The following is a 69,114-nucleotide window of genomic DNA, read 5'->3' as shown; positions in this document are numbered from 1 at the left end:
CTGCACTGCATCCCCAGTGGTGCCAGTGCACTCTCTGGACTCACCGGGGTGCATAACCAGTGGTGCCAGTGCACTCTTTGGAGTCACTGCATTGCATCCCCAGTGGCGCCAGTGCACTCTCTGGACTCACTGCACTGCACCCCCAGTGGTGCCAGTGCACTCTCTGGACTCACTGCACTGCATCCCCAGTGGTGCCAGTGCACTCTCTGGACTTACTGCACTGGATCCCCAGTGGGGCCAGTGCACTCTCTGGAGTCACTGCACTGCATCCCCAGTGGTGCCAGTGCACTCTCTGGACTCACTGCACTGCATCCCCAGTGGTGCCAGTGCTCTCTCTGGAGTCACTACAGTACATCCTTAGTGGTGCCAGTGCATCTCTGGACTCACTGCACTGCATCCCCAGTGGTGCCAGTGCACTCTCTGGAATCACCGGGGTGCATCCCCAGTGGTTCCAGTGCACTATCTGGACTCACTGCACTGCATCCCCAGTGGTGCCAGTGCACTCTCTGGACTCACTGCACGGCATCCCCAGTGGTGCCAGTGCATCTCTGGACTCACTGCACTGCATCCCCAGTGGTGCCAGTGCACTCTCTGGAATCACCGGGGTGCATCCCCAGTGTTTCCAGTGCACTCTCTGGACTCACTGCACTGCATCCCCAGTGGTGCCAGTGCACTCTCTGGACTCACTGCACTGCATACCCAGTGGTGCCAGTGCACTCTCTGAAATTACTGCATTGTATCCCCACTGGTGCCAGTGAACTCTCTGGACTCACCGCACTGCATCCCCAGGGGTGCCAGTGCACTCTCTGGACTCACCGCACTGCATCCCCAGTGGTGCCAGTGCACTCTCTGGACTCACTGCACTGCATCCCCAGTGGTGCCAATTCACTCTTTGGAGTCACTGCATTGCATCCCCAGTGGCGCCAGTGCACTCTCTGGACTCACTGCACTGCATCCCCAGTGGTGCCAGTTCACTCTTTGGAGTCACTGCATTGCATCCCCAGTGGCGCCAGTGCACTCTCTGGACTCACTGCACTGCACCCCCAGTGGTGCCAGTGCACTCTCTGGACTCACTGCACTGCATCCCTAGTGGTGCCAGTGCACCCTCTGGACTCACTGCACTGCATCCCCAGTGGTGCCAGTGCACTCTCTGGACTCACTGCACTGCATCCCCAGTGGTGCCAGTGCACTCTTTGGAGTCACTGCACTGCATCCCCAGTAGTGCCAGTGCACTCTCTGGAGTCACTGCACTTCATCCCCAGTGGTGCCAGTGCACTCTCTGGACTCAATGCACTGCATCCCCAGTGGTGCCAGTGCACTCTCTGGACTCACTGCACTGCATCCCCAGTGGTGCCAGGGCACTCTCTGGACTCACTGCACTGCATCACCAGTGGTGCCAGTGCACTCTCTGGACTCACTGCACTGCATTACCAGTGGTGCCAGTGCACTCTCTGGACTCACTGCACTGCATCCCCAGTGGTGCCGGTGCACTCTCTGGACTTACTGCACTGGATCCCCAGTGGTGCCAGTTCACTCTCTGGAGTCACTGCACTGCATCCCCAGTGGTGCCAGTGCACTCTCTGGACTCACTGCACTGCATCCCCAGTGGTGCCAGTGCACTCTCTGGAGTCACTACAGTACATCCTTAGTGGTGCCAGTGCACTCTCTGGACTCACTGCACTGCATCCCCAGTGGTGCCAGTGCACTCTCTGGAATCACCGGGGTGCATCCCCAGTGGTTCCAGTGCACTCTCTGGACTCACTGCACTGCATCCCCAGTGGTGCCAGTGCACTCTCTGGACTCACTGCACTGCATCCCCAGTGGTGCCAGTGCACTCTCTGAAATTACTGCATTGTATCCCCAGTGCTGCCAGTGCACTCTCTGGACTCACCGCACTGCATCCCCAGGGGTGCCAGTGCACTCTCTGGACTCACCGCACTGCATCCCCAGTGGTGCCAGTGCACTCTCTGGACTCACTGCACTGCATCCCCAGTGGTGCCAGTTCACTCTTTGGAGTCACTGCATTGCATCCCCAGTGGCGCCAGTGCACTCTCTGGACTCACTGCACTGCACCCCCAGTGGTGCCAGTGCACTCTCTGGACTCACTGCATTGCATCCCCAGTGGTGCCAGTGCACTCTCTGGACTCACCGCACTGCATTCCCAGTGGTGCCAGTGCACTCTCTGGACTCACTGCAGTGCATCCCCAGTGGTACCAGTGCACTCTCTGGACTCACAGCACTGCATCCCCAGTGGTGCCAGTTCACTCTTTGGAGTCACTGCAGGGCATCCCTAGTGGTGCCAGTGAAATCTCTGGACTCACCGCACTGCATCCCCAGTGGCGCCAGTGCACTCTCTGGACTCACTGCAGTGCATCCCCACTGGTGCCAGTGCACTCTCTGGACTCACTGCACTGCATCCCCAGTGGTGCCAGTGCACTCTCTGGACTCACCGCACTGCATCCCCAGGGGTGCCAGTGCACTCTCTGGACTCACCGCACTGCATCCCCAGTGGTGCCAGTGCACTCTCTGGACTCACTGCTCTGCATCCCCACTGGTGCCAGTTCACTCTTTGGAGTCACTGCATTGCATCCCCAGTGGCGCCAGTGCACTCTCTGGACTCACTGCACTGCATCCCCAGTGGTGCCAGTTCACTCTTTGGAGTCACTGCATTGCATGCCCAGTGGCGCCAGTGCACTCTCTGGACTCACTGCACTGCACCCCCAGTGGTGCCAGTGCACTCTCTGGACTCACTGCACTGCATCCCTAGTGGTGCCAGTGCACCCTCTGGACTCACTGCACTGCATCCCCAGTGGTGCCAGTGCACTCTCTGGACTCACTGCACTGCATCCCCAGTGGTGCCAGTGCACTCTCTGGACTTACTGCACTGGATCCCCAGTGGTGCCAGTGCACTCTCTGGACTCACGGCACTGCATCCCCAGTGGTGCCAGTGCACTCTCTGGACTCACTGCACTGCATCCCCAGTGGTGCCAGTGCACTCTCTGGAGTCACTACAGTACATCCTTAGTGGTGCCAGTGCACTCTCTGGACTCACTGCACTGCATCCCCAGTGGTGCCAGTGCACTCTCTGGAATCACCGGGGTGCATCCCCAGTGGTTCCAGTGCACTCTCTGGACTCACTGCACTGCATCCCCAGTGGTGCCAGTGCACTCTCTGGACTCACTGCACTGCATCCCCAGTGGTGCCAGTGCACTCTCTGAAATTACTGCATTGTATCCCCAGTGCTGCCAGTGCACTCTCTGGACTCACTGCACTGCATCCCCAGGGGTGCCAGTGCACTCTCTGGACTCACCGCACTGCATCCCCAGTGGTGCCAGTGCACTCTCTGGACTCACTGCACTGCATCCCCAGTGGTGCCAGTTCACTCTTTGGAGTCACTGCATTGCATCCCCAGTGGCGCCAGTGCACTCTCTGGACTCACTGCACTGCACCCCCAGTGGTGCCAGTGCACTCTCTGGACTCACTGCATTGCATCCCCAGTGGTGCCAGTGCACTCTCTGGACTCACCGCACTGCATTCCCAGTGGTGCCAGTGCACTCTCTGGACTCACTGCACTGCATCCCCAGTGGTACCAGTGCACTCTCTGGACTCACAGCAGTGCATCCCCAGTGGTGCCAGTTCACTCTTTGGAGTCACTGCAGGGCATCCCTAGTGGTGCCAGTGAAATCTCTGGACTCACCGCACTGCATCCCCAGTGGCGCCAGTGCACTCTCTGGACTCACTGCAGTGCATCCCCACTGGTGCCAGTGCACTCTCTGGACTCACTGCAGTGCATCCCCAGTGGTGCCAGTGCACTCTCTGGACTCACTGCACTGCATCCCCAGTGGTGCCAGTTCACTCTCTGGAGTCACTGCACTGCATCCCCACTGGTGCCAGTGCACTCTCTGGACTCACTGCACTGCATTCCCAGTGGTGCCAGTGCACTCTCTGTACTCACTGCACTGCATCCCCAGTGGTGCCAGTGCACTCTCTGGACTCACTGCACTGCATCCCCAGTGGTGCCAGTGCACTCTCTGGACTCATTGCACTGCATGCCCAGTGGTGCCAGTGTACTCTCTGGAGTCACTGCACTGAATCCCCAGTGGTGCCAGTGCACTCTCTGGACTCACCGGGGTGCATCCCCAGTGGTGCCAGTGCACTCTCGGGACTCACTGCACTGCATTCCCAGTGGCGCCAGTGCACTCTCTGGACTCACTGCACTGCACCCCCAGTGGTGCCAGTGCACTCTCTGGACTGACTGCACTGCATCCCCAGTGGTGCCAGTGCACTCTCTGGACTTACTGCACTGGATCCCCAGTGGTGCCAGTGCACTCTCTGGAGTCACTGCACTGCATCCCCAGTGGTGCCAGTGCACTCTCTGGACTCACTGCACTGCATCCTTAGTGGCGCCAGTGCACTCTCTGGAGTCACTGCACTGCATCCCCAGTGGCGCCAGAGCACTCTCTGGACTCACTGCAGTGCATCCCCAGTGGTGCCAGTGCACTCTCTGGATTCACTGCACTGCATCCCCAGTGGTGCCAGTGCACTCTCTGGAGTCACTGCACTGCATCCCCAGTGGTGCCAGTGCACTCTCTGGAGTCACTGCAGTGCATCCTTAGTGGTGCCAGTGCACTCTCTGGAGTCACTGCACTCCATCCCCAGTGGCGCCAGTGCACTCTCTGGACTCACTGCACTGCATCCCCAGTGGCGCCAGTGCACTCTCTGGACTCACAGCACTGCATCCCCAGTGGTGCCAGTGCACTCTCTGGACTCACTGCAGTGCATCCTTAGTGGTGCCAGTGCACTCTCTGGAGTCACTGCACTGCATCCCCAGTGGTGCCAGTGCACTCTCTGGACTCACTGCAGTGCATCCCCAGTGGCGCCAGTGCACTCTCTGGAGTCACTGCACTGCATCCCCAGTAGTGCCAGTGCACTCTCTGGACTCACTGCACTTCATACCCAGTGGTGCCAGTGCACTCTCTGGACTCACTGCACTGCATCCCCAGTGGTGCCAGTGCACTCTCTGGACTCACCGGGGTGCATCCCCAGTGGTGCCAGTGCACTCTCTGGACTCACCGGGGTGCATCCCCAGTGGTGCCAGTGCACTCGCTGGACTCACTGCACTGCATCCCCAGTGGTGCCAGTGCACTCTCTGGAGTCACTGCACTGCATCCCCAGTGGTGCCAGGGCACTCTCTGGAGTCACTGCACTGCATCCCCAGTGGTGCCAGTGCACTCTCTGGAGTCACTGCACTGCATCCCCAGTGGTGCCAGGGCACTCTCTGGAGTCACTGCACTGCATCCCCAGTGGTGCCAGTGCACTCCCTGGACTCACTGCACTGCATCCCTAGTGGTGCCCTATGGGGAACAGCTCTAATTTAATAGATGCTTCACCAGAAAATCATGAGTCATCTGCAGTTTTGAAGTTTTCTGGGATCAAGTCCCTTCAGACAGTTGAGGAATTTGCTCTATCACCTATGAAAACTGGTGCTCTAATAAGCTAGTGAGTGAACAAGAGAGAAATCCTCTGCTAGATGACTTGACAAATTTGGTCTGAAAACAGTGTTTTGCATTTTTCCTACTTGACATGTTGTTCTGCGTGCCAATGCTGTTAACAGGCTAGGTAGATATCAGCTTTTCATTTTTCACTTGAATCACTATAGATTTTTATTTCACCCCAGATGATGTTGCGCCTAGTGCCCTACCCTCCTTTTCAATGGGAGTCCTGTCACTGCCCTTAAGATCACATTGTTGTTGCTGTTAGATGCAGGAAATCAGATTTGCAGCATTTGAGACATCAGTAACTTTTGACCTATTTTTGCCTCAAGTGTGCAACTGTCCTAATTTGTTCTCTTTCTTCCCTCTGGTTTCTGTGGCTTAAGTACCACTTACTATTATTGTTTAATTTCCTATGTGAAGGAGGTTTTTGGTCATTCTTACTTTATTTCTGCAGTTTTTAACCTCTGAAACATACCTTTTCTCATCGCTTTTTTCCTCTTTGAATTTTGAATTTTAACTATGCCTTCTCTGCACTCAAGTCCCAGAGCTGCTTAGTCAGACTCAATTATTCATTTCCTTAGATTTCAAGGTTTGCATTTCTAAGCCTCAGAACCTTCATTCTAAACCTGGTTTTGTCTGTCTTGAAATGTAAAATGAGAAAAGTCAGCTCACGATCACACTTTATTCAAATTTTACTACATTTAAACCCATACAGGAGCCAAGTCTAAAACGGTCTTGTATTTTTTCACTTTTGTGAAGAAAGCCATCACATAGTATACCTGTATGAACATAAGTGGTAATTATCTTTCAATCTTTTGCTGGGAAGTTAAAGTCTCCCATAATTCCCATTATTGTTTACGTGTCTGATAACTGTACAGAGATAATTCACTATTAGACTGGAGCTAAGAGCAAAGAGCGGGCTAGCAAGGCTGTCTATCTTTAGCAGTGATTTGCACAAAACCACTCTTTTGCTGACCCATAACATTTAATTTCTCTATCCTCTGCTTCTTGCTAACACAAAGCACCATCTTATTCCATCCATTTGCCTTGGTTTCCAGCCTTCCTGAGATTTATCGGTCCTTGTATGACATTCATGCCTTTGTTTCACCCTTCCTGTGTTGACACTTGTCATAACAGTTTTAGATCCTGAACATGATCATCTCAAAGTTTGCCTGACAGTTAGGTCTTCCTCACATTGTCATAGAGTATCAGGTCTCCACCACTTGAAATAGATCGTATTGGATTAGATTATTGGCACCGTCTCTCGTGCTGGTAGTCCATTATCTTCACAGTCCATACAACTGGCCATCAGTGAACATGAAGCGGCCTTATCCTGCCCATTTACCTTTCTGGAAATCAGCCACTCTCTCTGCCTAGAGCAGGGAATGGATTTTCCTCACCTTTCTTCAAAAGCTCTGAAGTTTTCTGTGATCTTTCCAATTTTATGGTATGATAAGCTTTTGCTTCCACCGAAGGGTAGAAGTCATTATGAATGGTGCCAACAAAACAGAAACATAACAATGAAAACGATATTTTAATTCAGAATAGGTATTTGAAAAGTTCACCTTTTCTAGCACAAATGGGGAAAAGAAAAAAAGGAAAAAAAAAAAAAAAAAAAAAAAAGCAGTCCTAAAACATCAAACCTGTGGCCAAAGAATTAGAAGAAACACTATTTTTCCAAAGCTGCAATGTTTTCCATTCATCTGGCTGGGCCAGCAGAGCACTGGAGACCTGGATGCACTGCACTCATGGCTGGCTACCCTAAATGACCTGCAGGGAGATCTTCTTATCTCTATCCCTCTGTTTCTCCTTTCAATCTCTGTTTTGTCTGTTTGTATCACTAGCTCTCAAATCGCCACTGATATATGCACGTGCAGCACCCAGCACAACCTTGTTTCAGGCTCCAGCGGGACCTTTAGGCATTACCATCCTGTAAACAAATAACAATGATAGTGAGTGTAATTACAATCGTCAAACTATTCCAGCTCCACATCATTAGCCATGCCCTGAGCTAAATAACATTTCAATCAGTTCGATATGTCATCTGTGGCTTTCTTCACTGTCACTTGCAATCCAGCAAACTCCTTCCTTCACGTTTCTAGATTAGACAGAGGGTTCTCAACTGCAGACATCCAATGCCCTGTTCAGGAAGCAGTGAGACCTTTCCTCTTCTCACAGATTTAAGATGATATCCAAGCATCATGAGACACAGTGCGTATGTCTCCTAGGCCCATCCCATGAGAGCAGGACATTTACCACACATGAGAAGAAGACTTAATGCAGTGGCAAAGAAAAATACTCAGTGTCAAAGCCATGTCGAGATGATCATTAAAGACAGATCAAAATTACCCAATGCAGGAGGAAAATCTATCGTTTGTAGAAGATTATGTTCTCTGATTATTAGTTTCAAAATTAGTTTTTCCTTTGGATTTCCTCTGAACTTAAACTTAGTTTGGAATGCCTTTGGTTTTGAATATTTCTAAAATTGTATTACTTCTCCTAAGTAAGTTGCTAGTCTGTTCTATTTACGTGAAATTCAAATAATATTGTGAAGTATCTGCCATCAGTTTTACTGTGTGCCAGGCTGAGTTCCCTGATGAATTTCAAATTTCAGATATGAAACGGTAAAGGTTAAAAAAAAAAATGTTACAAAGGGTACTTCATGCAGTAGCATAAACTTCTGTTTTCTCAAAACTTGTATCAGTTCATCTCACCAGGACCAGCAGGGGAAGCACACTCTGCCTAGGCACTGGCAAAGGCACACAGTGAGACTGTAGGGTCTCTTGCTGGGGCCATTCAAAATTTGACTGTACAAGCCCCTGAGCAATATGACAGGGCTTTAAAAATGGCCCTGCTTGAAGTACGGGGGTGATCTGGAGACCTCTAAGGTGCTTTCCAACAAAAGCTTTTCTATAATTGTATGAAATCACCTGCAGTAGATTAACCCTTGTCGTTATTCCCATCACAGGAAATAACTGTGACCCCTGGGTAACAGGTGAGCTTACTGCGACACCAGGGAGAGCCTTCCTGTACTGAAAGGCAACCTGTAGGAAAGCTGGGGAGGGAGTCTTTATCAGGGCCTGGAGCGACAGGACAAGGAGTAACCGCTTTAAACTGAAAAGTTAGATTTAGAATATATATTAGGAACAAATTCTCTACTGAGAGTACCTCACATCCTGTGCATCTGCCAACTTCTGCATTTTATGGTTGCCTCCCCTACTTAAGAGAGGATATTGGAGTGCTGTGTGAAACACTCAGATCTTACAGGAACAAAACAATACCTTACCTTTAGCGTTCAAATATGTGCCCAGTACGTTCAGCTAAAACAACTTCTAACCTACAGCGTTTGGTCGAAAGTTCCAATTTCTGTCTCAGTTTCATGTACAGCAAATTTTCAAGCAGGATTTCTGGGCCAGTGTCGTCTGTCTGTGATAGACTGCTTTGCTAGATCATCATTCACTGCTCCCTCTGCCAGGCACAGGCCTTTCTCTCTTAATCCCTTGTAAGAAAACTTGCAGAGGTATATGGGGTAGCAGTCAGCAGTGTAAAAGAATAAGAGACATACTGCCTTCGCACATATATATACAACACAATATCAAAGATCTCATCAAGGTCCACCAAGGAAAGGAAGCAATGCAGGAGAAAGAAGACAGGACAACAGGGGGAATGGAGAGCATAAGGGAGGAGGCAGCCAGTGGCCTTAAAAACAAAGCATAAAAATAACTTCCAGTAGTGGGACATAGTGAATTGGAGCTCTAAGGTCTGCATCTAGAGATGTCTTTTATCTTTATCATGCAGTTGTGGAGATGGGTCCTCTGGTTTTGGTCATGTTTTTTCACATTCTGCAATTATCTCCCAAGAACCACCCCCTGTTGGGCAGAAAGGTAGAGGTGTGCTCCAGAAACACAGCGATGGCAAGGAGTCCTCCACTTCATTCTTCCATTTTTTTCCAGCTGGAAGCATCCATAGTTGTCAACTGAATTGGTTTTGAGGAGTAGGAAAGACAGCATTGCTGGATTTCTGCTCTATCCTAGATCCTATCATACCACATCATGACAGTTGTCTTTGTTTTATGTCCTTTTATGCCTGGATGTTTCTCATTTTTATGAGTGTGGGGTTTTCTATTTTTCTTTCTTTCTCTTCTTTCTTTCTTTCTTTCTTTCTTTCTTTCTTTCTTTCTTTCTTTCTTTCTTTCTTTCTTTCTTTCTTTCTTTCTTTCTTTCTTTCTCTTTCTTTCTTCCTGTCTGTCTGTCTGTCTGTCTGTCTTGTCTCTTTCTGTCCAGCACTGATTTTATTGCTACTTGTGCATATCCAGACTGTACAGTTTTCTCCATTCCCTCTGTTTCTTCCCTGTGTCTTGCCCCTCTTCCCTGCAACTGAACAGCATTGCCTTGATCAATGAAGTGGCAACATGCGGCTTACACAGTAAACTGCTGAAATTACAGCTATAGCCATGGAGCACAGCTGCAGATCAACAGAAGACCACCAATAACTCACATTTCTAAACTGCTTGTCACAATTCTTCAGTATGCAGGCTGTGATGCTGCCAAGAGCGATCTCACCTCTTAAGCACCCATCCATTTCTTCTCTTCCCAGACTCTCAAGGTATCCTGGTCAAACCACCCCCCTTGCCCCATCTCTCTGTCCCACATTCCTTTTCCCTCATCTTTTTTTTTTTTTTTTTTCAGCATAGTATCTCCATAGAAGCTGCTGCTCCCCAACTCCGAGTTGACTAGGGCTGAACTATTGAAAAAGAAAAGAAAAGCTATAAATTATAGTGAGAGATGGTGAATACCTAACGATCTCTTAAAAGCAGGAATTTAAGGGAATAAGTAATTGATAAATGGAGTTAAGATCACTAGGAAAAAATCCACTGTTGCAATCAGTAGAGTTAAGAAGTTTTTCAAGTACATTAGAAACAAAACTTAGAGTAATGACACAGATCCAACACGGGATGGGTATTGCTTCAGTGAGAAATGATGAAAAAAAAAAAACCAACATCACGTACATGTGTATGTGTTGTTGTGTATTTGGAAAAAAAACAGGTTAATGAAAACTGCATGTTCAATTAGATGATTTTTTGTTGTCATTGGTAGGGAATTGTGTGCTTTATAACACAATATGTGTTATATGTTTTTTATATATGTTTTAATAAATAGACTTTATTAGATAACTCATTTTGAATGTATAGCCTAGATGTTAGAAGAATTAACAACATGCAATATTACTTGTAAAAATTAACAACATGTAGTATCTAAATAATATTTAGAGATGTAAAGATGTTTGGCATTTCAAAGTCTACTTCTCCAATGAAAAATGTGTTAGAGCTTCTGTTGGATGTAACGTAGCCTGCTCACTTCCTGCCCACCTCAGCAGGACAGGGGATAAAATCGGGGAAAAAAAAAGGAACGAGAAAGCTCATGGGCTTTGATAAAGGCAGGGATATTGCTTACCAATGATTGTTGTGGAAAAATCTCTCTTAATTGAGGAATTTAATGGATTAATGTATTAATGGAAATCCATTTTGGATTAATGGATTAACCCAAATTAATCCATTTGGATTAATGGAAATCTATGGATTGCTATATCTAACAGGGGACGCTGTGCTACCAACCCTTTCGCTTGTTATTCCCTCCGTCTATTCATAAGCTGTATTAAATAAGGTGTTAATCGAATGTCCTGTATCTGGGTGTGATCAGATGGCATCTCTAGATCATAAGGCATACCGTATAACATTTCAAAAGGTGAGATTCTGACATCGGCTCGAGGCTGTGTTCGAATATTCAATAGTGCAAGCAGTAAACATTTCACCCAGGAGGTTTTTGTCTCCATCATAAGCTTTGTTAGTTGCTTTTTAATTTCCCAATTAATTCGTTCTACCTTTCCAGAGCTTTGAGGGTGCCACGGAGTATGATATTCCCAACTTGTCCCCAAGGCTTTCATAGTTTCTTGGGACACTTTCGATACAAAGTGCGGGCCTCGGTTAGAATCAATTGTTTCTACAATCCTGTACCTCAGGATAATGTTTTCTAATAGTATTTTTACCACAGCTTGGGCCGTTGTTCTCGTTGTTGGGAAAGCTTCGACAAAGTCCGTGAGATGGTCTACAATTACTAATAAATATTTGTACCTTCCTACTTTTGGAAGTTCTGTGAAATCCAATTGAATTCTGGCAAAATTCGGTGCGCTACTTCCCAACCTCCTAACACTCTTTTCCTCATTTGTCGGGCATTCACTCTCTTACAAACAAGACAATCATGCACAACTCGTTTTGCTACATTGTATATTCCAATACACATATATTTTGTGGCGAATTGGTCCACTAGTGCTTGAGCTCCCCAGTGGGTGTTCTCATGAAACCTCCGTAGCACTCGCAGAGCTGCAGACTTAGGAAGCATTTCCCGTCCATCAGGCAATACCCATTTACCCCCATCTATTTCTTTTATCCCCATTTGAGCCATTTTATCCTTTTCTGGCTGCGTAAAACAAGGTAATGTATATATGGGTCCGTGTAAATAACAATAGCAATGCGACTTTTTCCCCTCCTCCTTTTCCCAGGACGAGCAACTACATTGTATAGCATCAAAGCCAAAATCCTTCCAACAGGCATAACATGGAAATTCCTTTAAGTTTTTGCCACAGTCTGGGCAATTTTCCCTCGCTTTTATAGTTCTTATACTCATTAATGCTGCTCTTTTTGCCTCCTGATCCGCCAGGTTATTACCCCTAACCTGAGGGGTGAGGCCCCTTTGATGTCCTTTTATATGTACTACAGCAATTTCTTTAGGTTCCCTAATAGCTTGTAGAACCTGGACAATTAATTCCTGATGTATTAAACCCTTTCCTTGTGAATTGATGAGCCCTCTTTCTTCCCATATTTTACCAAATGTATGCATTACCCCATAAGCATATTTTGAATCTGTATATATTGTGCCACTTTTATTCTTTAACAATTTTAGGGCCCGCAAGATGGCATATAGCTCACAAGCTTGGGCCGACCAGCTAGGGCTCAGGGGTCCAGATTCTACTATCTCAAATGTTTTCCCATTTACCAGCGCATATCCTGATTTTCGTTTCCCTTCAACTATTCTTGAGGAACCATCTACGTATATTTGTTCACCAACAGGTAATTCCACTTCTTCTAAATCAGGTCTCAATTCTGTTTGCTCTATATTATATATTTGTTCTATATTTCGGAAGCAATTATGTCCTAAGGGCCCATCTGGTTCCCCATAAAGAAATTGAGCAGGGTTCTGTAGTGAGGTTGTTTCTAGTGTTAATTTCGGAGGCGAAATTAAAATTCCTTCATATTTCAATAATCTGGCATCAGTGATCCATTTTTCTGCCTTTTGTTGCAGTACTCCACATATATTGTGTGGAGATATTACTTTGATTTCCCCTCCTAAAGTGATTTTTTGTGCTTCCTCTACTAATAAGACGGCAGCCACCACTACTTGCAAACAATTTGGCCACCCCCGGCTAACTGGGTCTAATAATTTAGACAAATAGGCCACAGGTTTTTTACTACCTGCCCATTCTTGGGCCAGCACTCCATATGCCGTGCCTTCCGTGCTGTTCACAAACAGAAAAAACGGCCTCCTTAAATCCGGCAAGCTTAACACTGGAGGGCGTGCCAGTTCTTCCTTTAGCTTATTCAGCCGCTCCTCATCTTCCCTAGTCCATTTCAGCAACCCGTCCCTAGTGAGTTTTTCATAGAGAAATTTTACTTTTCCACTATAATCCTCTACCCATTTTCTACAATAGCCTATTAATCCCAACAGTTGCCGCACCTGCCTTTTAGTTCGCGGGGGCGTTAAAGCTAATATTCCACTGATTCTGTCAGGGTCTAACTTCTTAGTTCCCTTACTTAACTGGTGCCCCAGGTACTTTACCTCTTGCTCCACAAACTGTAGTTTTGATTTTGTAACTTTTAATCCCTGTAGACAAAGAAAATTTAACAGCCGTATATTCGCTTGTCTAACAGCAGTTTCATCCTTTCCTGCTAGTAATAAATCATCTACGTATTGCACTAAGGTTACTCCCGGTATTCTGTCATAACCCTGCAGAATTCGTTCTAATGCTTGTCCAAACAAATTGGGGGATTCGGTAAACCCCTGGGGGAGTACTGTCCACCATAATTGTTGTTTCCGGTGGGTATCCGGATCCTCCCATTCGAAAGCGAAATAATCCCTGCTCTTTTCTTCCAGGGGACATGCCCAGAATGCATCCTTTAAATCTATCACGCTATACCATCGATCTTCCGGGTGCAAATGGCTTAGCAGGGTATGAGGGTTAGCTACCACTGGAAATCTAGTTACTGTTCTTTTATTAATTTCCCTTAAATCGTGAACCAACTGATATTTACCATCCTGTTTCTTTACTGGCAAAATTGGGGTATTAAAGGGGGACATACAGGGTTCTAATAACCCTTGTTGTAGCAATCGTTCGATCTCAGGCTTTAACCCTCATCTGCCTTCCTCAGACAGGGGGTATTGTTTAATCCGTATTGGCGTGCTTGGGTTGGTTATAGTCACTTTAAAAGGTGCAATATCCAATTTTCCCACACTGTCAGGAGTATACCAAACTTCTGGATTTATATCTTGCTCATCCTCTACTCTCAGAGGACACAATTTGACTTTCAATTCCTTATCTACTACTTCCAAACTTATACCTGATTCTACTATTAAATCCCTACCTAATAAATTATAATCTGCCTCAGGTACCAAAAGCAAAGACCCTATTCCCATTTTCGAATTAGATTCAATCAGCACTTCTTTTATAACGGGGACCCCAAACGGTTCCCCTTTGGCCCCAATCACCTGTACCTTCTCCGTCGATATTTTGCACCCCGGAGGCAGAACTTGGACCATAGATCTTTCAGCCCCTGTATCTATGAGAAACTCCACCTCCTTTCGCTGGGGACCTACTTTTAATTTTATCAAGGGCTCAGTGTTATTCCGGATCCCCAGCAAATAGAGCCCCTGACACCCCTAATCTTCCTTAAACATTCTCTCATCCTCCATCCTCTGTTGACATTCCCTTTTCATGTGACCCTTTTTATTACAGTAAAAGCAAATCACATCCCTCGGTCTGCGATCGATTGGCCTGTCGTCCCCCCCCACCTGCCTCCGATAACCCACTCCAGACTCCTGTTTATACTCAATCCTCCTCTGTCCTTCCCTGACCACTGCCACCATCATTCGCACCTGCTTTTTCTCCTTCTCATTCTCTCTCCTGACAAACACTTTCTGCGCTTCCCTTAGCAACTCGTCCAAACCCCGAGCCTGCCAATCTTCTATCTTCTCTAATTTCTTCCTGATATCCAGCCAAGATTTTGCCACGAATTGAGTTTTCAGCAGGGCCTCCCCCACAGGAATCCCCGGATCCACCCCTGAATATAGCTGCAGGCTTTTACGCAGCCTCTCTAGCCATTCTGTTGGGGTTTCATCTTTTTTTTGTTGCTCGCTAAAGGCCTTATTAATGCTGTGACCTCTCAGGACTGATTCCCTAATCCCTTGTATAATAATGGTTCTTAGATCCTGCATATGACCACGGTGTACGGGGTCCTGATTATTCCAATTAGGTCTCTGCAGTGGCCATTTAATATCTGCAGCTGGACCTTGCAGATGCTGCTGATCCCAGATTCGCATCCCCGCTCTCCTAATCATTCCTCTCTCTTCCGAGGTAAATAAAATCCCCAATATAGATTGTATCTCCTCCCACGTGTACACATTGGGTCCCAGAAACTGATCCACTCGCTCTGCTGCTCCGAGGGGGTCTTCCAATAAACTTCCCATCTCTTTCTTAAAATCGCAGACATCCCCAGAATTAATGGCGACCACTACATACCCCATTTCGGGTTGCGGGCCTCCCATAGATATTTCTCTCAACAGATACAGCCCCCCCACGCTCTCAGGTTTCTGAGATTTCTGTCTCCGTTTTCTAATTCGGCTCCTAGTTACCGGCCCCTGATCAACGTCACTGTCCGACTCCCCTGAAGACTGTGGGTTAGAAGGCCCTGGGGGGGCCGTGGGCAGGATATAGGGAGGTGGTGATACCGGGACCTCCAATTCCTGATTCTTTTTCTTACGTTTCTCCTCCCCTTTCTCCTCGCCTCCTTTTCCTCTTAACGAATACAAATTAACTCGATCCCCCGAGCCCAGCCAGAAACTTGCATATTCGCTCTCTTCTAAACAAAAAGGTTCTTTGGCATTCACATAAACATTTAAGGCTTGACACACCCCGTCGTCAGACGACCCAAACACGGGCCAATAGAGACAGTCGCCTTGAATTTGCTGACCTCCCCAAACTTCAGTACAATAATGAATCATTTTTACTTTGTCCTTTCCCCGCCTAGAAGGGGAATCACTCCAATTCGTAACCATTAACCCCAGTGGACTATCTGGGGGTATAGGGAGCAACCTTACCCCACCCACGGGACCAGAAGGCTTACTCTTCTTCTGTCCCATCTTCTGGAGCGCCTTCACACACACCCACAGCCGCTTCCCCCTGGTCGTGGCCCAGTCCCTCGCGGGATGTGGGAACCGCACTACTGAGGGGTCCGCACTCACTTCGTCCACAATTGGACGTCTCACACAGACGCGCTCCGGGAACACCAACCACAACCGAACGGAACACCGGCCTATACTTACCCACCCCGTGGGTCTTCGTTCGGCCTTCGTGCACAAAGATTACCTAGGGGTTTGCCGGCTTTATTTGCTTGCTGCCCGAAATTTAGGGTTCGTCGGTAGAGGGCCCGAACGGGAATAGTCCCGGCGAAGGCCGCCGAAATCAGCGGGGCGCCCCCCTCGATAGGCTTCCCGATCGACGTACCTCTATCCGAGTCACGGCACCAAATTTGTTATAAATTACTCCTTTAGCCAGAAAGAATTAGTTTATTGAGTAAGCAATCAACAAGCAAAACAGCACTGGGTGGCTGGGGAGCCCATGCTCCTCTAAACGGCGCCCCCCCCCCCCCCCCTTTTCACAGTCCCTTATATCACCGAGTTCTTCCGGGGTTACGTAGCCCCCCTTCCTGCACCTGCGGCTGCGTCGACTGTTGCTAGGGGGTCGTCTCCGGTCCCTCTGGTGGTCGCACGGATGAAGGCCGTAGTCTTCCTCCGCTTGGTATGTGGTGTTTTTCCCTCCTTAACCGGTCATGCTGTTTTGTCTTCAGATAGGACAGTGGGTTATCAATTTTGCAGTTACAGTATTTACACAAAGTTCTCTCAACTCTCCGTCCGAGACAGCAACAGGCAGGGAGCCTCAAGGTCCTTACAGCCACCTGGCGACTCCCTTTGTTCCTTCTTAATATAGCCATGGGAAATAATGAACAAACATGCTTCATACACCACACGGAGCACCCACCCCGGTGACTCCCAGCGGGTCCACGGGCACCTGGGGATGCACCCAGTTGACTTCCGACGGGACACAGGGCACCCCCGAGGACCCACACTGGTGACTCCCAGCGGGACCCCGGACACCCCCGAGGACCTGTCCCCATGACTCCCAGTGGGTCCACGGCCACCCCGGAGGACCCATGCCGGTGACTCCCGGCGGGACCCCGGGCACCCCCGAGGACCCACCCCACTGACTCCCGGCAGGACCACGGGCACCCCGGAGGACCCACGCCGGTGACTGCCAGCGGGTCCACGGACACCACAGAAGACCCACCACGGTGACTCCCAGTGGGCCCCCGGGTGCCCCAGTGGACCCGCCCCGGTGACCCCCTGCAGGCCACCAATAACAGGACCTGTGGGAACAGTGATAAGCTGAGACAGGGGAAGTTTAGCCTGGACATCAGGAAGAGGTTCTTCACCAAGAGTGTGGTTGCACACTGGAACAGGCTTCCCAGGGACGTAGTCACTGCACCAAGCCCATCTGAATTTAAGAAGCGATTGGACTGTGCACTTAGTCACATGGTCTAAACTTTTGGACAGACCTGTGTGGTGCCAGGATTTTGACTTGATGATCCTTATGGGTCCCTTCCAACTTGGGATATTCTATGATCCTATTATTCTATGAGATGAGGTGAGGTTAGGTGAGGAGAAGTGAGGTAAGGAAGGTGATGTGAAATGAGATTAGAAGAGGGAGGTGACATGAGTTTACTTAAGGTGAAGGGCGTTGAGGTGAGGTGAGTTGGGTTAAACTGCAGTTAGGTTAGGTTGAGATGAGATGAGGTGATGTTAGGTAAGGTGAGGTGAGTTGAGCTGAGGTGAGGTTATGTGAGGTGAGGTGATTAGAGGTGAGGTCATATTAGGTAAGGTGAGATGAGTAGAAGTTAGGTAAGGTGGGGTGAGTTAGAGTGAGGTGAGTTGAGATGAGCTAAACTTACATGAGGTGACGTGATTACAGGTGAGGTGATGTTAGGTAAGGTGAGATGAGTTGAGGTAACCTGAGGCGAGCTAAGGTGATATGAGGTGAGATGAAAAGAGATGAGATGACATGAGCCGAGAGGAGGTGAAGTAAGATAAGATGATGTGAAATTAGATGAGGTGAATGGAGGTGAGAAGAGAGAAAATGAAATGAGATAGGTTGTGGTGAGGTGAGGAGAAGTGAGATGAGGTGAGGTTAGGTGTATTGAGATGAGATGAGGAGATGTGAGTTGAGGTCAGATGAGATGAGATAATTTGTGGTGAGCTGATGTGAAGTGAGGTGTGGTGTGATGTGGTGAGCTGAGCCGAGGTGAGGTGAGTAAAGATGGTGAGGTGAGAATTCTGGTGAGGTGAGGACAGATGAGCTAAGGTGCTCACCTCACCACATATCGTCTCATCTCACCTCAGCGCACCTCATCTTACATAGCCTGGAATCACCTCAACTCTCTTCACCTCACCTTACCTTATTTTACCTCACCTCATGTCACCTCAAATTACCTCACCTTACCTCACCTAACCTCATCTCAAGTCACCTAACATCACCTCATCTCACCTTAACATCACCTCACCTTACCTTAACAAACATCACCTCACCTTATCTCACCTAAGCTGAACACACTTCAACTCACCTCACTTCACCTCAGCTCGCCTCACCTCACCTCACCTCACCTCACCTCACCTCACCTCACCTCACCTCACCTCACCTCACCTCACCTCACCTCACCTCAATCTCATCTCATCTCATCTCATCTCATCTCCCCTCCCCTCCAGCAATCACCAAATCTGACTTTTACATAGGGTCTCAGAATTAGGTTTCTTCCCTGTTTCGAAGGACCCTCCATACCACTTTGGGGGAACTAGTGCTAGAATTAATTAATTATGGAAGTCACATGGGATTCACTGGTTTGGGGAAACAAAATCCAAGTTGGATATTAGAAGGATCGAGAGAAATGGGAAGCTAATACACTATGACTCTGCTCCCTGTGGAGGATGACATGACCTCCCAGTAGTAAAAGATATATACTATGAGCCAAAAGCATCGCCCTGAGAAGTCATGGATGGGTTACCCACTTCCAACCTGGAAAGTTTGGTGAAAGGCTTTTCTTTGTTGCATGGATTATTGTTTGCATTGTTACCTGTTCTTGATCTTTACATGGGAAAAAATGGTGCAAGAGATGTTTATATTCACAGACTGTGGATGTAAAATCCTGTCTCGTTTAATTGAGTTTGGCTAACATAAGTTGGTAAACCTGCTTTGTTCTTACCTTGTGTATCTTGTAGGCAGTTGCAGAAGCCTTTATGATTATATTATATGTATAATTTTGTATACTGTAACAGTGAAGGATGTTTTCGGAGGCCTGTCTCCTTGCCCTCCTTGGCAGGGGAAAAGGAAATAAATCTCCAAACCTTGCATGGGACTTAATACAAGGACTTAAGTGAGTATGGAACTATTGCAACCAAGGGGCATGCACAGCTCTTCCCACATCAGCTGGTGAGGGAATTAAGATGGTCTTAATACCAGTCCCCAAATTATGGAATCTGACCTGAAATGCAACAGTTCTGAATGAATATGGAATATATAATGGCAGCATTGTAACTGTGAAAAGCGGAGTTGAGGCACACATCTGTTTGGAGTATCCTTGGAGTTTAAATGGTGACTTTACTGAAGACTCGAGACCCCTTTCAATATGAGTATAGTTATAAATGGGATATCAAGTGGTGTATTCAAATTCCTGATGCACATGCTGGCCACAAAGTCTGAAGGGGAAACAGGTCTCATGAATGGGCTTGGTCACTTAAACAGCTCTGGATAAAATAGAAAATATATCCGTTAAAGTATACATGACTGACTTCACCAGATAGTCCCCTATTCAATTGCACCAAAATTATTATTAGTTGTACCCATGGCCCTGGGGACCCCATGGAGACATGGCTTTTTTTGGAACTCAGAACCCTAATCCAAGAGCTGTGTACATGTGGGTGGTACCCCTCCAAGAGATTCAAAACTCAGGACTGTCAGTGTACAGAACCCACAGATGACTTCACCAATGTGAGTGTATGCAGAATACTTATCACTCATGCTCTGGAAAAGAGGTTTCCTTTAGGAAGTAATTTAAAGGTCCTGTCATTCTGTTGTCCAATAAAAAGTTCGTATTCATTACCCTGTGTTCAATGAGCCAATATGCTCAGTAGGACGAGATATTTATTTTAGAATGGCGCAAGTCTGAGTACCAGGTCTTTTCCCAGAGCTGATACAACAAAGGATTTTTCCATTCCACTCTGTATGCAAACCCTTATCAATATATTTACATGCTTGTACAATCCCCTAGCCAATTGCTTAAATAATTAATTCCCCGTGCCCCACCCCCAAGCCCCCAGGAATCTCAACATAATGGTCTTCCAGATTAGCATTTCCTCAGTTAATAATCCTTTAGACGTCTCCAAAACCTGGGTCATCCTGCTCATTCCTCAAAGTCCATATTTTATCTCTTAGGTGCCAATATATTTGCCAACTGAGCATGCCAGGTGCTCATCCACCAATGCCTGGGCTTCCTCCAGCACTGACAGAAGGCAGAGCCTACACAAGAGGACAGTCCTAGGGAGACTCAGAGGACCCTGGTACAGGCCGTCAGTTCACTGCATTCAATGTTCATGTTGCTCCAAGCAGATATTGGATTTCCTAGATGTTACATGAAGTTACTTCTTTTTTCAGTTAACCTAACTAGTGGCAAACAGGTTGGCACCTTCCAGCAGAGCACAGAGGCACTCTGCCATGGGTCAGTGATGCCCATGGAGTGCTGGGATGTGAGTAACCCAGTAGCTGTGGCTGTGCAGCAGCTTTTTGCCAGCTGTACCAGACACGCGCACGGTACACAGAGCGAATCAGCCAGAGAAGACAACTAGGAAGAAAACCTTGGTGGTGGCTGTAACCCTGCAAGCTGTGGGGAAGGGAGCATTGAGAGGGCTGTGCCCTGGGCGGGAAATTCTTTGGGAGCAGCAGCCTTTGCCCTCTCACCTGCTGGGACACCGTGGCCTAGCTGTCAGGGGGAGAAGAGGTGAGTGGGATTGGAGCAGGAAATCTGGCGTGCCTCAGTGGTCACTTTTCAAGATGAACTAGAGGGAGAAGAGATCATTGTCCTGAACTGAAAATGGTCCTAGATTTCCTAAGCCTACAAGGGTGCTCTCAGTTTCCTTCTCATCTCCTTCTATTAGGGGATGTGGACAGCAGCTCTCCCCAAACCCAGGTTGCCACAGGCTGTGTGGAAGACTGCGGAGTTTTGCCCTGGCTTGTTGCCCTAAAGAGACTGTCTGGATTGTTGCAGTTAAAAATCAGCACTACCAATGTTTGAAAAACACATTGAAAGGTTCTAATGCTGTGTAGGTAGATTCTTTTTGTGGGAAGATTGCAATACATGCAAATAGACTTGAATTGACATCAACCTTTGGTTTGGCTGCTTTCCCAAGGCAGGCGGGGGAAGGAGAAAGGAGGCCATGCCCGATGAGCAGACAAATCCCAACGGGCAGCGAAGGCACGCAGGCATCCAGGCCACTTGACCCACCCAGCTCCCCCACCTGATTGGGCCCTCGCACCAGGTGCCAGGATCCCTGAATGGGCTCCTTGTCCCATCAGCCCTGGGCAAACAGGGCTTATCAGAGATGCTTCAGGGGCAAACATGTCTCCTGAGGCCAGGGGAGCTTTGTTCCCCTGAAATTAGCTTTGAGCGGCTGCCCAGGAACAAGAGCCTGCTTCATCGGGTCCCCTCTGAACGGCCACATCCTGCCTGGGGACAGCAGTGACCTGTGCCTGGGGTGAGGGCACTGAAGGGACACTGCCTGGGGCCAAGGGACTTTGGGGACCATTGGCTGATTCCCAGACGGGGCTGGGGCTGGGGCCTTGCTGGGGCTGGAGGCACTGTCACCCACTGTCCAGGGGCAGCTCTGCAGGGAAGGACCCAGGTGTCCGCGTGGGAACCGTGGCCCCAGGCAGCAGCAGCCTGTGGGCCAGGGCAGGGGTTATTCCTCTCTGGTCTCCACGCTGCGGAGGGCAAGAGTGCCCGGAGAGTGGGATCAGTTTAGGGCCTGCAGAAAACTTTGCAAGGCTGGACTGCCGTCTCCTGCTGCCCACCCACCACCAGAACGCCTCATTTTCAGTGCTGCTCAGTGCCCCTACTGCCAGCGCCCTCTGTTTCCCAGTTCCCCAAGAGTGCCGTTGATCATGCCTCTAAACCCCACCACCACCTTCCAGTGTCCCCAGTTCCCACAGTTCCTGCCAGCCCAAGAACTGCACTGAGTCCAGTCTCCTCTTTCTCCAAGGGCCTGGAAAAGTGCCAGGGACAACGGTGCTTGGAGAGCCCCGCTCTGAGGCAAGATACTGGCGCATGGGGAGCCCTGGGGGTTTGACTGGACAGGCAGAAATGAGGCAGAGGCAGGTGGGGGGCACAGGCAGACCGACCGGTAGGAGGTGAGGCACTGCCCCTCACCCCCTGATGCCTGGATGGAGCTGCCCCATGGAGCTGCCCCACGCAGGAAGCTGGCCTGGTGCCAGGGAAGGTGGCTGGCTGAGTGCCGGGACGGGGGTCAGTCTGTGCCAGGGCTGGGCTCGTTGCCAGGGCTGGTGTCCCTGCCAAACCCAGCTTTGCCCCGGAGGCTCTTCGGGGAGACAGGAGGAGCCCTGGCAGGAATAAATCTTGCCCCTCACCTTCTCCTGCTTCACTCAAGACTCACCAGACCACAGAGGAAGATGAAGGTCGCTGTGCTCAGTGTGGCCCTGCTCATCGCCGTCCTGTGCCACCCGGCAGATGCGCAGGTGAGCCCCCCATCACGGGCACAGGCTGAAGGCTGGAGGTGGGGGTGGGCTGCAGCAGGCCCCTCTGGCCAGGCGTACTTTGCCCTCTTTGCACACTGGGGCCTCAGCGCAATGTGGGTCCGTGCCTGGGTGCCCGGGTCTCTTTCATACCTTCTCTTGCTCCTCTCCCTCCAGGTACGGGTGGCTCTTCAGCCCCCTGAATCATCTGTGGTGGCCTTGGACCAGGTGGTAAGTGCTCACGTGGCCCCTCAGGTCTCACTCTGGGCAATAGGACCCCAAAGAGGTGACCTTCCAGAGCTCTCTGGCCAGACTGGGCTGGGATACCTCCCCCAGCTGACAGCTGTCAACTCTCTTGCAAAAGAAACCCGCAGTGGTGAGCCTCAAACCTCCTTGCTTTGCTTCTCCCTTTGCCAAGCAAGGGGCTGGCAAAGTCTCTAACCCCCTCCCTTTGGGTACCCAAATTCCCCACACTCTCCTTGTCCCCCATCCCCAACACTGGTGTCCCTGCATGGACAGACATCCCAGAGAAGCCTTAGGAGCAGTGAGGCTATGGGGAGCACCCGCACCAAGCCAAGGGGAGGGGTGGACAGCAAAAACCTGGGACTACCCAACCCCACAACCCAACCCCACCCCACCCCCACCGAGCTCCATTCACGACCGCCTCATGGCTTTTCTTCCCTAGGACGCGGCAGATGTTGATCTGACAGCAAATGAAGATGTTGCCGTGTCAGTGAGTAGCGGGGTGACCCTGGGGTTGGCCAGGCTGGGCAAGCGGAGTGTTGTGCTGTCCCTTCTCATTCCTCATGGCATGTGGGGACATCCCTGTGACCTACCAGGTCTCTCGTGGGCTCCCTCCTGCTGCAGGTGGACAATGTGCAGGAGAAGGGGGCTCTGGGAGGCACCCCGAGTTCTGCAGGCCGCAGGCCTTCCCTTGCCTTGCCCGAGGCGCTCCAGTGCGCCCCAATGTGTCCCAGTATACGCCACGGCCCCGCAATACTCACTCAAGCACCGCCAGAATTTTCCCTGGAGGTCCCTTTCCCTAGAGCCCTCCTTGCCTTCCCCTGCCTACCAGTACAACCCAGTTTGGCCCTAACACTCCCTTTCTCCCCAGCCTGCCTTGAACACGATCGAAAAGGCCTTGCGCAAGAGACGCCTGGCTGCAGAGCTCCATGCCTAGGTGAGTAGGAGCCCCACAGGGGCTGCCAGGTGACCCTGTCAGAACCCGGAGTCCTTGGGGAATTGGGTGTCAGGGTCCGGGTCTGGGTGTGGGTTAAAGGGACTGCCCACGACCTGCTCGGGAGGGACCTGGGAAATGCCATCCCCAAACTTTCCCTTGTGCTCCACAGATCTATACAGACCAGGAGGGTCTCTGTAAGGGACAGGCAGGACTCTGGGTGCCATACAGGCAGCCCAGGGACACCGCAGATATGGGAGAGGGTCTGCAGGTGCTGTAAGCATAGCCGGGGGACCCAGGTCCTGCTGTGTAGGGGCTGCCTGCTCCCAACACTTCTCATTCCCTCGGTCCTTTGAGAGAAATCCCATAGGGACAAAGCTTCTCTCTTGTCCCAGTGGACTTTGGGGGGTCATATTTTGGGCTGTGTCTTTCAGGAGAAGACATGATGTGGACCCCCCTGTCCTCACCCCCTCCAGTGGCATGAGGAGATGATCAGCCCTGGATGCACCGACCTGATGCCGTGGGAGCCCTGGACCATTTTCCTCTAATGATCAATAAAGCCCTCCAGCAAAACTCTGCTCTGTGTGTCTTGTGTGTGTGTGTGGTCCAGGTCCACCTTCATCTGCTAGCACCCTGTTGTGGTTTAACCCGGCTGGCAGCTAAACACCACACAGCCGTTCGCTCACCCTCCCCCCTCCCTCTCTGGGACGGGGGAGAGAAACGGGAAAGTGAAGCCCGTGAGTTGAGATAAAGACAGTTTATTAAGACAGGAATATAATAATATTCCTGGAGGGGTCTGTCCCCTCCCAGCTCCTGCTGCACCCCCAGCCTGCTCGCTGGCAGGACAGAGCGAGAAGCCGAAAAGTCCTTGGCCTGGTGTAAACACTGCTCTGCAACAATTAAAACATCAGCATGTTATCAGCGCTCTTCTCATCCTAATCCAAAACATAGCACCCTACCAGCTACTATGAGGGAAAATTAACTCTGTCCTAACTGGAACCAGGACACACCCAGACACCTGGGTCTTCTCTGGCAGCACCAGTGCTAAGCTTGAGGGAAGGACTGGAGGCCTGGTAGCCTGGGACCTCTCCCCAGTGGAGGATTTCCTTGAGCATCCACCTGGAAGAGATAGAGATGAGGAGCAGCTGGTGCCAGACCTTGGTGCACCTCTGTTTGGGAGGGACCGATGGAAGCAGGCTGCTGCAGAGGCCTGTGGAGCACTGTGTGAAAACCAGCCCCCATTTGGAGAGGGGGCAGGAGAGGAGTGCGGACAGACAGCCCGTATCCCTAGGTCCTCTTCCCCACTCTGTGATGGGCACTGCTTTCTTCCGCAGGGGCCCAGCACTCCTGGCTTCACAGGTGTTTTTGCAGCCCCGCACTGAGTACCCCCATTGCACAGGCTGTTGTATGGAGTGGTGGCCGTTTAGCACTGGTAGGTAACTAAGCACCACCATGCTTCTCTCTCACTCTGCTCCTCAGGACAGACAGAGAAAATACAGTAAAAAAGAAACAGAACAACAACAACAGAAAACAAACCTAACCAACCAACCACCAACAACAACAAAGCTAATAACAACAGCATCAAAAAACAACACCTCATGAGTTAAGAAAAGGACAGGGAGATCGCCAACTCACCTGCTTCCCATCCTCCAGTGCAGTGTGCCTCTCAAGGGATGCAGGCTTTCATGAACCGACCCTAGGTGGACCTCCCACAGACTGCTGTTCTTCAAGAACTGCTCCAATATGTGTCTGTAATACAGGGTGAAGTCCTTCAGGAGCAGGTGGCTCCAGCACGCCTCCTCCACGTGTGGCAGCTCCCACCAGATCACCTGCTCCACCACGGACTCCTCTTCGTGGAAGTCAGGTCCAGCCAGGGGCCTGCTCCTGTGTGGATAACCATGGGCTGCAGCCTCCTTCAGGCCAGATCCACCTGCTTCGGTATGAGCTCCTCCAGGGGCTGCAGAGTGGAGATGTACCCCAACACGGTACCCAGTGGTCTGCAGGGGCACTGCCTGCTTCACCCTGGTCCTCTCCATGGGTGTAAGAGACTGAAAAGCTACAAAAGAATGATGTCTCAAACACCTGGCAGAAAACGAGTGTTATCACACCAACGAGAGAAGATACGGTCAGAAAAGAGGATCCTGAAGAGGGGGGACAGCACTTTTCTGGGGCCTACTTCCTTACCTAAGGGCAAATAAAATTGACTTCAGGGCCTTGGGACACCTGGTTAAAAGACTGTGGAGCACATACAGTGTTCTCCTCTATCCCTCCGTCTGTACGCAATAACAGGAAGAGCCAGCAAAACAATAGCTGGCTCAGAGCCTGGTGTCAGTGGCAGAACTTTGGTTTTTTTTTGATCACAGGTCATTTTACAAGACACCAGGCCTGCTGGCAATGGAGGGGTTCACTTGTCTCTAAGGGGGGTCTTTGGTTTCTTTCAAGAGTTGGCAGGACGCAGTGACAGGGCTTTAAACTAGATTTGAAGGGGGAAAGGAGTAAAACCAGACTTGACAGAGACAAGGCTGGGGGTGGTATGACAATGGTTATGGGACGGTGGGCTAACAAGGTCCATTGGTCTGCCATCCCGGTTGAGGTAGGGGATGCAGAACCATGCAGCAGCAAAGGCCCAAGGGACATTGACAGGTTAGAAATCACAGAAGTGGCCAGGAACGGTCATGCAGGACTTAGAGCTTCTCCCTAATTCCCTAAAAAGGTGTGTGTGTGGGGGGGGGGGGTCGCTAGCCCAACTGAAGTGCATTTACACTAATGTGCAGTCAGGCCTGTAGTGCATCTCCGCTATCGTCCAGACAGGCCTGAAGTGCATCTACACTAACGGCCAGTCAGTCTTATCTCTGTGCCTGGCAAGATCACAGAGCAGATCCTCCTGGAAACTATGCTGAGGCAGGTGGAAAATAAGGAGGTGACTGGCAACAGCCAACATGGCTTCACGAAGGGCAGATTGTGCCTGGTGGCCTTCTACGAGGGAGTTACAGAACCTGGATGGATAGGGGAGCAGCAACTGACATCTACTCCATAGACCATCTCACCTACCAGGTACCTCCCAGAAAGCAATCCCAGCCATGGTCACACCACCAGTTGGCACGCACTCTCTAAAGCACTTGCCAAAAAGTCTCTGGGAACCCAGACCGAGTGCCTCCCCAAAGATGCAGCATTTCAGGTCTCTGTCTGCCAGGAGTGCATGAGCCTGTCGCTGCCAATGGAGGTTTACAGAGATACTGCCTGAGTGAGGTGCGAGTAGGTGGAATGTGGGTGGGACGTGGGGGAGGCCTTCTGCAACATGAGCTGGTTGGCAAGCAGAGTACCTGAGCGATTGTGCAGGGCATCCCCTGCACCCACTGCTCCTGGGTGGGCTGGGAAGAGGCCTCCTGAGCACAACAGCTCCTTGTAGCCCTGTGGATGCTGGCTGTGAGGTCACTTCTGTCCCAGCCCCTGGCTGGCCAACAGCAGGGAGGCAGAGCCTCTGAGGTCATAAAGGCCATCGGAAAGCTGCCCCCAACAGGGTGACACATTTGGGGAGGCCAATGGAAGCTGGGAAAAGAGAGATGGGAGGTACGGGGGAGTGAAGAAGAGCTTGACCAACAGAAATAAAAGATTTTGAAGAGGTAGGAGGGGTTCAGGTATGAGGCAGCTGCAACACTGACTGTGAAACCATTCATAATACACCCTTGCACCATCCCTAATCAATAACATTGAGCCCTACCTCTTTCCCTAAATGCTACCCCTCACCTTGACAGGAATCCACTGATCTAATCCTTAACCTCAGAGCATTTCTTGAAGCCCAAACCCATAACCTCTTAGTTTTACCCCATGGCTCACCCTTAATCCTAGCCTTTATTCCTAGCAATGAAAGGTCAGCCTTATCCCTAGCCCTCGCCCCAGCCCTACACAAAACCCCAACCCACAAAGCTAGTTCATACCCTAAATAGTGACCAGGCACCCTAAGCAGAACACCAAACCAGCCCCTAAACCTTTGCCTAGTCCCTAACCCCCAAAGGTGAGCTCTAATCACTAGACCCTAACCTGACTTGACAACAGGACAGTAGTGCCTCAGGACCTCATGGGCCAGCAGGAGCCACGTGGTGGTGAAGGTGGCTGTGAGGTCACTTCTGCCTAAATACATGATAGGCCACCTTCAGGCACATGGCTGGTGTATGTATATGTGATCTCAGCTGTGTGTAAGGAATTGATAGACCACCAATATCCATTTGGTTTGAATAGTGATAGCCACTCCTGCCCTTGTACCTTACACGACAGGCATAGCTTTCTCCTGTCCATCAGAGAAGCTGACAGGCCAACAATGCTTCTGGTGTTACAATCAGCTTGCTTTTATCTATTCAGCTGCTGGGCCACAAGGAGGGAGCCAGGTGGGTATGTTATTATGAAGTCAGTTGTGCCTCAGAAACTCATAATCTGGTACAGCTGTGAATGCGACTGTGAGTTCATTTCTGCCTCTGGAGTTGACAGATCATCAGCAGGAATGTGGCTGGGAAAGGGGCTATGAGACTACTTCTTTCTGAAGCAGCTGGTAGCTCATCCTCTGTGCTGTGAAATATTTATACAGGCTCTGTGGAGTAACTGCCTAAAGTGACTAGGAAAATTAAACTAATATTCATATTTTAAAGAAAATGTACAGCATTGAAGAGGCTTTCAGGGTAGGGCGTAGCTGCATTACTTGAGCGTTCCCTAGGCTTCCAACCTTAGATGCTATCGCACTGGGGGAACCTGGTGTGCTGGCTCTAAGGAACAGTATGAAGTGTAGAGTGGAGTGGAGACACCACGGCTAGGCTGAGACCGGGTGGGGACTCGATTGTTCTTGTGCACACCGAGACCGATAAGCTGCACTTTTGCTACCCTGAGCCAATGACCTGTCATGTTTTTGAAAAATGCTGTACTCCAGTGAACTTTTCACAGAATCACAGAATTGTCTAGGTTGGAAGAGACCTCCAAGATCATCTAGTCCAACCTCAGCCCTAACACTAACAAGTCCTACACTAAACCATATCACTAAGGGCTACATCTAAACGTCTTTTAAAGACCTCCAGGGATGGTGACTCAACCACCTCCCTGGGCAGTCCATTCCAGTGCCTAACAACCCTTTCAGTAAAGAAGTTCTTCCTAACATCCAACCTAAACCTCCCCTGGCGCAACTTTAGCCCATTCCCCCTCATCCTGTCACCAGGCACGTGGGAGAATAGACCAACCCCCACCTCTCTACAGCCTCCTTTAAGGTACCTATAGAGAGCGATGAGGTCTCCCCTGAGCCTCCTCTTCTCCAGGCTAAACAATCCCAGCTCCCTCAGCCGCTCCTCACAAGACTTGTTCTCCAGACCCCTCACCAGCTTCGTTGCCCTTCTCTGGACTCCCTCAAGCACCTCCATGTCCCTCTTGTAGCGAGGGGCCCAAAACTGAACACAGTACTCGAGGTGCGGCCTCACCAGAGCCGAGTACAGGGGGACAGTCACCTCAGACGTGCTGGCCACACTGCTTCTTATACAAGCCAGGATGCTGTTGGCCTTCTTGGCCACCTGAGCACACTGCTGGCTCATATTCAGCTGCCTATCAACCAGCACTCCCAGGTCCTTCTCCGCCAGGCAGCTTTCCAACCACTCATCTCCCAGCCTGTAGCGCTGCTTGGGGTTGTTACGCCCCAGATGCAGGATCCGGCACTTGGCCTTGTTGAACTTCATGCAGTTGACCTCAGCCCATCGGTCCAGCCTATCCAGATCCTCCTGCAGAGCCTTCCTTCCCTCGAGCAGATCGACACACGCACCTAACTTGGTGTTGTCTGCAAACTTACTGAGGGTGCACTCGATCCCCTCATCCAGGTCATTGATAAAGATATTAAAGAGGACCGGCCCCAGCACTGAGCCCTGGGGGACTCCACTAGTAACCGGCCTCCAACTGGATTTGGCTCCATTCACCACAACTCTTTGGGCCCGGCCATCCAGCCAGTTTTTAACCCAACAAAGCGTACGCCAGTCCAAGCCACGAGCAGCCAGTTTCTTGAGGAGAATGTTGTGGGAAACAGTGTCAAAAGCCTTACTGAAGTCAAGGTAGATCACATGCACAGCCTTCCCCTCATCCACCAAGTGCGTCACTTGGTCATAGAAGGAGATCAGGTTCGTCAAGCAGGACCTACCTTTCATAAACCCATGCTGACTGGGCCTGATCGCCTGGTTGCCCTGCAAGTGCCGCGTGATGACATACGTAAGGGTGTGTTACACTGTTGGTGAGTCCGTGACTGCGATAGTTCAGTCTGACCAGACCCACATCAGTAAATATGTTATTGGTGAATCTGTGACCATGATAGTTCAGTACTCTGAATCCGACCGGACCCATAACGGTTAATTGGCTACACACCTTAACACGACAGGCTCACATCTACCTGGTCTCTAATGGGCCAGAGACAGAAACCTGGTTGGTACATTGATTGTGAGACACCCCACCTCCTCCACCCTCCCACCCAAGTACCTGGTAGGCCCATGCAGGAAAGAAGACTTGGACATGGGTTGTCTTGTCCATTCTGCCTGAGTACATGAGTGGACAGCAGTAGGCTTTGAAGATCATGGTGAGGTTACCTCTGTCTGGTCAGGTGACAGGACAATAAGAGTGGTGAGTTGGGACACTGGTTTGAAGGATGGTTTCCAAGATGAAGAAAAAAAATAAAAACCAAAATGAAATACGGTAAAGTTTAATAAACAATAAAATATACTCCACAACTCTATGCTAGGTCCAAGCTGTATCCAGTGAAGCTTCCACAAGAGGTAATCTTATAAGAAATGTTTTAAATAGGTAGATATGAAATGTTAAATATAAACACAGTTAACGAATTGGCTAAAGAGACAAATGGACTACATAAAGACAGGGCAATCTTTTAACTTCCTGAAGTTTAAAGTGGCAACTGGAGAGTTATCAGAATGAACAGAGAATAAGGGCAGGGGGAAAAATGAAGAACAATGGAAAGTGCTTATGTACACATTGGCTGCTGAAAAGATTACTTTAGAAATGGTCATTTTGTCTGGATAAGTGAAAATATATGAAAGATTAGAGAAATTAAATACATATTATGATAGGCAGAAAATAATGGTAAGGAAGTTACAGGAGGAGATCAAGATTTCTTGATACTCTTCCTGGAAATTCTCATTTTGGCATGATGGATAAACATTGTAATTTTATTAAGATGGTTCAATCATTTCAGCTAGTAAATAACTCTTTATATTTCTATAAAATGCTGAAAGATGTTCTTCAACTTTTCAGGCAGACCTCAGTAGCTCCATGCCACAGTTGTCTGCCATGGCCCTTCAGGAACTGTAGATGGAAACTGGGCAGAGGGTTGCAGGGCATCTACACTGGCACCAGGTGTTTGTTTGCCTGTAACTGAAGACATCTGTGTCCCTGTAGCAGCATCCCACCCCAGCTCTGGAAACCACTTTCCTACTTTCATTTTCAAACAAAAACATCACTGAGAATCCCCCTGGACACCAGTGTATTAAACAAAACCAAAACAACCATGTTGCCCCAAAAGTTGTTCGTGGAGAGATGCTGCTAGGAACTGGCTGCCAGTTGCACTTTGCACTATTGATGATATTATTTTGGCCTGATAGTCAAATGGATTTTCCACCTGCCTACGGCCCACTGATCTAGTGTAGACCCTTAGAACCAAGTGGCAAGACCTTGATCAGGTGATAGTTCAGAAGAGCACTCTCTTCTCCTTGTGCACAGAGCCACTCATTTCATCAAAGCAGGCAATCAGGCTGTTCAGGCATGGTTTCCATTTCCTCTTGGTGGTTCTTTCAAATCTTTCTTTCATAAGCTTGGGAAAAGTTCTTCAGGAGGCTTTGCTCCATCACCTTTCCAGGGACTGAGGGGAAGCTGTCCAGTCTCTAGATCCCCAGATCCTCCTTCTTGCCCTTCTTAAAAATGGGAACAATGTCTGCCTGCCAGGGTTAAACCACAACACCCAGTCATTAGAAACATGACAAATGAAAACATGACACCAACAAAACACAACACAAAATCCTCAGAAAGACCAGCCACATTGAACCAAAGCAAAACAAGAAGGATATGAATGCAAGGATTTGTAAAAGATAGAAAGTGAAATAGTGCAATTTCTTTGCTTTAAATTGTTTCTTTAAATTACTTGTACTTTCTTTTTTGTTTTTTAACATTTTCTGAAAATTTCTGTTATAGTCATGGGTGCACCAACAGAAAAAGTAATTTTAGTTTATCAAACAGATCCTGGTGCTCCCAAAAGAATCCTCCCTGCCTAGGACTGCCCATGTTACTCCTAACTCTTTTTTTGTTGTTGTAGGGTTTTTTTTTGTTTGTTTTTACATGGCCAAACTTGTGCTACCGTCAGCATATCTCTTTTACGGTGAATTCTTAAAGAGATCCTGTTCTGGGTTAACACCAGACAGCAAAAAACACCGTAACAGCTGATAAGTCACTGCCAGTGGGACAAGGGAGAGAATTGGAAAGGTACAATTGAAGAAACTCACAGAATCACAGAATGGTAGAGGTTTGACGGGACCTCTGGACAGCATATGGTCCAAGCCCCCTGCTCAAGCATAGATCCAGTTGCCCAGGATCATGTTCAGGCAGCGTTTGAATATCTCCAAGGACAGATATTCACAACATCTCTGGGCATCCTCTGCCAGTGCTTGGTCACCACCATAGTAAAAACGTGTTTTCTGATCATCAGTGGGAGCCTCCTCTATTTCAGTTTGTGCTCACTGCCTCTTCTCCTATCACTGATCACCAGTGATAAAAGCCTGTTTCCATCCTCTTTGCACCCTTCCATGAGGTATGTCACAGAATTATAGAATGGCAAGGGTTGGAAAGGACCTTAAAGATCATCTAGTTCCAAACCCCCTGCCATGGTCAGGGATGCAACACACTAGATCAGGTTGCTCAGGGCCTCATCCAACCAGGTCTTGAACATCTCCAGGTATGGAGCATCCACAGCTTTTCTGTGCAGCATGTGCCAGTGTCTCACCACCTTCTGAGTGAAAAATTTTCTCCTAACCTCTGATCTAAATCTCCCCTCTTTTAGTTTAAAACCATTCCGCTTGTCTCGTCACTATCTGGCCAGGCAAAAAGTTTCTCTCATCTTTTTTATAAGACCCTTTAAGTATTGAGAAGCTGCAATAAGGGCACCCCGAAGCCTTCTGTTCTGTAGACTGAACAGCTCCAGCTCCCTCAGCCTGTCTTCGCAGGAAAGGTGCTCCAGCCCTCTGATCAACTTTGTGGCCCATTCTAACAGATCCACATCCTTCTTGTGCTAGGGCCCTAGACCTGGATGCGGGTCTGGGGGAGAATAGACTTAGGTGAATTCAGACTTCAAGTGAATTCAGACTTCAGGTGAATTCAGGTCTGTTCTAGGGGAGAGCAGTCAGGTGCCAAACCTGCACTTCTTCCAGCATAGCCAGTCCCTGCCTCCCCTCCCTGCACACGCATTTTGCTTGTGACCAACAGGGCTGGAAGCAGCCTGCAGACCTGGGCCTGGGTCTAGTGCAGCCTTCTGCTCCATCTCTGCTGCTCCAGCAGCCAGAGACCTTCACAAAAGCCATCCCTTCTTCTGCGCTCCTGCAAGCTCACCGGGCAGCCCCAGCCCGGCCCTGGCACTTGTCTCCCACCCACAGCAAAGGGCTGCTGTTCCCCTGGGCCACCCAGCGCAAGCAGGATGATCTCCAGCCACAGCAGAGCCTCCTTGCAGCCGTGGGACCTCCCAGTCTCCACACAGGCCAGCACCTCCAGACCCACCAGGACAGCAACCCTGAGGCAGTGCAGAGCAGCGAGGGGACACAAAGGGGAGGAGTGGGGCAAGGCTGGCTTCAGCCCGCTTGGGCACCATGGACAGTGTGGCGCAGTGAGGGAGCTGCAGGTGGAGGTGCCTGTGCTGGTACAGTGTTTGTGACAGAAGGCATTTGTGTCCCTGTAACAGCATCCCAGCCCGACTCTGAAAATCTTCTTCCTTTCCAAAGACAGCACACAAATTTCCCCCAAATACTTACAGAATAAAAGAAAAGACTTACACAATAAAAGAGTTAACCTTGGTTGAGGTTCATCGGGTGAGGGACTGCTTGAGCAAACAGGATAGACTTAAGTCCATGATGGGCTCTGATGGGACCCACAAGTGCTGAGGGCAGCCGGCAGGTTGGGGTGCAGAAGCACATTCCTAGAGAGACACGTCAGGGTTATTGGGGAGGCACCCAAGGGCCCACACAATGGACAGTGGCATATGCTAACAACTAGGTTGAGGCGTATCAGGGAGTCTGAGGAGGAGATTGACTGGTGGAATTGTACTCTACCATCCTTGGGACAAAGGCATCGACCAGTCGTAACATATGATTCTAAAGATTCCCTACCCTCTCACTACTGGGCGTAAGGGGTTGACTGCGGAATAAGGGGGAACGGAAGAAATTTTCTCGTCAGGGCAGCAAGCAAATCCCCTCCCTCCCTACCTCGCCTGCCCAGGTGCCCTTATACAATAGGTATGAAGACTGGGAACTTGAAGGTCACACAGATTATCAAGGGATGTCTCTAGATCAGCTAACCTGGTCCTTATGGGTGACTTCAACTTCACAGACATTAACTGGGAATACCAACTGTCCATACAAACAGGTCCAGGAAATCCCTAACACACACTGAAGATAACTTCTTGGTACAGGTGCTACGGGGAAAGGTGCCGCCTCGATTTGTTGTTTGTAAACAGAGAGGGTCTCTTGTGTAAAGTGGCGATTGGTGGCTGTCTTGGCCAAAGTGACCATGAAGTAGTTGAGTTTAAAATCTTTGGCAATAGGAGAAAAACTCCCCTCAAAACTTCATCCTTGGATATGAGGAGAACAGACGTCAGGCTATTAACCACTTCATAAGGTCCCCTGGGAACCTCTTTCTGAAGGTGTCAGGGTCCATCAGTGCTGGTTACTTTTTAAGAGCCGTCGCTTGAGAGCACAGGAGCAGGTGATTCCAAAGCGTTGGGTGTTAAACAAGCGGGGCAGAATGCTGGCTTGGCTGAGCAGGGATCTTCTTCTATAGCTTAGGCGGGAAAGGAAAGTCTATGGACACTGGAAGCAAGTTCAGGTGACAAGGGAGGACTACAGAAATGCTGTGTGCCATGGGAAGGAGAAAAGCTGTGCGGCCAAAACTCAGTTAGAGTTGAAGCTGGCCAGTACTGTGGGGGGCAACAAAAAGGGCTTTTTAAAGTATGTCAACACCAAAAGGAGGACTAGAGGTAACATTGGTCTATTACTCGATGAGATGAGGCACCTCACAAATAGGGTCACAGACAAGGCAGACATTTAATGTCTTCTTTGCCTCTGTTTTCAACACCGAATACGGGCCTTGGGACACCTGGGGCCCTGTGTTGAAGGACCGTGATGGTGGGAGCAAGAAACTCCCAGCCAACCCTCAACTTGTGAGGGATTTGTTGCTCCAGCTGGATGCACAAAAGTCTATGGGGCCTGAGGGGATTCATCCCAGGGTGCTCTGGTACAGCTGGCCGATGTCATTGCAACCCCTCTCACAATGTGTCCAAAGGAAAGCAACAAAGATGGTGAAGGGTCTAGAGGGGAAGACATGCGAGGAGCAGCTGAGCTCATTTGGTTTTGTCTACAGCTTCCTCACAAGGCGTAGTGGAGGGGCAGGCGCTCATCTCTTCTCTCTGGTGACAGTGACAGGGCCTGAGGGAGCGGCGTGGAGCTGTCAGGGCAGGTTCAGGTTGGGTGTTGGGGAAAGATTCTTCATGGAGAGGGTGGGCAGGCACTGGAACAGGCTCCCCAGGGGAAGTGGTCACGGCACCAAGCCTGCCAGAGTTCAAGAAGGATTTGGACAATACTCACACACATATGGTTTGATTTTTGGGTGGTCCTGTGTGGAGTCAAGAGTTGCGTTTGATGATCGTCGTGGAGCCCTTTCAACCTGGGATATGCTACAGTTCCTTGATTCTAAGTGGAACATGTGCAGCAGCACAAGCTCATCGTGAGCACCAGATTCACGTTTAGTTGTTTTGACAGGGTTGTGCACAGGGCATAAGAAAAGGCATAAAAGAAGGACCCATGTGCTCTTGCTGAGGACTCAGACTCGCCATCAGCTGCCCGCACACCAGCAGTCCACCCATCAACGGGGAGGCCCCTGATGCCAACTGCCAGGGAAGATGAGATTTGACCTGGTGCAGTTCAAGCACGGTAGGGGCATTTGGTGGAAACCCTTACTGGAGGGATATTTCCAACTTTTTTTTTTTTTAAATCCCTTCACGTTTTTACTTGATTTATGTTTCAATCAGTGATTGCTTGATTAGACTCAGAATCTGGAAGAAACCCTGGGCACCCCTCTACTGGTGCATCACAGTGCCCAAGGGCAGGGGGAAGGTCCAGCCCCAGGTGGGGCTTTGAATGCTCCAGCAGTCCCAAGACTCCGGGGAAAGAAATCACGGGCCTCCCCAGAGCTTGGCAGATGATGGAGGTCTCTGAACCAGTGTCTCTCATGTCCTGTCTTCATCCCAAACTGTGCTCTTTTTGCATGGTGCTCACTAAAGCCCGTGTAATAACCATTTCCTACACCGTCTCTTTCAAATACCCAGTGCCCAAAGGGCTGGCACCACTTGTTCTTCATGTCTCCCAGTCTCACTGGGAGATCATACAATCCTAAGATCACAGAATGGTTTCAGTTGGAAGGAACCTTACAGATTACCCAGTTCCAACTCCCTCGTCATGGACAGGGACACCTCCCGCTAGATCAGGTTGCTCACAGCCCTGGCCTTGAACACTTGAACACCTGTTTGCGGGGTGGAGGGCACGAACCACTTCTCTGGACAACCCGCTCCAGGGCCTCGTCACCCTCAGTGTAAGAACTTCTTCCTAAGAGCTAATCCAAACCTACCCTTTTAACTGAAATCCATTGCTCCTTTTCCTGTCACTACACTCCCTGAGAGACTCCCTTTCCAGCTTCCTTGTGGCCCCCCCATTAGGTACTAGAAGGCTGCTGTAGGGTCTCCCCAGACCCTTCTCTTTTCCAGGCTCAACAGCCCCAGCTCTCTCAGTCTGTCTTTATCAGAGAGAGGCTCCAGCCCTATGATCATCCTCGTGGCCCTCCTCTGGACTTGCTCCAACAGGTCCATGTTGTTAAGCCCCTGCATGTTCTGCTTTCAGGTGATTCTTCATGATGTGCAGAGTTATGGCTATAAAAACCTCAGAGACAAACCACGCAAGTTTTATTTCCAGAAAAACAATCACAAGAATTCCAAAATTTTGAGGGCTGAGGGTCGTGCGTGTCTTCCCCCCCACTCTCCCCCCGCTCCCCTCTCTTCTTCCCGTCTTGTAAAACATCACAACAAAACCAAGCATCTTCGGGAACTTTGAAGAAAACTGGGAAATTTTCCCATCCATTTCCCATCCATGTTAAACCAAAACTTGGATTCACTGGAGCAAATCCTGACATTTTGCTCAGTCGTCCAGCTGCTCCAGCTCATCCATGTCATCTGGGTCAAGCCTCTTGATCTCGGTCTCTGAAGAAAGAAAATACATGTCAGTGCCTGCCAAGTACGGCTGCCCAGGAGTTGGCAAAGGCAAAGCACTGCTGCTCTGGGGCTGCTGGCAGCGGCAAACCCTGGGAGCAATGCCCAGGGCTCTCGGCTCTGCCTTCCACAGATGAGGTAAAACAAGCTGTGAGCTCTTCAGCACGTGTCCAGAGGTGGCAGGTTAGAAACCTGCCCGGCTGTTTGCATCAAACCCAGTACAGATACACGTGGGCCCCAGAGCAACAGCGACTACACCACCACACTACCACAGGCCTGCTCCTGCCTGTGCCTTTCACAGCAGGACACGCTGGATTAGAGCTGACACACATTCCAGCCATCTCAGGCCACCTCTGGGATACCGCTTCCTGGCTGAGGGCACGTGCTGACCTCGCTCTGGGCTGAAAAGCTACCCAAACTGCTCAGCATGGCATTTCCACTCTGTGGAGTTCAAGCGATAATCAGACTTTGAGAGAGCACAACAGACACAAACCTGACCGACACATGATAAGGGACGTAGCGATGGGAACCCAAACTGGTCAGTCACACTGACTGACAGAGCTCAGAACGTTTATTCCAGAGAGGTTATCCGACCAAGGACCTCGGCAACCGGGAAACATGGCAAAAGGGGGAAACCAGAAACAAAACACGCGGAGACACAGACCTGACAAAACAAATGAGACAATGACAAGAAACGAACCTCACCACTCACACTAATTGGTGGGCTATCGAGAAACTATGGGTGCTGCTTCCCAGAAGAACAACCTGCACTTTATAACTCGTAACGCTGTGAGCCAGGGGGACCTGGACTGGAAGGGCTGTGGGAACCGGCAGGGCTGTACAAACTCGTGAAGGGGCGTGCGGCAGGAAAGGGAGATGGGAGGAGCAAAGAGGGGGTAAGCAGGAAAGGGTATAGAAGCGGCCAGTTGCACGTGAAATGGGGCTAGTCGGTGTGCTTATTTGGTTTGGCCCCGAGACTGATTGCCACGGTCTGTCTTGTAGTCTTACACCTGCTTAAATCTTTTCCCACTTCCGTCTCTCTGTGCTCTCACACTCAGTCCCTGGTGTGCGTGTGTGTGTGTGTGTGTGTGTGCACTTAAATCTTTTCCCACTTCTGTCTCTCTGTGCTCTCACACTCAAGCCCCGGTGTGCGTGTGTGTGTGTGTGTGTGTGTGCGCACGTGCATGCATACAGCAAGGAGGACAGCTGCTGGCGAGACCTGCGTGTGAATGAAAAGTGGTGCCAACTCCTGCAGTCAGACAGGGACAAGGCTGCCGCTGGCCTCTGCTGCCACCTACTGCAGCCAGTGCAGGGGCCTCACTGCACATACTGGAGCAAGCGCGGTTCTTCAACTCCCAGCCACTGGGCCGGGGATGGCGTGCATCCAAAAAATCATCTGCTGGGGGGGAACCGGCGTGACTGTGAGTGTGTGTGCGTGTACATGAACTCCAAGTGACAGCTGCTGGGGCAGAGGGGAGCATCGGTACCTTCTACAGACTGTGCGGGCATGGCGTGTGTGTGTGTGTGTATTCAGCTGCAAACTTCAGCCTGGGCCAGCTAGTGACTGTGGGGTCCCTCAGGTCCAGGCCAGGGCACCAGGTGCATGTGTGGGGTCCGTGCGAGTATCAGGCTGGACCAGCCAGCGAGCAGGGGAGCTGTCAGAGGGCAGGGGTCTGGTCAGGGACACTAGGGGAGCAGAGGGGCTCTGATGGTGCTTGCGGACCCACAAACACATGTGTGCCTTTGGACCCTGGAAGTGCATGTGTGTGCTTGCACTAGTGACCATCCCTCTCTGCCAGCCGACGAGGAGAAGGGGATTTGTGTGCGCTTCTGTGTCTGTGTGTCTGTGTCTGCATCTTTGCGTGTGTCTGTGCGTGTTTGTCTCAGGGACACGCGTTCAGTGACACTGCTGACTGAGCCTGAAGTGGGTAAAGTGGCAGATGCATCCCTCAGCCTGGCCAGAGACCCCAGGTGCCCGGGCACCAGGCGGGGCTCCAGCAGCCCGCAAGGACCGTACTGGTCTGTACTGGCCTGTGCTGTGCTTCAGCAGCCAGGCATGGGGGTCCCGGGCCAGAGCGGCTGCAAGAGGGGGCCACACTCCTGACATCCCTTAACGCTTCCCAGTGCACTTCTCATCCACGTGTCCCTTAGCTCTTTGCAGCACCACAGAGCTGGCACAAGGATACTCACGGAAATGCTCCTCTATACTGTGCACGAGGTACGTGCTCTGCCTTTCCACCATGTTGAAGGCAATGCCCTTCTTCCCAAAGCGGCCCGTTCGCCCAATGCGGTGCAGGTAGGTCTCAAAATCCAGCTCTTTTTGCTGATTAACAGGGAGGCTGAAGTTCACCACTATGGTGACCTGTGCCACATCAATCCCTGAAAGACAGAGAGGTTTCTCGCAACCAGGCTCCTACAGCTCTGAAAGCAATCCCCTGCCCCCAGATCGGGGCCAGTCCATTGCCTGAGCACTTGCAGGATAAAGCAGTCAGCCCTGGCTCTGCAGCGCACACAGCAATGACGTGTCAAGGCAACCAAAGACCTAGAGGCCACGGAGCACGGTTCGTGTCACCAGAAACGAAGCAGCATCGTGTGTCCCCTGCCAGCTGATGGGCCATGGGGCAAAGCAAGGGGATTCCCACGCTGCAGACGCTGCGAGGGTGTTGCTTTTCAGGATACGGTACCTCTAGCACAGACGTTCGTGGTGATGAGGACCTTCTCCTTCCCATCGCGGAACCTCTGAATCACATTGGCCCTCTGCACTATGGTCAACTCTGCCGTCAGCATGGCGACCTTGTGCCCGTCCTTGCTCATCTCCACCAACAGCCAGTCCGCACTCCTGCGAGTCTACATGTGTGGGAGAGGCAGGAGGAGCTTTTGCAGCAGCTCTGCTGCTGCTCCTCTCAGTCGCTGCCAATTCTTCACTGGTATGCTTCCCCTAAATCCCCTGCTCCTTTCAGTTGAGACCCTGCTGCTTTTTAACAGGCAGAGCCTCAAAAGAAGACCAAAGTGACACAGACGAGCAGGAAGCCCTTGTCAGGACACAAAGCGCAAACGGCAAGGAAACACAGTATGTTTTCTACGCAACGCTCCCTGTGGAAGCCAGGCAAACGCGATCCCAACCGTCACGAGAGAGGCTGTTAAAACACCTCTTTTAAAGGCTGCACTCGCTGCAAGTCAGAGTGCCCGCGCTTTCACGCTCAGCTCCAGCCAATCTAACGGCAGGCTGTGCCAGAAGGGCCGTCCTTTAAATGCTGTCCACGTGCTTCCCATCCCTCCCTTCCATCTGCTCCCTCCTTTTGATGGTCTCGGCACAAGTACTGAGGCCACGCTGTAAGACGGATCGTTTACATACCACTGACTGCAAGGACACCACCACTCTCCCCCGGCAAGCTAGCTGCTTTACCTGGCAGAATATCATAGCCTGGCCAACGGTGATGCTGCCGTAGATGTTGCACAGGGCCTCGTACTTCTCCTCTCTGTTCCTGCACACAAAGTAGTACTGCCTGATGTTGCTCAGGGTGAGCTCTTCCTGACGGAGCTTTATTATGATGGGGTTGGAGACAATTTGCATTGCAAAATTCCACACCGTTTCCTTGAAGGTTGCGGAGAAAAGCAGCATTTGGCAGCCCCTAGGTAAAGCCCTAGAGCAGAAGAAGGACTTGTTAGCCCTGAGGCATGCTGCAAGGACCCCTGGATCAACAGGCTCTGGAAACAAGGGGATTCCCCCGTCCGGAGAGGGCCATTCCTCAGGAGAGGGCCATTCCTCACGCACCACAGCACAGCGCAGCACTCCAACACGAGTCAGCTCTATGGAAGAGGCCTGTCGAAATAAGCTGTTCTGCATTTGCAGTATTATTATTCCAAAAGGCTAGCTACAAACGGAGGAAAAAACACCCAGTTAACGCTTGGCCTCCTTCTTTGGACCTGCAGACACCGCTCACACACAGCACTTGCACGTGCCAAGGACAGTTCCCCGTATCCCCTGATTCTCTAGCTACGTTTCAAGCCCTGTCATTCACTCTGTAAAGACCTTCATGGCCCGCAGAGTTTTTTAGCCACAATTCAAAGCCATCCATCACCTATGAAAGCGGACGGACAAAGACTTTGAAAAACCTTACATTTCAATAATGGATAAAGCGAGTCTTTTGTGAATGTGCTTTTATCCAGGCCAGCTTTGGTTGTATTCAAAGGAACACCAAATAAAACACGGCTGCTAAAGAGCCATCTCCATCTGAGCTTCAGAGACATTAAGCCCCGTTACGGAGCAAGAACCTGAAGAGTTCCAGCCTGAGGTTTGACTTGCAGTGGCTTGTAACAGGATCTGAGTTACCAACTTCCTGTTTCCTCGGACTGCTGACAATACTTTGAATGCATCCAGTTTGAAAGAACAGCAGCAGAAAGCCTTTGAAACTGGTAAACCCACTCCCTACATCATGCCAAAGAGAGCCCAAGGAAGAACCTTTAGCATGCCTTTAGCAGAGCTCAGCTGTATGGGACACTCCTCTAAGGAGAACTTTTTCCACCTGCATTTCAGCCAGAAGGGATAAACCCAGACCATCTAAAAACAGTTTTCCTTTAAAAAGGAGTAGCTAGCTGCTAGCCACAAGGTGCTTTTCTCCAGCACCGCAAACATATCCAGCTCAGCTGAGCACACGGAGGAGCTGGGAAGGGCTGGGTGTGACACTCATCTCTCTCACTGCCTCTGTCACCAGGAAACTGCAGCTCCCGTCAGCCTGGGCAGTGGGACGCTGAGGGTCCACCACTGACCCTGCCTGGCAGAGCAGCCTGCTGCCCAGAAGTCCTCATTAACCTGCACCACGCCCTGAAGAAAGGCTATTTCAAGCTATTTTGTTTGTGCCGCCTTCAACACAACGCACCGTATCACAGAATATCCCGAATTCAAAACGACCCACCAGGATCATCGAGTCCAACTCCTAGCTCCACACAGGTCCACCCAAACACCAGACCACGTTCCTGAGAGCGTTGTGTACTACTTCCTTAGGATAGCTTCTAGTCCTGCACCCAAGTCATTTATGAAAGCATTAAAGAGCACTGGGAAACATGAAAGAGAACTGGAATCCCAAACCCAGTGATGTATCAGCTCAAGGGAAGTTAAAGTGACCTGAAAATCTTCCTATTCATCTAACGGCTACAGTTTTGAAGAAAGCCACATCCCAGGACTAAGCAGACCAGAGCCTGCCCACGTGCAAGAAAGAGCTCATTCTCACATCAGCAAAAGCCTTCTGCATCAAAGGGATGCTCTTTCCCTGTTTATTCGGCTGGTTTGGTGGCTCATTTGCTCAAAGCTGAGCAAACACGAAAAAGCGGGTAAGGAGGATTTACTTGTCTACGTTCTGATCAGGAGCAAAGCACGGACTGGCCAAGGACATCCAAGGGATGCTGTAGTCAGAGACAATTCCTTTGGCTCCCTGGTTTTGTAGCTTCTTGCATACAAAGTGGTTTTCTTTCTCTCTCTCTCTCTCCCTCTGTCTCTGTCTTTTCCTGTCTCTCTTGCTCTCTTTCCTTCTCTACCCAATGTATCTAAGGGCATCTAGAAACACGGCATTTGACTATGTCTGCTTGTGTCAGGACACAAGCCAACACTGGTATTCACCTCTGAATGCGAATGCTTTGGTACGAGAAGCCCTGATGGTCGATCATTACGTCCGCTTCATCCAGCACAAACAGGCTGATTCTCTTCACATTCACCACTCTCCGTTTGAAACACCAGTCCAGCATCGTCCCAGGAGTCCCGATGACAATCTGCTCCTCCAGCACGGCGCCTGGCAGAACTGCAGGAGGAGAAATCGTATCAGAATACCTCCGTACAAGGAGCAGTACGTTCCTCGGCCACACGCGCCTGGCTGGGAATGAGCAGGGTACTTTCCAGTGAGATACGGACTCAAACTCTGCTATGTTCTGGCTGCTTGAGCATGGTTCCCACCCTGTTGCTTCAGCTTCTGACTGCCTAGCGATGCCTTTGAGGGGGTCATCGCAAAGCGGAGCTCGGGAGCTTAAAATTGCAGGTAGCCATCAAGCAGGGCTGACGCTTCCCTGCGGCCTTGTGGGGTGGAAACCAGCAAAAGGGGTGCCCCACCTCTGAAAGGAGACAGTGCTCACGAGAATGACTCCTTAGAAGGCACGGGAATTCACACACTGTTTCATGTGCCTTCAGAGCTCCGCACAGCTCCTGGGAGTTCACAGCTCTCACAGCATCCCGCTAGTTCCTTACAGGACTGTTACACTGCCCGCAACTCTGCTCAGCACGGCTGGACTCACCTCTGTTTCCCTGGACAGCGTACGTAACCCTGATGTCGGCACAAAACTGCCCCATCTTCTCGATCACATGTCCAATCTGCAGGGCCAGCTCGTAGGTTGGAGCCAAGCAGAGGCACTTAGAGAGGTAAGAGAGCTGTCAGACAAGAGCCACATCTTTTAAAAGTAGACAGCGCCCCTGGCATGGCATGCCCCGTGCAAATGAGAAGGCGTTTCAAAGGAACGGAACGCTCAGCATGCTAAAATCTCACCGCTAAACTCTTTCAAATCTGCAGAGGGATCAGCAACGGCAGTCACATTTGCAGGTTTGGAAGATGGGAATACAGCTGAAGGCAGCTAGGCAGAAAGGACTCGAGGTAACTACCAGGAGAGGTCCTTTCTCTACGGTGAGGGTGACAGAGCACTAGAACAGGCTGCCCAGAGAGGGTGTGGAGTCTCCTTCTTTGGAGACTTCAAAACCCGCCTGGATGCCGTCCTGCGCAGTGTGCTCTAGGTGACCCTGCTCAGCAGGAGGGTTCGGACTAGATGATCTTCAGAGGGCCCTGACAACCTCGCCCATTCTGGGATCCCGTGATTTTTGCTAGGGAAATTTGTTTCCTGAGGCACAGTGCCGCTTGTTTCTGTGTCCAGCTTTCAACTGAGAGTTTAAATTACACAGAATGCTTGAGATTCGAGACTTTTAAGTGCAGTAACCAGCTTGCGTAGGTGATTCTGAACCCAGAGAGGGGACTTGCCTTCACGGGAGCTTTTACGACACCAGAAACTAGCGCAAGTCACAGGAAACAGCTGGAGTCTCCGCACGTGCTTGTCAAAGTTGGCTGGATGCTCCTCAAAATATAAATTCAGGCTATCTACGGCCTGGCTAAATCCACTGCTACCAAGAAAAAGTACCTTCCTTTAGCTGGCAGATCCATCCACTCCTGAGCTTTCTCTCCGACCTGCCTGCCGCAGGGACGCTACCTGGCTGTTTACCATCCCACTACAGCGGCCACAGCCGACAGAAAACCGTAGAGACGGGGACAAAAACAGAGCTCTGTCCACAGACAGCAGCTTGAGGGTGCAGGCAAACCCCTGCCGTATGGGCTTTCCCCTTCCTACATTACCTGCGGGTACCTCTCAGCACCATTAACTCTGCTCAACATCGCCAACACAAAAGCTGCCGTTTTCCCTGTCCCTGACTGGCTCTGTGCAATCAGATTTTGGGGCCTGCAAGGCAAAGGCTGCTTAGTTGGGCGCAAAGGTTTGGCACCCCTGCACCGGCACCCCGACGCCGCGATGCCTCAAGGGAGCCAAGACGGTGGTAGCGCTTTGCTCAGCCGTGCGGCCTTGGTACTCACGGATGTGCCAGCATCATCGGCAGAGCCGTCTCCTGGATTTTGGACGGCCTGTTGAAGCCCATGGTGTAAACCCCCTGCAAGAGCTCCTGCTTCCTGTCCAAAAGCATCAAAAGGCACCATTTCACAGAGAACGGGGAACGGCGCCCACAGGCAACTCCAACGCCCGCCTGCGTCGGGGGCTGCCGCCTACTCACAGGCGCAGCTCTTCAAAGGTTTTCACGGAGTAGAGAGGCGAGTTGGGGTCCTGCTGCAGGATCTCCACGTGATGGCTGGACTCCACGAGGGACGTGTGGATCAGCTTGTTCAGCAAGGAGCTTTCTGCCAAGTCCACTGGAAAAGGGGTGAGCTCGTGACAACCCCAGGTGGTTAGGAAAAGCCTCCCCTCGGGCCCCCCTTCCCACAAACACGGGCTCCTCCAGCCAGACGCCCCCCTACCGACCCCGGCACCCCGACACCGGCGGCTCTTCGCCTAACTCCCGCGTACTCGCCACAACCCACCTCAGTCCCGAGGAACCCGGCCGGAGTTCACGGCAGCCCGGCACCCTGCCCTGGCCTGGGCCCCCGTCTCCCTCACCTGCTGCCGAGGCTCCGGGAGGCGCCGCTCACCCAGCCCGGCCCCGGGGGCGCTGGCCCTGCGGCCTGCGCACAGGCCCCGGGGGACAAGGACCAGCGCTGCCTCGCGGGGCCGGCGGGACCCACCTCTCTCTTCCTCCTCGCTCTCCTCGTCCTCGCTCGCGCAGGCGGGCTCTGCCACGGGAGAAGGAACACGGATGCTCACCTCCACCCCGCAGCTCCGCTCGGGCTGGCCCCGGCGCCCGGGGCCCGGGGCGCGGCCCCGCGAGGGGGCCAGGGCCGAACCTCACCCCGCTGCCGACACGGACGCAGCTCCCGGCGCGGGCCCGCAGACCGCTGCCGGCGGCCAGGCGAGCCGCACGGCCCGCGGCGCCGAGGGCGGAGGTGGCCCCGGCCGGGGGACCGCGGGCGGGGGGGGCTGCCCGGGGACGGGCTGCCCGGGGACGGGCTGCCCGACAGGAGGCTGCCCGGGCCCCGCGCCCGCTCCCGCCGCCGGCCCCCGCCGGCCCCCGCCGAGGCCATCGCGCCCCCGCCGCCGCAGCCCGCGAACCTTCCCGAGGCGCCGCCGAGGGCCGGCTCCCCCCGGGCGCCGAGCCGCCGCCGGCGGGGGCCGCTCTCCCCCGGCGGCCGGCAGGGCGCAAGGCGGCTGCCGGCAGGCCCCGGCCGCGGGGGGCGCGGAGGCGCTCGGGGAACGGCGGCACCGGCACCGACGCGCGGGCGGGGCCGGGCCGGGCCGGGCCCGGGGACCCGCGCGGGGGGCGGGAGGGGCAGGGCCGCCGCACGCGGCCGCCCGAGCCGGTGGACGGGGCGGGGGGCGGCGGGGAGCCCTCCTAGCCCGCGGCGGAGCGGCTAGCGACCCGCTGAGCCGCTCAGACGCACGCGAGTGCGTGGGGCCGGCTGGGACCCACCCGAGGGTCCTGAGGGCGCTGGCGGAGGTGCTCGCCGAGCCGCTTTCCGTCACTGACCCGCAGTCCTGGCTGTCCGGGAGCAGGCTGCACTGACCCGCAGTCCTGGCTGTCCGGGAGCAGGCTGCACTGACCCGCAGTCCTGGCTGTCCGGGAGCAGGCTGCACTGACCCGCAGTCCTGGCTATCCGTTTCCCCCAGCATCGTCCTGGAGACGTTCGCTGCTCAAGGCCTGGACAAGTGTCCGCTTCATTGGGTTAAAAGTTGGCTGGGTGGCCAGGCCCAAAGTCACTGATGAATGGAGTTAAATCCAGCTGGATGCCGGTCGCTAGTGGTGTCCCCGGGTGCTCCAGGGTGTGCTCCTCCACTACCACAGCAGGGTGCCCCCGTCTGCGGGCTCTGCTGACTGCCAATGCTGAAGGGAGCCCAGGCTGCTCCGCGTCCCGCTGCAACCTCCCCCTGATCAGGCCCTCTCTGGAAGGACCATGCTGCCTGAATGGGCTCCACGGGCCCTGGGCAAACACAGCTTATCAGAGATGCTTTGGAGTCAAACCTCTCTTCCCTGTCCAGGGGAACTTTGCTCCCGCAGTTAGCTCTGAGCAGCTGCCCGGGGACAAGCACCTGCCTCATCGCGTCCCCTCTGAATGGCCTCATCCTGCTCAGGGACAGGGCTAGCCCATGCTGGGGACGGGGGCGTTGCAGGGACACTGCCTGGGAACAGGGCCTTTGGTGAGACTTGGCTGAGCCCCATCTGGGAATGGAGGGGGAGCTGGAGCCTTGCTGGGGATGGGGCACTGGCACCCGCCACGTGGGAGTCACCTCTGCAGGGAAGGACCCAGGTGTCCAGGAGGGCACGGTGCCCCCAGACAGTGGCAAGGCCAGGACCAGGGGAGGGCTTGTTCCCTTCTGCCGTCTTCTCTGCGGAGGCCATGGCTGGAGACCGGGACCAGTTTGGGGCCTGCAGCAACAGGGAGATGGGCTGGGCTGGAGCTGTGCTCTTCGACCACCCCCAGCAGCTCCCGCAAGCAGAGTCCTCATCCCCTGGTGCCCAACATTCACCAGTGCTCCTCACGGCCAGTGCCTCCCAGTACCCTGATCACCCTCTGGACCTCAGGTTCCCAGTCACCCGGCTGTCCCCATTGCCCATGCCCCCCAGCTGTCCTCCTACCTCCCCAGTGTCCCCTAATGCCAGTGTCCCCAGTGCCTGAAGAAGAGGAGTCAGTCTCAATGTGCCGTTCACTCAAGGGACTGCAGAGGGGTCAGAAACAACTCTGCTTAGAGTCCCTTGATTTGAGGCTGCACCATCTCTGGGAGAGTCCTGGGGAGAAAGCCTGGCCTGCAAGGTGAGGGGCACTGGGAGACGGGGAGATCTGGCTTTAGGGGCTGTTGGAGGATGGTTTCCTGCTGGGGGACTCACTGCAGGGTGTCTGACCGCCCCCTTGCCACCCCCTGATGCCTGGATCTGTCCCCGTGGAGCCGCCCCGTGCAGGAAGCTGGCCTGGTGCCACAGAAGGTGGCCGGGTGAGTGGCGGAGGTGTGGGTCAGTCTCTGCCAGCGGTGGGCTCATTGCCAGGGCTGGTGCCTGCCAAGCCCGGCTTTGCCCCTGGGCTCTCGGGGCGGGGTCAATGGGAAGTCCTGCAAGAGATAAATCTTGCCCCTCACTTTCTCCAGCCCCATCCAGGACTGCGTAGACCACGGAGGAAAATGACGATCGCCATGCTCAGCACAGCCCTGCTCCTCGCCATGCTACGCCTCCCAGCAGATGCTCTGGTGAGCCCCAGCGCTATGGGGACGGGTTCAAGGCTGCGGGCGGGTCTTGGGGAGGAGACCCCACTGACCGGGGGACATTGCGCCCTCCCTGACACCTAGACTTTGGTGAAACCTCCATGAAGTGTCCAGGTGACCCCTCCGCTCCTGGTCAGGTGTGTGGGACACCAGAAGAGTCTGGAGATCCCTCTCCAGAGACATCTGGGGACTCCTCACAAGCCCAGCCCCCCGACGCCTTTGGTCCCCACCAAGGTGTCCCTTTCCCTGGATCTTCCCCATGTCCTGTCTAGGCTCCCCAGCGCCGTACCTGTCATCTCTCCCAATGCCTTTCTTTCATTCTTTCCCCTCAGTCCTTTGCCTGTCGGCTAATCCTGTCCATTGCTGTGGTGTCCCCTTCCTTTCACCACCGCTTCCAAATACCCCCGCAGCAGTCCTCCCAGTCCCCTCGTTTTGGTCCACCTCAAGCCTCTTCCTTCAGCCCACACCAATCACGTCACTTGAAGTCTCCACATTCGCTCTATTTGAATTCCTTATCCCCTGACTTGCGTCCCACACGGTCCCGTAACTTCAACACCCCCAGACCAGTAGTCCCTTGGGGTTCCCTCTGTTTGAATCCCCTCAGTGCCCTGTCTTTTGGTCCCCACATCCTTGGGGACCCCCACCCGAGGTCCCTGCATCAACAGCTATTCCAGATGAAGCTGGGGAGCAATGGGTCTGTGGGGAGCAGAAGGTATTTTCCCTCTCGGACCAAGGGGAAGCCATGGGGTAGGGGTGACTGGGGACACCTGTGCCCCCTTCACCCTTCCACATCAAGCTCCAATCCAGACTGACCCCCTCATTCTCCTTTCCTAGTTCCTGAAAGATTCTGAGTTTGCGGCAAGTGGCGGCTTTGATCTGGAAGTGAGTATCGGGGTGGACTTGGGCTGGAGCCAGTCTCAGGAACCGCAGGGCCATTTGGCTCCCCCGTGCCCTGCCGTCACCTGCTGGGTCTGAATACATCCCGGTGCCCACTGAGGTCTCATGGTCCAATCAGGCCCAGTCAGCACGGCTTTATGAAAGGCAAGTCCTGCTTGACAAAGCTGATCTCCTTCTACGGCAAGGTGTCACGCTCAGTGGACAAGGGAAAGGCCGTGGATATGGTCTACCTAGACTTCAGTAAGGCTTTTGACACCGTTTCCCCCAGCATTGTCCTGGAGACGTTCGCTGCTCAAGGCCTGGACAAGTGTCTGCTTCATTGGGTTAAAAGCTGGCTGGGTGGCCAGGCCCAAAGTCACTGATGAATGGAGTTAAATCCAGCTGGATCCCGGTCACTAGTGGTGTCCCCCAGGGCTCAGTACTGGGGCCGCTTCTCTTCAATATCTTTCTCAATGGTCTGCATGAGCAGATCGAGCGCACCCTCAGTAAGTTGTGGATCACCTGCTGGGTCTGAATACATCCCGGTGCCCACTGAGGTCTCATGGTCTCTCTCCTGCTGCAGCTGAAGCTTCTGTGAGGGAAGAGGGCTCTCCAGCCCATGCCCGTTGAGTTGGTGGCAGCAGTGCGTGAGAAACGCCTGGCTGCAGCTCTCTCTGTCTAGGTGAGCAAGCACTGGCGTGTCCCTGGCCCCACAAAGGATCCTTTACTCCAGGGAACCCCAGAGGCCTCTGGGCTGGGTAGAACTTGGGTATGGCTGGGGGCAATAGAGGGCATTAGCCACGATCTGTCCCGGGATCATGGAATCATAGAATGGTTTGGGTTGCAGGGAACCTTAAAGATCATCTAGTTTCAAGCCCCCTGCCATGGGCTGGGACACCTCCCACCAGACCAGGTTGCCCAAAGCCCCATCCAACCTGGCCTTGAACACTTCCAGGGATGAGGCATCCACCACTTCTCTGGGCAACCTGCGCCAGTGCCTCACCACCCTCAGCATGAAGAATTTCTTCTGAATATCTAATCTAAACTACCCTCTTTTAGTTTAAAGCCTTTCCCCCTTGTCCTATCACTACACTCCCTGAAAGAGAGTCCCCCCCCAGCTTTTCTGCACGCCCCCTTTAAGTACTGAAAGGCCGCAATGAGGTATCCCCGGAGCCTTCTCTTCTCCACGCTGGACAACCCCAGCTCCCTCAGCCTGTCTTCATAGGAGAGGTGCTCCAGCCCTTTGATCATCTTTGTGGCCCTCCTCTAGACTCGTTCTAATAGGTCCATGTCCTTCTGGTGCTGGGGGCCCCAGAGCTGAACGCAGGGCTCCAGGTGGGGTCTCACCAGAGCAGAGCAGAGCAGAGCAGAGCAGAGGGGGAGAATCGCCTCCCTTGCCCTGCTGGCTACGCTGCTTTTGATGCAGCCCAGGGCACGGTTGGCTTTTGCAGCTGCAGGTGCACGTTGCTGGCTCATGTCAAGCTTCTCATCAACCAACACCCCCAGGTCCTTCTCCTCAGGGCTGTTCTCGATCCGGTCTTACCCGGCCTGTGTTTGTCCCTGGGACTGCCCCAGCCCAGATGCAGGACCTTGCACTTGGCCTTGTTGAACTTTGTGGCTGGACAGAACCGTCCCTGTGCCTTATGCTCAGGGGGGCTGGATGGACCCAGAGGGTTAGCATGCAGTGCAGGCAGGGGTTCTGATGCCATACAGACCCCCAGGATCCCCATAGGACTGGGCAGGGTTCTGGAGGTCTATGGGCATCCCAGGGTAGCTACACGCTAGGCAAGGGGCTCTGGGTGCCGTATGGACCCCAAGAGAGCCGAGTCCTGCTGGGCATATGTTGGGGTCTGGGGGTGTGCTCCGGTTCCCTGCTTCTTCCTCTGATCTTCTCAGAGACCTGGTGGGGATGACGCCTCTCTGCTCCAAGTATGGGTCCGTACCATGGGATCCATCCGTCAGGAGCAAACTGCTCCAGCACGGGACCCCATGGGTGGCAGCTCCCCCCAGATCCCCTGCTCCTGCAGAGGCTTCTCTCCACGGGCTGCAGGTCTGGCCTGGGGCCTGCTCCGGCTGGGGTTCTCCACAGGCCACAGCCTCCTTCAGGTCAGATCCATCATGGGCTCCCTCCCAGGCTGCAGCACGGAGATCTGCTCCTCTGTGGTACACCATGGGCTGCAGAGGGACAGCCTGCTCCCCCAGGGGCCTCTCCACGGGGCGCAGGGGAATTTCGGCCCCGGCGCCTGGAGAACCTCCTGCCCTCCTTCTTCACTGAACTTGGTGTCTACAGGGCTGTTTCTCACTCCTCTGTGTCACAGCTGCTGATGAGCAGCGGTTTTGTCTTTCCTTTCTTAAATGTGCTTTCTCAGAGGCACGGACTGCAGAGCCCTCCTACCCTCGCGCAGATCAACACTCGCACCTAACTTGGTGTTGTCTGCAACTTACTGAGGGTGCGCTCGATCTGCTCAGGCAGACCATTGAGAAAGATATTGAAGAGAAGCGGCCCCAGTACTGAGCCCTGGGGGACACCACTAGTGACCGGGATCCAGCTGGATTTAACTCCATTCATCAGTGACTTTGGGCCTGGCCACCCAGCCAGCTTTTAACCCAATGAAGCAGACACTTGTCCAGGCCTTGAGCAGCGAACGTCTCCAGGACAATGCTGGGGGAAACGGTGTCAAAAGCCTTACTGAAGTCTAGGTAGACCATATCCACGGCCTTTCCCTTGTCCACTGAGCGTGACACCTTGCCGTAGAAGGAGATCAGCTTTGTCAAGCAGGACTTGCCTTTCATAAAGCCGTGCTGACTGGGCCTGATTGGACCATGAGACCTCAGTGGGCACCGGGATGTATTCAGACCCAGCAGGTGACGGCAGGGCACGGGGGAGCCAAATGGCCCTGCGGTTCCTGAGACTGGCTCCAGCCCAAGTCCACCCCGATACTCACTTCCAGATCAAAGCCGCCACTTGCCGCAAACTCAGAATCTTTCAGGAACTAGGAAAGGAGAATGAGGGGGTCAGTCTGGATTGGAGCTTGATGTGGAAGGGTGAAGGGGGCACAGGTGTCCCCAGTCACCCCTACCCCATGGCTTCCCCTTGGTCCGAGAGGGAAAATACCTTCTGCTCCCCACAGACCCATTGCTCCCCAGCTTCATCTGGAATAGCTGTTGATGCAGGGACCTCGGGTGGGGGTCCCCAAGGATGTGGGGACCAAAAGACAGGGCACTGAGGGGATTCAAACAGAGGGAACCCCAAGGGACTACTGGTCTGGGGGTGTTGAAGTTACGGGACCGTGTGGGACGCAAGTCAGGGGATAAGGAATTCAAATAGAGCGAATGTGGAGACTTCAAGTGACGTGATTGGTGTGGGCTGAAGGAAGAGGCTTGAGGTGGACCAAAACGAGGGGACTGGGAGGACTGCTGCGGGGGTATTTGGAAGCGGTGGTGAAAGGAAGGGGACACCACAGCAATGGACAGGATTAGCCGACAGGCAAAGGACTGAGGGGAAAGAATGAAAGAAAGGCATTGGGAGAGATGACAGGTACGGCGCTGGGGAGCCTAGACAGGACATGGGGAAGATCCAGGGAAAGGGACACCTTGGTGGGGACCAAAGGCGTCGGGGGGCTGGGCTTGTGAGGAGTCCCCAGATGTCTCTGGAGAGGGATCTCCAGACTCTTCTGGTGTCCCACACACCTGACCAGGAGCGGAGGGGTCACCTGGACACTTCATGGAGGTTTCACCAAAGTCTAGGTGTCAGGGAGGGCGCAATGTCCCCCGGTCAGTGGGGTCTCCTCCCCAAGACCCGCCCGCAGCCTTGAACCCGTCCCCATAGCGCTGGGGCTCACCAGAGCATCTGCTGGGAGGCGTAGCATGGCGAGGAGCAGGGCTGTGCTGAGCATGGCGATCGTCATTTTCCTCCGTGGTCTACGCAGTCCTGGATGGGGCTGGAGAAAGTGAGGGGCAAGATTTATCTCTTGCAGGACTTCCCATTGACCCCGCCCCGAGAGCCCAGGGGCAAAGCCGGGCTTGGCAGGCACCAGCCCTGGCAATGAGCCCACCGCTGGCAGAGACTGACCCACACCTCCGCCACTCACCCGGCCACCTTCTGTGGCACCAGGCCAGCTTCCTGCACGGGGCGGCTCCACGGGGACAGATCCAGGCATCAGGGGGTGGCAAGGGGGCGGTCAGACACCCTGCAGTGAGTCCCCCAGCAGGAAACCATCCTCCAACAGCCCCTAAAGCCAGATCTCCCCGTCTCCCAGTGCCCCTCACCTTGCAGGCCAGGCTTTCTCCCCAGGACTCTCCCAGAGATGGTGCAGCCTCAAATCAAGGGACTCTAAGCAGAGTTGTTTCTGACCCCTCTGCAGTCCCTTGAGTGAACGGCACATTGAGACTGACTCCTCTTCTTCAGGCACTGGGGACACTGGCATTAGGGGACACTGGGGAGGTAGGAGGACAGCTGGGGGGCATGGGCAATGGGGACAGCCGGGTGACTGGGAACCTGAGGTCCAGAGGGTGATCAGGGTACTGGGAGGCACTGGCCGTGAGGAGCACTGGTGAATGTTGGGCACCAGGGGATGAGGACTCTGCTTGCGGGAGCTGCTGGGGGTGGTCGAAGAGCACAGCTCCAGCCCAGCCCATCTCCCTGTTGCTGCAGGCCCCAAACTGGTCCCGGTCTCCAGCCATGGCCTCCGCAGAGAAGACGGCAGAAGGGAACAAGCCCTCCCCTGGTCCTGGCCTTGCCACTGTCTGGGGGCACCGTGCCCTCCTGGACACCTGGGTCCTTCCCTGCAGAGGTGACTCCCACGTGGCGGGTGCCAGTGCCCCATCCCCAGCAAGGCTCCAGCTCCCCCTCCATTCCCAGATGGGGCTCAGCCAAGTCTCACCAAAGGCCCTGTTCCCAGGCAGTGTCCCTGCAACGCCCCCGTCCCCAGCATGGGCTAGCCCTGTCCCTGAGCAGGATGAGGCCATTCAGAGGGGACGCGATGAGGCAGGTGCTTGTCCCCGGGCAGCTGCTCAGAGCTAACTGCGGGAGCAAAGTTCCCCTGGACAGGGAAGAGAGGTTTGACTCCAAAGCATCTCTGATAAGCTGTGTTTGCCCAGGGCCCGTGGAGCCCATTCAGGCAGCATGGTCCTTCCAGAGAGGGCCTGATCAGGGGGAGGTTGCAGCGGGACGCGGAGCAGCCTGGGCTCCCTTCAGCATTGGCAGTCAGCAGAGCCCGCAGACGGGGGCACCCTGCTGTGGTAGTGGAGGAGCACACCCTGGAGCACCCGGGGACACCACTAGCGACCGGCATCCAGCTGGATTTAACTCCATTCATCAGTGACTTTGGGCCTGGCCACCCAGCCAACTTTTAACCCAATGAAGCGGACACTTGTCCAGGCCTTGAGCAGCGAACGTCTCCAGGACGATGCTGGGGGAAACGGATAGCCAGGACTGCGGGTCAGTGCAGCCTGCTCCCGGATAGCCAGGACTGCGGGTCAGTGCAGCCTGCTCCCGGACAGCCAGGACTGCGGGTCAGTGCAGCCTGCTCCCGGACAGCCAGGACTGCGGGTCAGTGACGGAAAGCGGCTCGGCGAGCACCTCCGCCAGCGCCCTCAGGACCCTCGGGTGGGTCCCAGCCGGCCCCACGCACTCGCGTGCGTCTGAGCGGCTCAGCGGGTCGCTAGCCGCTCCGCCGCGGGCTAGGAGGGCTCCCCGCCGCCCCCCGCCCCGTCCACCGGCTCGGGCGGCCGCGTGCGGCGGCCCTGCCCCTCCCGCCCCCCGCGCGGGTCCCCGGGCCCGGCCCGGCCCGGCCCCGCCCGCGCGTCGGTGCCGGTGCCGCCGTTCCCCGAGCGCCTCCGCGCCCCCCGCGGCCGGGGCCTGCCGGCAGCCGCCTTGCGCCCTGCCGGCCGCCGGGGGAGAGCGGCCCCCGCCGGCGGCGGCTCGGCGCCCGGGGGGAGCCGGCCCTCGGCGGCGCCTCGGGAAGGTTCGCGGGCTGCGGCGGCGGGGGCGCGATGGCCTCGGCGGGGGCCGGCGGGGGCCGGCGGCGGGAGCGGGCGCGGGGCCCGGGCAGCCTCCTGTCGGGCAGCCCGTCCCCGGGCAGCCCGTCCCCGGGCAGCCCCCCCCGCCCGCGGTCCCCCGGCCGGGGCCACCTCCGCCCTCGGCGCCGCGGGCCGTGCGGCTCGCCTGGCCGCCGGCAGCGGTCTGCGGGCCCGCGCCGGGAGCTGCGTCCGTGTCGGCAGCGGGGTGAGGTTCGGCCCTGGCCCCCTCGCGGGGCCGCGCCCCGGGCCCCGGGCGCCGGGGCCAGCCCGAGCGGAGCTGCGGGGTGGAGGTGAGCATCCGTGTTCCTTCTCCCGTGGCAGAGCCCGCCTGCGCGAGCGAGGACGAGGAGAGCGAGGAGGAAGAGAGAGGTGGGTCCCGCCGGCCCCGCGAGGCAGCGCTGGTCCTTGTCCCCCGGGGCCTGTGCGCAGGCCGCAGGGCCAGCGCCCCCGGGGCCGGGCTGGGTGAGCGGCGCCTCCCGGAGCCTCGGCAGCAGGTGAGGGAGACGGGGGCCCAGGCCAGGGCAGGGTGCCGGGCTGCCGTGAACTCCGGCCGGGTTCCTCGGGACTGAGGTGGGTTGTGGCGAGTACGCGGGAGTTAGGCGAAGAGCCGCCGGTGTCGGGGTGCCGGGGTCGGTAGGGGGGCGTCTGGCTGGAGGAGCCCGTGTTTGTGGGAAGGGGGGCCCGAGGGGAGGCTTTTCCTAACCACCTGGGGTTGTCACGAGCTCACCCCTTTTCCAGTGGACTTGGCAGAAAGCTCCTTGCTGAACAAGCTGATCCACACGTCCCTCGTGGAGTCCAGCCATCACGTGGAGATCCTGCAGCAGGACCCCAACTCGCCTCTCTACTCCGTGAAAACCTTTGAAGAGCTGCGCCTGTGAGTAGGCGGCAGCCCCCGACGCAGGCGGGCGTTGGAGTTGCCTGTGGGCGCCGTTCCCCGTTCTCTGTGAAATGGTGCCTTTTGATGCTTTTGGACAGGAAGCAGGAGCTCTTGCAGGGGGTTTACACCATGGGCTTCAACAGGCCGTCCAAAATCCAGGAGACGGCTCTGCCGATGATGCTGGCACATCCGTGAGTACCAAGGCCGCACGGCTGAGCAAAGCGCTACCACCGTCTTGGCTCCCTTGAGGCATCGCGGCGTCGGGGTGCCGGTGCAGGGGTGCCAAACCTTTGCGCCCAACTAAGCAGCCTTTGCCTTGCAGGCCCCAAAATCTGATTGCACAGAGCCAGTCAGGGACAGGGAAAACGGCAGCTTTTGTGTTGGCGATGTTGAGCAGAGTTAATGGTGCTGAGAGGTACCCGCAGGTAATGTAGGAAGGGGAAAGCCCATACGGCAGGGGTTTGCCTGCACCCTCAAGCTGCTGTCTGTGGACAGAGCTCTGTTTTTGTCCCCGTCTCTACGGTTTTCTGTCGGCTGTGGCCGCTGTAGTGGGATGGTAAACAGCCAGGTAGCGTCCCTGCGGCAGGCAGGTCGGAGAGAAAGCTCAGGAGTGGATGGATCTGCCAGCTAAAGGAAGGTACTTTTTCTTGGTAGCAGTGGATTTAGCCAGGCCGTAGATAGCCTGAATTTATATTTTGAGGAGCATCCAGCCAACTTTGACAAGCACGTGCGGAGACTCCAGCTGTTTCCTGTGACTTGCGCTAGTTTCTGGTGTCGTAAAAGCTCCCGTGAAGGCAAGTCCCCTCTCTGGGTTCAGAATCACCTACGCAAGCTGGTTACTGCACTTAAAAGTCTCGAATCTCAAGCATTCTGTGTAATTTAAACTCTCAGTTGAAAGCTGGACACAGAAACAAGCGGCACTGTGCCTCAGGAAACAAATTTCCCTAGCAAAAATCACGGGATCCCAGAATGGGCGAGGTTGTCAGGGCCCTCTGAAGATCATCTAGTCCGAACCCTCCTGCTGAGCAGGGTCACCTAGAGCACACTGCGCAGGACGGCATCCAGGCGGGTTTTGAAGTCTCCAAAGAAGGAGACTCCACACCCTCTCTGGGCAGCCTGTTCTAGTGCTCTGTCACCCTCACCGTAGAGAAAGGACCTCTCCTGGTAGTTACCTCGAGTCCTTTCTGCCTAGCTGCCTTCAGCTGTATTCCCATCTTCCAAACCTGCAAATGTGACTGCCGTTGCTGATCCCTCTGCAGATTTGAAAGAGTTTAGCGGTGAGATTTTAGCATGCTGAGCGTTCCGTTCCTTTGAAACGCCTTCTCATTTGCACGGGGCATGCCATGCCAGGGGCGCTGTCTACTTTTAAAAGATGTGGCTCTTGTCTGACAGCTCTCTTACCTCTCTAAGTGCCTCTGCTTGGCTCCAACCTACGAGCTGGCCCTGCAGATTGGACATGTGATCGAGAAGATGGGGCAGTTTTGTGCCGACATCAGGGTTACGTACGCTGTCCAGGGAAACAGAGGTGAGTCCAGCCGTGCTGAGCAGAGTTGCGGGCAGTGTAACAGTCCTGTAAGGAACTAGCGGGATGCTGTGAGAGCTGTGAACTCCCAGGAGCTGTGCGGAGCTCTGAAGGCACATGAAACAGTGTGTGAATTCCCGTGCCTTCTAAGGAGTCATTCTCGTGAGCACTGTCTCCTTTCAGAGGTGGGGCACCCCTTTTGCTGGTTTCCACCCCACAAGGCCGCAGGGAAGCGTCAGCCCTGCTTGATGGCTACCTGCAATTTTAAGCTCCCGAGCTCCGCTTTGCGATGACCCCCTCAAAGGCATCGCTAGGCAGTCAGAAGCTGAAGCAACAGGGTGGGAACCATGCTCAAGCAGCCAGAACATAGCAGAGTTTGAGTCCGTATCTCACTGGAAAGTACCCTGCTCATTCCCAGCCAGGCGCGTGTGGCCGAGGAACGTACTGCTCCTTGTACGGAGGTATTCTGATACGATTTCTCCTCCTGCAGTTCTGCCAGGCGCCGTGCTGGAGGAGCAGATTGTCATCGGGACTCCTGGGACGATGCTGGACTGGTGTTTCAAACGGAGAGTGGTGAATGTGAAGAGAATCAGCCTGTTTGTGCTGGATGAAGCGGACGTAATGATCGACCATCAGGGCTTCTCGTACCAAAGCATTCGCATTCAGAGGTGAATACCAGTGTTGGCTTGTGTCCTGACACAAGCAGACATAGTCAAATGCCGTGTTTCTAGATGCCCTTAGATACATTGGGTAGAGAAGGAAAGAGAGCAAGAGAGACAGGAAAAGACAGAGACAGAGGGAGAGAGAGAGAGAGAAAGAAAACCACTTTGTATGCAAGAAGCTACAAAACCAGGGAGCCAAAGGAATTGTCTCTGACTACAGCATCCCTTGGATGTCCTTGGCCAGTCCGTGCTTTGCTCCTGATCAGAACGTAGACAAGTAAATCCTCCTTACCCGCTTTTTCGTGTTTGCTCAGCTTTGAGCAAATGAGCCACCAAACCAGCCGAATAAACAGGGAAAGAGCATCCCTTTGATGCAGAAGGCTTTTGCTGATGTGAGAATGAGCTCTTTCTTGCACGTGGGCAGGCTCTGGTCTGCTTAGTCCTGGGATGTGGCTTTCTTCAAAACTGTAGCCGTTAGATGAATAGGAAGATTTTCAGGTCACTTTAACTTCCCTTGAGCTGATACATCACTGGGTTTGGGATTCCAGTTCTCTTTCATGTTTCCCAGTGCTCTTTAATGCTTTCATAAATGACTTGGGTGCAGGACTAGAAGCTATCCTAAGGAAGTAGTACACAACGCTCTCAGGAACGTGGTCTGGTGTTTGGGTGGACCTGTGTGGAGCTAGGAGTTGGACTCGATGATCCTGGTGGGTCGTTTTGAATTCGGGATATTCTGTGATACGGTGCGTTGTGTTGAAGGCGGCACAAACAAAATAGCTTGAAATAGCCTTTCTTCAGGGCGTGGTGCAGGTTAATGAGGACTTCTGGGCAGCAGGCTGCTCTGCCAGGCAGGGTCAGTGGTGGACCCTCAGCGTCCCACTGCCCAGGCTGACGGGAGCTGCAGTTTCCTGGTGACAGAGGCAGTGAGAGAGATGAGTGTCACACCCAGCCCTTCCCAGCTCCTCCGTGTGCTCAGCTGAGCTGGATATGTTTGCGGTGCTGGAGAAAAGCACCTTGTGGCTAGCAGCTAGCTACTCCTTTTTAAAGGAAAACTGTTTTTAGATGGTCTGGGTTTATCCCTTCTGGCTGAAATGCAGGTGGAAAAAGTTCTCCTTAGAGGAGTGTCCCATACAGCTGAGCTCTGCTAAAGGCATGCTAAAGGTTCTTCCTTGGGCTCTCTTTGGCATGATGTAGGGAGTGGGTTTACCAGTTTCAAAGGCTTTCTGCTGCTGTTCTTTCAAACTGGATGCATTCAAAGTATTGTCAGCAGTCCGAGGAAACAGGAAGTTGGTAACTCAGATCCTGTTACAAGCCACTGCAAGTCAAACCTCAGGCTGGAACTCTTCAGGTTCTTGCTCCGTAACGGGGCTTAATGTCTCTGAAGCTCAGATGGAGATGGCTCTTTAGCAGCCGTGTTTTATTTGGTGTTCCTTTGAATACAACCAAAGCTGGCCTGGATAAAAGCACATTCACAAAAGACTCGCTTTATCCATTATTGAAATGTAAGGTTTTTCAAAGTCTTTGTCCGTCCGCTTTCATAGGTGATGGATGGCTTTGAATTGTGGCTAAAAAACTCTGCGGGCCATGAAGGTCTTTACAGAGTGAATGACAGGGCTTGAAACGTAGCTAGAGAATCAGGGGATACGGGGAACTGTCCTTGGCACGTGCAAGTGCTGTGTGTGAGCGGTGTCTGCAGGTCCAAAGAAGGAGGCCAAGCGTTAACTGGGTGTTTTTTCCTCCGTTTGTAGCTAGCCTTTTGGAATAATAATACTGCAAATGCAGAACAGCTTATTTCGACAGGCCTCTTCCATAGAGCTGACTCGTGTTGGAGTGCTGCGCTGTGCTGTGGTGCGTGAGGAATGGCCCTCTCCTGAGGAATGGCCCTCTCCGGACGGGGGAATCCCCTTGTTTCCAGAGCCTGTTGATCCAGGGGTCCTTGCAGCATGCCTCAGGGCTAACAAGTCCTTCTTCTGCTCTAGGGCTTTACCTAGGGGCTGCCAAATGCTGCTTTTCTCCGCAACCTTCAAGGAAACGGTGTGGAATTTTGCAATGCAAATTGTCTCCAACCCCATCATAATAAAGCTCCGTCAGGAAGAGCTCACCCTGAGCAACATCAGGCAGTACTACTTTGTGTGCAGGAACAGAGAGGAGAAGTACGAGGCCCTGTGCAACATCTACGGCAGCATCACCGTTGGCCAGGCTATGATATTCTGCCAGGTAAAGCAGCTAGCTTGCCGGGGGAGAGTGGTGGTGTCCTTGCAGTCAGTGGTATGTAAACGATCCGTCTTACAGCGTGGCCTCAGTACTTGTGCCGAGACCATCAAAAGGAGGGAGCAGATGGAAGGGAGGGATGGGAAGCACGTGGACAGCATTTAAAGGACGGCCCTTCTGGCACAGCCTGCCGTTAGATTGGCTGGAGCTGAGCGTGAAAGCGCGGGCACTCTGACTTGCAGCGAGTGCAGCCTTTAAAAGAGGTGTTTTAACAGCCTCTCTCGTGACGGTTGGGATCGCGTTTGCCTGGCTTCCACAGGGAGCGTTGCGTAGAAAACATACTGTGTTTCCTTGCCGTTTGCGCTTTGTGTCCTGACAAGGGCTTCCTGCTCGTCTGTGTCACTTTGGTCTTCTTTTGAGGCTCTGCCTGTTAAAAAGCAGCAGGGTCTCAACTGAAAGGAGCAGGGGATTTAGGGGAAGCATACCAGTGAAGAATTGGCAGCGACTGAGAGGAGCAGCAGCAGAGCTGCTGCAAAAGCTCCTCCTGCCTCTCCCACACATGTAGACTCGCAGGAGTGCGGACTGGCTGTTGGTGGAGATGAGCAAGGACGGGCACAAGGTCGCCATGCTGACGGCAGAGTTGACCATAGTGCAGAGGGCCAATGTGATTCAGAGGTTCCGCGATGGGAAGGAGAAGGTCCTCATCACCACGAACGTCTGTGCTAGAGGTACCGTATCCTGAAAAGCAACACCCTCGCAGCGTCTGCAGCGTGGGAATCCCCTTGCTTTGCCCCATGGCCCATCAGCTGGCAGGGGACACACGATGCTGCTTCGTTTCTGGTGACACGAACCGTGCTCCGTGGCCTCTAGGTCTTTGGTTGCCTTGACACGTCATTGCTGTGTGCGCTGCAGAGCCAGGGCTGACTGCTTTATCCTGCAAGTGCTCAGGCAATGGACTGGCCCCGATCTGGGGGCAGGGGATTGCTTTCAGAGCTGTAGGAGCCTGGTTGCGAGAAACCTCTCTGTCTTTCAGGGATTGATGTGGCACAGGTCACCATAGTGGTGAACTTCAGCCTCCCTGTTAATCAGCAAAAAGAGCTGGATTTTGAGACCTACCTGCACCGCATTGGGCGAACGGGCCGCTTTGGGAAGAAGGGCATTGCCTTCAACATGGTGGAAAGGCAGAGCACGTACCTCGTGCACAGTATAGAGGAGCATTTCCGTGAGTATCCTTGTGCCAGCTCTGTGGTGCTGCAAAGAGCTAAGGGACACGTGGATGAGAAGTGCACTGGGAAGCGTTAAGGGATGTCAGGAGTGTGGCCCCCTCTTGCAGCCGCTCTGGCCCGGGACCCCCATGCCTGGCTGCTGAAGCACAGCACAGGCCAGTACAGACCAGTACGGTCCTTGCGGGCTGCTGGAGCCCCGCCTGGTGCCCGGGCACCTGGGGTCTCTGGCCAGGCTGAGGGATGCATCTGCCACTTTACCCACTTCAGGCTCAGTCAGCAGTGTCACTGAACGCGTGTCCCTGAGACAAACACGCACAGACACACGCAAAGATGCAGACACAGACACACAGACACAGAAGCGCACACAAATCCCCTTCTCCTCGTCGGCTGGCAGAGAGGGATGGTCACTAGTGCAAGCACACACATGCACTTCCAGGGTCCAAAGGCACACATGTGTTTGTGGGTCCGCAAGCACCATCAGAGCCCCTCTGCTCCCCTAGTGTCCCTGACCAGACCCCTGCCCTCTGACAGCTCCCCTGCTCGCTGGCTGGTCCAGCCTGATACTCGCACGGACCCCACACATGCACCTGGTGCCCTGGCCTGGACCTGAGGGACCCCACAGTCACTAGCTGGCCCAGGCTGAAGTTTGCAGCTGAATACACACACACACACACGCCATGCCCGCACAGTCTGTAGAAGGTACCGATGCTCCCCTCTGCCCCAGCAGCTGTCACTTGGAGTTCATGTACACGCACACACACTCACAGTCACGCCGGTTCCCCCCCAGCAGATGATTTTTTGGATGCACGCCATCCCCGGCCCAGTGGCTGGGAGTTGAAGAACCGCGCTTGCTCCAGTATGTGCAGTGAGGCCCCTGCACTGGCTGCAGTAGGTGGCAGCAGAGGCCAGCGGCAGCCTTGTCCCTGTCTGACTGCAGGAGTTGGCACCACTTTTCATTCACACGCAGGTCTCGCCAGCAGCTGTCCTCCTTGCTGTATGCATGCACGTGCGCACACACACACACACACACACACGCACACCGGGGCTTGAGTGTGAGAGCACAGAGAGACAGAAGTGGGAAAAGATTTAAGTGCACACACACACACACACACACGCACACCAGGGACTGAGTGTGAGAGCACAGAGAGACGGAAGTGGGAAAAGATTTAAGCAGGTGTAAGACTACAAGACAGACCGTGGCAATCAGTCTCGGGGCCAAACCAAATAAGCACACCGACTAGCCCCATTTCACATGCAACTGGCCGCTTCTATACCCTTTCCTGCTTACCCCCTCTTTGCTCCTCCCATCTCCCTTTCCTGCCGCACGCCCCTTCACGAGTTTGTACAGCCCTGCCGGTTCCCACAGCCCTTCCAGTCCAGGTCCCCCTGGCTCACAGCGTTACGAGTTATAAAGTGCAGGTTGTTCTTCTGGGAAGCAGCACCCATAGTTTCTCGATAGCCCACCAATTAGTGTGAGTGGTGAGGTTCGTTTCTTGTCATTGTCTCATTTGTTTTGTCAGGTCTGTGTCTCCGCGTGTTTTGTTTCTGGTTTCCCCCTTTTGCCATGTTTCCCGGTTGCCGAGGTCCTTGGTCGGATAACCTCTCTGGAATAAACGTTCTGAGCTCTGTCAGTCAGTGTGACTGACCAGTTTGGGTTCCCATCGCTACGTCCCTTATCATGTGTCGGTCAGGTTTGTGTCTGTTGTGCTCTCTCAAAGTCTGATTATCGCTTGAACTCCACAGAGTGGAAATGCCATGCTGAGCAGTTTGGGTAGCTTTTCAGCCCAGAGCGAGGTCAGCACGTGCCCTCAGCCAGGAAGCGGTATCCCAGAGGTGGCCTGAGATGGCTGGAATGTGTGTCAGCTCTAATCCAGCGTGTCCTGCTGTGAAAGGCACAGGCAGGAGCAGGCCTGTGGTAGTGTGGTGGTGTAGTCGCTGTTGCTCTGGGGCCCACGTGTATCTGTACTGGGTTTGATGCAAACAGCCGGGCAGGTTTCTAACCTGCCACCTCTGGACACGTGCTGAAGAGCTCACAGCTTGTTTTACCTCATCTGTGGAAGGCAGAGCCGAGAGCCCTGGGCATTGCTCCCAGGGTTTGCCGCTGCCAGCAGCCCCAGAGCAGCAGTGCTTTGCCTTTGCCAACTCCTGGGCAGCCGTACTTGGCAGGCACTGACATGTATTTTCTTTCTTCAGAGACCGAGATCAAGAGGCTTGACCCAGATGACATGGATGAGCTGGAGCAGCTGGACGACTGAGCAAAATGTCAGGATTTGCTCCAGTGAATCCAAGTTTTGGTTTAACATGGATGGGAAATGGATGGGAAAATTTCCCAGTTTTCTTCAAAGTTCCCGAAGATGCTTGGTTTTGTTGTGATGTTTTACAAGACGGGAAGAAGAGAGGGGAGCGGGGGGAGAGTGGGGGGGAAGACACGCACGACCCTCAGCCCTCAAAATTTTGGAATTCTTGTGATTGTTTTTCTGGAAATAAAACTTGCGTGGTTTGTCTCTGAGGTTTTTATAGCCATAACTCTGCACATCATGAAGAATCACCTGAAAGCAGAACATGCAGGGGCTTAACAACATGGACCTGTTGGAGCAAGTCCAGAGGAGGGCCACGAGGATGATCATAGGGCTGGAGCCTCTCTCTGATAAAGACAGACTGAGAGAGCTGGGGCTGTTGAGCCTGGAAAAGAGAAGGGTCTGGGGAGACCCTACAGCAGCCTTCTAGTACCTAATGGGGGGGCCACAAGGAAGCTGGAAAGGGAGTCTCTCAGGGAGTGTAGTGACAGGAAAAGGAGCAATGGATTTCAGTTAAAAGGGTAGGTTTGGATTAGCTCTTAGGAAGAAGTTCTTACACTGAGGGTGACGAGGCCCTGGAGCGGGTTGTCCAGAGAAGTGGTTCGTGCCCTCCACCCCGCAAACAGGTGTTCAAGTGTTCAAGGCCAGGGCTGTGAGCAACCTGATCTAGCGGGAGGTGTCCCTGTCCATGACGAGGGAGTTGGAACTGGGTAATCTGTAAGGTTCCTTCCAACTGAAACCATTCTGTGATCTTAGGATTGTATGATCTCCCAGTGAGACTGGGAGACATGAAGAACAAGTGGTGCCAGCCCTTTGGGCACTGGGTATTTGAAAGAGACGGTGTAGGAAATGGTTATTACACGGGCTTTAGTGAGCACCATGCAAAAAGAGCACAGTTTGGGATGAAGACAGGACATGAGAGACACTGGTTCAGAGACCTCCATCATCTGCCAAGCTCTGGGGAGGCCCGTGATTTCTTTCCCCGGAGTCTTGGGACTGCTGGAGCATTCAAAGCCCCACCTGGGGCTGGACCTTCCCCCTGCCCTTGGGCACTGTGATGCACCAGTAGAGGGGTGCCCAGGGTTTCTTCCAGATTCTGAGTCTAATCAAGCAATCACTGATTGAAACATAAATCAAGTAAAAACGTGAAGGGATTTAAAAAAAAAAAAAGTTGGAAATATCCCTCCAGTAAGGGTTTCCACCAAATGCCCCTACCGTGCTTGAACTGCACCAGGTCAAATCTCATCTTCCCTGGCAGTTGGCATCAGGGGCCTCCCCGTTGATGGGTGGACTGCTGGTGTGCGGGCAGCTGATGGCGAGTCTGAGTCCTCAGCAAGAGCACATGGGTCCTTCTTTTATGCCTTTTCTTATGCCCTGTGCACAACCCTGTCAAAACAACTAAACGTGAATCTGGTGCTCACGATGAGCTTGTGCTGCTGCACATGTTCCACTTAGAATCAAGGAACTGTAGCATATCCCAGGTTGAAAGGGCTCCACGACGATCATCAAACGCAACTCTTGACTCCACACAGGACCACCCAAAAATCAAACCATATGTGTGTGAGTATTGTCCAAATCCTTCTTGAACTCTGGCAGGCTTGGTGCCGTGACCACTTCCCCTGGGGAGCCTGTTCCAGTGCCTGCCCACCCTCTCCATGAAGAATCTTTCCCCAACACCCAACCTGAACCTGCCCTGACAGCTCCACGCCGCTCCCTCAGGCCCTGTCACTGTCACCAGAGAGAAGAGATGAGCGCCTGCCCCTCCACTACGCCTTGTGAGGAAACTGTAGACAAAACCAAATGAGCTCAGCTGCTCCTCGCATGTCTTCCCCTCTAGACCCTTCACCATCTTTGTTGCTTTCCTTTGGACACATTGTGAGAGGGGTTGCAATGACATCGGCCAGCTGTACCAGAGCACCCTGGGATGAATCCCCTCAGGCCCCATAGACTTTTGTGCATCCAGCTGGAGCAACAAATCCCGCACAAGTTGAGGGTTGGCTGGGAGTTTCTTGCTCCCACCATCACGGTCCTTCAACACAGGGCCCCAGGTGTCCCAAGGCCCGTATTCGGTGTTGAAAACAGAGGCAAAGAAGACATTAAATGTCTGCCTTGTCTGTGACCCTATTTGTGAGGTGCCTCATCTCATCGAGTAATAGACCAATGTTACCTCTAGTCCTCCTTTTGGTGTTGACATACTTTAAAAAGCCCTTTTTGTTGCCCCCCACAGTACTGGCCAGCTTCAACTCTAACTGAGTTTTGGCCGCACAGCTTTTCTCCTTCCCATGGCACACAGCATTTCTGTAGTCCTCCCTTGTCACCTGAACTTGCTTCCAGTGTCCATAGACTTTCCTTTCCCGCCTAAGCTATAGAAGAAGATCCCTGCTCAGCCAAGCCAGCATTCTGCCCCGCTTGTTTAACACCCAACGCTTTGGAATCACCTGCTCCTGTGCTCTCAAGCGACGGCTCTTAAAAAGTAACCAGCACTGATGGACCCTGACACCTTCAGAAAGAGGTTCCCAGGGGACCTTATGAAGTGGTTAATAGCCTGACGTCTGTTCTCCTCATATCCAAGGATGAAGTTTTGAGGGGAGTTTTTCTCCTATTGCCAAAGATTTTAAACTCAACTACTTCATGGTCACTTTGGCCAAGACAGCCACCAATCGCCACTTTACACAAGAGACCCTCTCTGTTTACAAACAACAAATCGAGGCGGCACCTTTCCCCGTAGCACCTGTACCAAGAAGTTATCTTCAGTGTGTGTTAGGGATTTCCTGGACCTGTTTGTATGGACAGTTGGTATTCCCAGTTAATGTCTGTGAAGTTGAAGTCACCCATAAGGACCAGGTTAGCTGATCTAGAGACATCCCTTGATAATCTGTGTGACCTTCAAGTTCCCAGTCTTCATACCTATTGTATAAGGGCACCTGGGCAGGCGAGGTAGGGAGGGAGGGGATTTGCTTGCTGCCCTGACGAGAAAATTTCTTCCGTTCCCCCTTATTCCGCAGTCAACCCCTTACGCCCAGTAGTGAGAGGGTAGGGAATCTTTAGAATCATATGTTACGACTGGTCGATGCCTTTGTCCCAAGGATGGTAGAGTACAATTCCACCAGTCAATCTCCTCCTCAGACTCCCTGATACGCCTCAACCTAGTTGTTAGCATATGCCACTGTCCATTGTGTGGGCCCTTGGGTGCCTCCCCAATAACCCTGACGTGTCTCTCTAGGAATGTGCTTCTGCACCCCAACCTGCCGGCTGCCCTCAGCACTTGTGGGTCCCATCAGAGCCCATCATGGACTTAAGTCTATCCTGTTTGCTCAAGCAGTCCCTCACCCGATGAACCTCAACCAAGGTTAACTCTTTTATTGTGTAAGTCTTTTCTTTTATTCTGTAAGTATTTGGGGGAAATTTGTGTGCTGTCTTTGGAAAGGAAGAAGATTTTCAGAGTCGGGCTGGGATGCTGTTACAGGGACACAAATGCCTTCTGTCACAAACACTGTACCAGCACAGGCACCTCCACCTGCAGCTCCCTCACTGCGCCACACTGTCCATGGTGCCCAAGCGGGCTGAAGCCAGCCTTGCCCCACTCCTCCCCTTTGTGTCCCCTCGCTGCTCTGCACTGCCTCAGGGTTGCTGTCCTGGTGGGTCTGGAGGTGCTGGCCTGTGTGGAGACTGGGAGGTCCCACGGCTGCAAGGAGGCTCTGCTGTGGCTGGAGATCATCCTGCTTGCGCTGGGTGGCCCAGGGGAACAGCAGCCCTTTGCTGTGGGTGGGAGACAAGTGCCAGGGCCGGGCTGGGGCTGCCCGGTGAGCTTGCAGGAGCGCAGAAGAAGGGATGGCTTTTGTGAAGGTCTCTGGCTGCTGGAGCAGCAGAGATGGAGCAGAAGGCTGCACTAGACCCAGGCCCAGGTCTGCAGGCTGCTTCCAGCCCTGTTGGTCACAAGCAAAATGCGTGTGCAGGGAGGGGAGGCAGGGACTGGCTATGCTGGAAGAAGTGCAGGTTTGGCACCTGACTGCTCTCCCACCTGCTGCTCCATCAGCGTCATCAGCGGGTTTAACCCTGGAGGCAGTGAAGCACCCCACAGCCCCTCCTCAGCAAGATGGGGCAGTGGGGAGAAAATGTAAGATTGAAGAAAACTTGTGTGTCTGAGATAGGAGCAGTTTAATGGTGACCACAAAGATGGAGGTGAGACCTGCTGTGTGAGGTCTCATATGGGAGCTACAGAGCTATGTAGCCTTCCACTGCCTCTACAAACCCTTTTGTGCAAAGACAGAGTACTGTTTGTCTGCAGGAGATGCAGAGATAGTTTATACCTCTGTCTAGTAGAGAGAGGCATAAATTCTATTGCAGAAGATATTTTTGAAAGCCCTTTCGTTTGTACTTCCTGAAAATACAAACCTATTCTTGTCATTACCCCCTTCCCTGTAGTCCTTGATCTGAAAACTTGGAAGGGTTGACTTGGATTTGGAGAGAATCCTCACCTTTGGACCTGGTGCTTAGGGACATGGTTTAGTGGGTGACTTTAGTAGTAGGGTGATGGTTGGACTGGACCAGATGATCTTGAAGGTCTCTTCCAACCTTAATGATCCTATGATTCTACAATAAAGAAGCAAACATAGGGTTCTGCATTTGGTGCATGTCTGCAGATCTTGGGCCTTTGTGAATTAATATTTTGATTTTGATAGGGGTTAAGCTGCAATGCTACTTTTCCCCAGGGCATATGTGTGAGATGGCCATGGTCTGTTGCTTCTCCCTTGATCGGTTTGACTATCTGCACTGTGCAGGCTGGCAAGGAGAGATGCCATGCTGGTGAGCAGCAGTAGCAAGGGAGCCCTGTACAGACTTGCTCATCCTGCTCACTTGGTCATCCTGCTCACATAAACGTGGTACTTTTTCAGGTAGAAAACTCTGGTGCCAAGGTAGGTGGGATCTGTTCATTTCTTCACAATATGGTCATATGAGTGCCCAGGGTGAGCTGGAGGAGAGCCACACACAGGCACAGCACAAAATGAGACTGGAGCCCTAAGACAGGGCAAAAGATGGCTCATGGTGCAGAAGGCTTTTCAGGATTCAGGTACTGGAAAAACCATAATCTCTGTAAAAACCCAGTTCTGTTTCTGTATCCCCTCTTCCCTGTGGGGTACAATTTTTTCATTGTAGTGA

At 53.0% G+C, this 69,114-nt stretch overlaps 3 protein-coding genes across 10 annotated transcripts; 2 read left to right on the top strand and 1 right to left on the bottom strand.

The window, feature by feature from the left end:
• Positions 1-16,598: 16,598 nt before the first annotated feature.
• Positions 16,599-24,423, top strand: LOC310887807 (uncharacterized protein). 2 transcript variants are annotated; one of them, XM_083813982.1, is made up of 6 exons: positions 16,599-16,622; positions 22,589-22,676; positions 22,851-22,904; positions 23,359-23,406; positions 23,788-23,853; positions 24,285-24,423. In XM_083813982.1, the coding sequence occupies exons 2-5, from the start codon at positions 22,611-22,613 to the stop codon at positions 23,851-23,853; spliced, it is 234 nt and encodes a 77-aa protein (XP_083670108.1). In that variant the 5' UTR covers positions 16,599-16,622; positions 22,589-22,610; the 3' UTR covers positions 24,285-24,423. The 2 variants fall into 2 exon arrangements, with proteins under 2 accessions (XP_083670108.1, XP_083670107.1); XM_083813981.1 differs by lacking the exon at positions 16,599-16,622 and having other exon boundaries at positions 21,851-22,676.
• A 12,629-nt stretch (positions 24,424-37,052) lies between these two features.
• Positions 37,053-46,097, bottom strand: LOC310887813 (ATP-dependent RNA helicase DDX25-like). 4 transcript variants are annotated; one of them, XM_083813989.1, is made up of 12 exons: positions 45,864-46,097; positions 45,700-45,747; positions 45,195-45,330; positions 45,001-45,093; positions 44,767-44,869; positions 43,667-43,799; positions 43,002-43,179; positions 40,791-41,028; positions 40,069-40,231; positions 39,575-39,763; positions 37,878-38,048; positions 37,053-37,375 (listed from the first exon to the last, which is right to left on the bottom strand). In XM_083813989.1, exons 1-11 carry the CDS (start codon positions 46,093-46,095, stop codon positions 37,924-37,926), a joined length of 1,638 nt encoding a protein of 545 aa, XP_083670115.1. In that variant the 5' UTR covers positions 46,096-46,097; the 3' UTR covers positions 37,053-37,375; positions 37,878-37,923. The 4 variants fall into 4 exon arrangements, with proteins under 4 accessions (XP_083670115.1, XP_083670116.1, XP_083670117.1 ...); XM_083813990.1 differs by having other exon boundaries at positions 37,055-37,375; positions 43,667-43,781; XM_083813991.1 differs by lacking the exon at positions 37,878-38,048 and having other exon boundaries at positions 37,063-37,375.
• Positions 46,098-55,130: 9,033 nt separating this feature from the next.
• On the top strand, positions 55,131-64,175 carry LOC310887812 (ATP-dependent RNA helicase DDX25-like). Of its 4 annotated transcripts, none has more exons than XM_083813985.1 (12): positions 55,131-55,364; positions 55,481-55,528; positions 55,898-56,033; positions 56,135-56,227; positions 56,359-56,461; positions 57,429-57,561; positions 58,049-58,226; positions 60,200-60,437; positions 60,997-61,159; positions 61,465-61,653; positions 63,178-63,348; positions 63,851-64,175. In XM_083813985.1, exons 1-11 carry the CDS (start codon positions 55,133-55,135, stop codon positions 63,300-63,302), a joined length of 1,638 nt encoding a protein of 545 aa, XP_083670111.1. In that variant the 5' UTR covers positions 55,131-55,132; the 3' UTR covers positions 63,303-63,348; positions 63,851-64,175. The 4 variants fall into 4 exon arrangements, with proteins under 4 accessions (XP_083670111.1, XP_083670112.1, XP_083670113.1 ...); XM_083813986.1 differs by having other exon boundaries at positions 57,447-57,561; positions 63,851-64,172; XM_083813987.1 differs by lacking the exon at positions 63,178-63,348 and having other exon boundaries at positions 63,851-64,162.
• The last annotated feature ends 4,939 nt before the right edge of the window (positions 64,176-69,114 follow it).

Source organism: Anser anser, assembly GCF_964211835.1.
Source record: "Anser anser genome assembly, chromosome: 29".
In the NCBI taxonomy this organism is placed as follows: domain Eukaryota; kingdom Metazoa; phylum Chordata; class Aves; order Anseriformes; family Anatidae; genus Anser; species Anser anser.
Note: the sequence above shows the minus strand (reverse complement) of the source record. Positions and strands in the feature narration are given on the sequence as shown.

Coding starts and splice junctions, on each gene's coding strand:
- LOC310887807 (XM_083813981.1), top strand. CDS start 22,365: ATGGAGCTGCCCCATGGAGCTGCCCCACGCAGGAAGCTGGCCTGGTGC. Junction 22,677..22,850: donor GCCACCCGGCAGATGCGCAG/GTGAGCCCCCCA, acceptor CTCTCCCTCCAG/GTACGGGTGGCTCTTCAGCC. Junction 22,905..23,358: donor TGGTGGCCTTGGACCAGGTG/GTAAGTGCTCAC, acceptor TTTCTTCCCTAG/GACGCGGCAGATGTTGATCT.
- LOC310887813 (XM_083813989.1), bottom strand. CDS start 46,095: ATGGCCTCGGCGGGGGCCGGCGGGGGCCGGCGGCGGGAGCGGGCGCGG. Junction 45,331..45,699: donor GAGCGAGGAGGAAGAGAGAG/GTGGGTCCCGCC, acceptor CCCCTTTTCCAG/TGGACTTGGCAGAAAGCTCC. Junction 40,232..40,790: donor AGGCTATGATATTCTGCCAG/GTAAAGCAGCTA, acceptor CCACACATGTAG/ACTCGCAGGAGTGCGGACTG.
- LOC310887812 (XM_083813985.1), top strand. CDS start 55,133: ATGGCCTCGGCGGGGGCCGGCGGGGGCCGGCGGCGGGAGCGGGCGCGG. Junction 56,462..57,428: donor GTGCTGAGAGGTACCCGCAG/GTAATGTAGGAA, acceptor CTTGTCTGACAG/CTCTCTTACCTCTCTAAGTG. Junction 57,562..58,048: donor CGCTGTCCAGGGAAACAGAG/GTGAGTCCAGCC, acceptor CTCCTCCTGCAG/TTCTGCCAGGCGCCGTGCTG.